Below are 72089 nucleotides of genomic sequence, written 5' to 3' on the forward strand. Positions count from 1 at the left end.
CATCATTAAAAGTTTTGCATCACCTAGGTTCCGAGAATTCCCGAACCTGTATAGAAAACTGCATTAGAGATCAACATAAACACCATTTCCGCCCTTTTCATTGCTCATGACAACCACACATTGCATGTTGTAACACGATACAGCGAGACCTTCAGAGGTGGTGGTCCACATTGCTGTACACACCGGTACCTCTAATACCCAGTAGAACGTCCTCTTTCATTAATGCCTGCCTGTATTCGTCGTGGCATACTATCCACAAGTTCATCAAGGCACTGTTGATTCAGATTGTCCCACTCCTCAACGGCGATTCGGCATAGATCCCTCAGCATGGTTAGTGGGTCACGTCGCCCATAAACAGCCCTTTTCAATCCGTCCCAGGCATGTTCGATAGGGTTCATGTCTGGAGGCCATGCCGGCCACCCTAGTCGAGCGATGTCGTTATCCTGAAGGAAGTCATTCACAAGATGTGCACGATGGGGACGCGAATTGTCGTCCATGAAGACGAATACCTCGCCAGTATACTGCAATATGGTTGCACTATCGGTCGGAGGATGGCATTCACGTATCGTACTGCGCCTTCTGTGACCACCAGGGTCGTACATCGGCCCCACATGTGTCTAAGGCGTTCGGCGTGACCAATTTGCCTCCAAACACGTCTCCGACGATTGTCTGGTTCAAGGCATATGTGACACTCATCGGTGCTAATCCTAAGCGGTCCATTCGTCATGTTGTTGGGCCCATCTTTATCGCGCTGCATAGTGTCGTGGTTGCAAAGATGGAACTCGCCATGGAGCTCGGGCGTGGAGTTGCGCATCATGCAGCCTATTGCGCACGGTTTGAGTCATAACACGACGTCCTGTGGCTGCACTAAAAGCATTATTCAACATCATGACGTTGCCTTCAGGGTTCCTCCGAGCCATAACCCGTAGTTAGCGGTCATCCACTACAGTAGTAGCCCTTGGGTGGCCTGAGCGAGGCATATCATCGACAGTTCCTGTCCCTCTGTATCTCCTCCATGTCCGACCAACATCACTTTGGTTCACACCAGGGACCAGGCACAAAGTAACGATGCGGACGCGATCGAACCGCGGTATTGAGAGTATACGCAATGTTGAACAACAGACGACACGAGCCTTGTACCTCCTTCCTGGTGGAATAACTGGAACTGATCGCCTGTCGGACCCCTCCATCTAATAGGAGCTGCTCATGCATGGTTGTTTACATCTTTGGGAGGATTTACTGACACCCCTGAACAGTCAAAGGGACTGTGTCTGTGATACAGTATCCACAGTCAACGACTGTCTTCAGGAGTTCTGGGAACCGGGGTGATGCTACACATTTTTGGTGTGTGTATCATGTAAGAAATATCTCCTTGTTCTGGCTCTGACGGGCCAACCAGGACCGACCCAATGACGCCGTTGTCAGAGGACGACAAGGCGGTCGGGCGATGTGGTGTAGAGCAATGTGGGTTCACCACACCAGTCTCCCGGCCGTCGTCGGTTTTCTTCACCTTCCTCTCTCAGGTATCTCGTCAATCGACATCACGAGGATTTGTGCAACCCCATTCGATTCCTCCCACCAAGAGAAAATCCTTAACAGTACCGGAATCGAAACTAGGTCCTCCACATAGTAGTCAGACACGGTGACTACTTTTGTTCCTTCTTTTTGTGAATGTTTGTCTTCGTAGATTTTTCGTCAGTCCGTGTAGATATCACAGGACGTCTTTCAAATGCCATCGATGAGAACTTAACTCAGTCCTTTTTTACTGCATAGAGTGTCCAGTCCCCTGATCTCTCATGCTGAGCTACTGTGTTGGGACCACATGTAGCTGATATGAAAATATGGGTGCAGGACAAGAAGGTATAGGACTGTAACAAATCAGCTGATAAACATATGAGTATCAAAACACAATTAGTAATTGAGGAATTCTTCTTCATGTCATTTTCATCTACATTCAAAACTCGAAATAAATGGTGTATTTTGATGAAAGTATATCTGTTTATCAGACACATGAAGTAGAGCAACGACAGTGCAAGGAATTTACTTTTCATTGAATCGTACAACTAACTTCCTGAGCATTTGTGGTGTTACACTGTTGTCTGGTGTAGAGAATTTCTTAACGTACTATATTTAACAGAGTCGGACTTCGTTAAAGTTAGCGTTACAGGCCACGAGAATGTTAATTTACTAGGCGAGATGACGCATGACGAGCGGAACAGCACCAGAGATGAAGATGTAGCATGTCTCTACATGCACCAACACAATGCCAACCGCCGGCCGAGATGACCGAGCGATTCTAGGCGCTTAGGTTAGTTAGGTTTAAGTATTCCTAAGTTCTAGGGGACTGATGACCTCAGAAATTAAGTCCCATAGTGCTCAGAGCCATTTGAACCATTTGAACCACAATGCCAACCGTCGTCTCCACAAAGTGTTGACTATGTTTACTTACCAAACTGGCGATCAAGCTTTGAAATCATTCATATATCGTTCAAGAAGGGTATATTACGTTATGAGGATGATGTTATGCCGTAGATACCTTGCCCTATCTGATGTGGGTTTTAAAATTTAAAGTTTAGTGCGAAAGTTATTCATCAAACGATAAATTTCAAAAAAGAGTAAATCTCTGAAGAAATATAGTTTTCTGTAGAGTAAATATAAGACATAGAATAATCTTTGTGAATAGGTACACAGTAGCCATCCATCGTTGATATAGGGACGTTTGTTTATCTTCAAATCCTGAATTGTCATTCCAAATGAATGTCTCACAAATACACATTCTTCGAAAACAGCAAAGAGGGGCCTATCGGGCCACGACTTAACATCTTCAATTCTGACGATACATCTCGCTTATTTTCCAAACTTTTCAGAAATTCTTCTGTTGAAGTATAATTCCTGCAAGAGATGACACCACTAATACTACAGAGTGCATTCCTCACAAGAGGATAGAAATCTGAATACGTACAGTGTATTGAGACTTGCATTTTGCTGTTGATGTTTACATTCTACTGCTGATGGCAGTTTCAGTGACGCAATATTATTGTTTATTTGAGTAACTGACGCCACAATAAAACGATTTCATAAAGGCTGATATAACTAACTTGCTGGTAGCTTATGATGATTGGTTAATAGAAATTGGTAGTGAATAAACGTTTACATTCATCAGAGTTCTTGGTGTTTCTGAAATATCATACTCTTCATACGTATGTGATCTATGAGACACAGTGAGGCATCAGTTGAAGAAAATATATTGGACAATAAGGTAATTTATTACTCAAGTTCACAGGATGACTCTTCAGTGCAGAAACTTCGCATGCAGAAAGTGCTAGAATCCTGTAGATAAAATTTTCACTTCCACTTCTTTGTTTGTCCAGTGCTTAATTAATTTGTTTTTACAGGAAGGTCCTTGAGAAATCGTCTGTAGCTAGAACAAACAGGCATGTGGGAGACATCTTGGTACATGCTGACAGTATGTGGAACTTACGTACATGGAAAAGCGAGCCACAAGATTGGCCAAGTAACTACGCCTCCAAGCCCGAACCATTATGGCGTTTCCCAAGTCATGGGTCTCTTTTTATTGTCCACCACTGAATTTTTTTGTACATTTTGTGGTCAACATGATACTTTACACGAAACAGCTCAGAAATCTTTATAATGTTGTAAAGTGGAAAGGTTTTGGCATCATACAGTTAATATTGTGGTAGATTTATATTTATATTAGTTCTAATATTTATGGTGCACAATCGGATTATTAATCATTTCAGTGGCTGATACTGGCTACCAACACATACAAACAATGTCTGTAGTATTGCATGTCTGAGAGTTAATTAAAGTTGAGAACTGGCAGAAAAGGAGGAAGGGGTCATACATTCCTTAAAAGCCGCTATCAGCTAAAGTAGGGCTGGGGAGAGACGTGTCATGTTCTGCAAGGGTGGACATTTACTAGCTTGAGAAAGAGCAGAACGTGTCCTGTTGAGAAAAAATAATTTAAGAACATTGTACCTAGAGAAAGAGCGTCGGCGGGGGGAGGGGAGGGGGCCGTAGGAAGCCGAAGGGACCTTTTTAGTGCAAGGTAATGACGGGGGTCATAAACAATGATCGTGAGCTGGCCTCTGAGGAATCTTTTCACTGAAGCGTTTCTTTACGGGAGAATACTTGAGTCGAATTTCTGTTTCTCACTAGTGACCGAACAGATATCTTGACTTGTGTTCTGTCTTGTACTGGGTAATTTCAGCCGTAGGAGTTCTCACCCAACGTATTACGTCCACTGTGTAGGCAGAGAATTGCGGGTACAACATGTACATCGTCTGCACAGCGGCCAGCGCCTCATTGAGCAAATTATCGGTGCAGTACAACTGTGTCCGTACTTCAGTACGTGATGTATCCAATCTGGTACGGCAGGTAGGGAAACGATCACAGTAAATGTGTCGAGTTCCATGTAGGGTAGAAGCCGATATGGTGCACTTCACATTTTTTAAATTAATAATTTAGGGTATCCGTATTGTGATCCACTCTCGTAGTTTCCCTATAGGACACAGGGCATGTGAGAGACTCAGTAATATTTTTATTTTGTGGCAGCGCTGTCGGATGGCGACGTTAAGTTTGGCGGCGCCCTTGGTGCTATTGTCGAGGACTGGGTTATGTGGCGACACCGGGTTCCACCCTCTCCCTTCTCTCATTGTCATCACACAACACAAACACTGCACTGCACACACAGAAAAACACATACACACCATGTACAATACATGCATGTAGTATTACAAAAAGTTGTACTGGAGCACGTTGCAAATAAACAAACAAACAAACTATTGCACTAAAGCTTCTCAATAATTGATGTTGACAGTTACGCCCTTTGAAAGTGTCCACGTACAGGTCCAGAGCATTGTGCAACTGATAGGGAGGCTCTCATTGTTCAGTTGTGAACACTGAAAAATGGCCTAAGAACCTAAAACGGTCATGGAGAAATTTTAGAGCAACTGGTGCTACTGCGAAAAAAAAGTAAAAATTAAAGCCAATACAGTAGTCACTATCATTATTAGCTATACAGGCACGTTTTATACGCCATTTTATTAAAGCAGAACAGTCTAAGGATGATCATAACGGATCGAAACCAGTAATAAATGACCCAGACACTGACTCGCTATACCGTTCATAGGGACCACGCCACATTTAATCCATTATGATCGTTTCCCACGTCAAGCAGAGCTGAAAGCGTTGTCAGAAGGTCGATACACTCTGCCGCCACGGCTTGGCCCCTAGCGTGTAGACCTGCCCGGCGCGCTCTCCCCCTCAATTAACGCGTCTTTAGCGCCGGCGGGGCGGCGGCACAATGCGTCGCTTTAGGTCTCTCCTAGAAATCGTTTCACTGCGCCACGCTGCGGCGTGTCGGGTGCAAGTTTGGGAGGGCGAACTGCGGGCACCTTGAAAGCGCCCGTGAGGCAGTCGGGAAAGTCACTCACGCGGCGGCGTGCATTATGCGCTCCACCGTCGATAATATCGACGAAATCGACGTGAATTCCCTTTCGCGGAACGCTTCAGCACTCTTTCTTCCCACCCTCCACGCAACTTTTCATATTTTTCTGCTTTAATACTCTTTTTAAAGCCATCAAAGTACTCTGTTCCAGAAAGAAGGAAAATCGGCCGCTTTCCTGCGATTGAAAGGAAGTTGTAGCAGGTCGCGCGTATCGGTGGGAAATATTGGGCAGGGAGTGAGAGTGGGTGGGAGGGGGGGCGCAGGTCTGCCGTTTCTATCCCCTCTCTCGGAACTCTCTCTCCCCACCCCCACAAATCTCCACGCGTTATTTACTTCTCACGCTTTTGGCAGTCTTGAGCAGAGCTCTCAAGCTCGCAGCATAAGTGCAGGAGAGAATCTCCACTTCTCTCTAGCCTCGTGAGTTTCTCGTTTTGGAAATATGACGGCCAGGTAAAATGTTATGAGCCTGACATACGTGTACCGTTGATATAAATGACTCCGGGTTTTAGTAATTCTTCTACCCATCGTGCAAGCCACTTTAACAGAGTAACGATTTTGTGATATTTTGTGCTCGTTGTGCACACGGCAGGCAAGATCTTACATACCTGTCCACATCACGTTGTCGGTATTGCCACCAATAACGTGTCGCAATTCGAGCGTTCGTAGCGCGTTTTCCGCTGTGACATGCTTGGATGGTATCATGGCATTGCCGTATTATACGTTGCTGCAAGCATTCCGGTATTACCAAACGATTCCCATGTGGAGTTCTTCGATACAAAAGGTCGTCTATTACTTCAAATTCTGGGAAGGTGGCGTATCTTTGACATTGAACGTCCACCTGCTGTGCTTCTTTTAACTCTTCAATTGATACCTCATCTGATTCAATGACACGCACTTTTCTACTTAACGCATCAGCATTTTGATGCAACCGACCAGGCTTGTGCCGAACTTCAAAATCATATTCTGACAGTTTCATGGCCCAGCGCATAAGTTTGCTGCTAGGGTCTTTAAGATTCAATAACCACTGCAGACCAGAGTGATCGGTAAGAACTGTAAATTTGCGACCATAGAGGTAACATCTAAAATAATTAATTCCAAAAAGAAGGGCAAGCAATTCCTTTTCTGTAGTACTGTAATTAGTTTCTGCTTTATTCAGTTGACGAGAGGCATACCCAACGGGTTTTTCCTCACCATCTTGCACTTGGCTTAGGACACATCCTACAGCAAAATCAGATGCGTCACAAGATAAAATAAAAGGTTCAGCGAAGTCTGGGTAAACAAGCAGAGGTGAACTAGTTAAAATAGTTTTCACTGTTTGAAAGGCGGTCGAACATTCATCCGTCCAAACAAAAGGAGTATCCTTTTTCAACAATTTAGTAAGTGGTTTGGTAATAGTAGCATAATCTTTAACAAAACGGCGGTAATAATTTGCAAGGCCAAGGAAGGATTGTAATTCCTTTAAATTTGTTGGAATAGAAAAAGTGTCTACTGCTTCAGTTAATCGTGGATCTGGTTTGACTCCGTTGGAACTGATGACATGACCTAAATACTGCACTTGTGATTGAGCAAAAGAACATTTTTCTAATTTTAAGCTTAAATTAGCATTTTGCAAGCGCAACAGTACACTGCGTAGATGTTCAGCATGTTCAGCAATGGATTTTGAAAATATAATTATATCATCAAGATACACAAGGCACATAGTAGGTTTCAACCCACGTAATAGCAGATCTGCAAATCGCTGAAAGGTTGCTGGTGCGTTGCGAAGCCCGAAAGGCATCCTTAAGAATTCATATAAGCCGCCAGGAACTACAAAAGCTGTCTTAGCTCGATCTTCAGGAGCAATTGGAATTTGATGATACCCACTGCGCATGTCTAATGTTGTGAAGTACCGGCAATTGCCCAGACGATCGAGTGTTTCATCGATCCGGGGTAATGGATAATGATCTAAAGTAGTAACTTTGTTTACTGCTCGCATGTCTACACAGAGGCGATAGGATTTTTCTCCGTCTATAGATTTCTTTGGAACGACTACAATTGGGCTAGACCACGCACTAGAAGAGGGTTGTATTATTCCTGCTTCTAGTTGCTGTTGTATAGTTTCCTCTACCACTGACTGAAGATGGTAGGGAATTCGGTACCCTTTTTGAGCTATTGGCCTAGCATTTCCGGTTGGAATCTCATGTTGGATTAAATCTGTTGCGGGTAAATATTTCCTGTCTTCAAACAACCATGAATACTCATTCAATACTTCATTTATTAGCTTTTGTTCATGCAATGGGAGGTGACTAAGCTTAGCTTTAAACTTATCTGTCAGATGTGACGTGATTGTCAAAAGGTGTTGAGAGGCGGCAGCAGTCTTTTTCTTTTTCAGAGAAGGGGTTCTCTTTGACAACTTATCTTCTGGGATAACCTGTAAGCTAGCTAATACTGTACCACGCGGTATGAAAGCTTGCTTGTGACTAAAATTGTCTAAACACACGGGTACGCAATTTTCTTTCTGTACTTGCTGTGCTTTGCACAGGCTACGTTTTACGTGGACCTGCATCTGGTCGAGAGTTTCATTCTGGCAGAGTGGATCTACCAAGAAATGAACCTCTTCGGATTCACGTATCCCGACAGGCACCCAAAGGATCTTTCCTGTGCCTTCTGGTATCTCCACGGGATTATCGGCTTTTAGCATCGTTACGGGAGACTCCGAAACTTGGGAAACGGATCCTTTTTTCCCAGCTCCGCTCGCCCGCAACGTGCAGTCACGTCCAAAACGGTGCACGTTGTCGCCGAATTGGACGGTATTTAACCTATAGTCAATAACCCCCTGGAAATGACGCAGAAAGTCACTTCCTAGGATGATGTCGTAATCCGTGCGCCTGTTTCGTACAACCTCCATCGTAAAAGCATATTCTGTGGAGTCCAACGTGAACTCAACGCAACAGCTGCCATCAGGTTTCACTATGCCGGGACCAATACCACTGATATGGTACCGCGGCGGTTGCAATGTTCTTTTATCTCTCTTCGATAAAAATGCCAAGCTGATCTGTGCGCCTGTGTCAATTAGCACGCGTATTGGTTTGCGGCCTCTAACACCATCGACAACCACGCTTGCCACCTGCGTGATTCCCTTATCAACTAGGGGGGTCACTATTTTTAACGGGGGCCGGGAGGGGTGGCACTTCCTGCCCCGCGGCCGTTTCCCGAATTCTGTGATTGGTTTGCATTTCGCCTGGAATTTGCAGGCGGTTGTGGCCTACTATTTGGACAATGCACGCTTTGGTGGCCCATGTTCCTGCACTGATGACAATATGGCACGCGACATTGCTCTGCCACATGTCCTTGTCTATTACAGCGCCCACACTTAGTATCGTTCGAAAAGACACGTCGGGGCTCACTTTGCCGCGCGGAGACGGCCACAAATCGGCTCGCCTCCTCTCTCAAGAGTGCTAATCGCACGGCTTCATGTAAGGTGCGGGGGGAAGCTACCTTGATTTCGCCCCCTATTTGAGGGTTTATGCCACGAATAAACACGTCTATCGCACGACATTCTGATTCTTCCAGCAGAACTTCGTTACGAGCAGAACTGGCACTTAGTGCGTACGTGTGGCATGCGACGCTTCGAATCCTGTCCGCGAATGCTTCTAAATCTTCACCCGTTTTTTGCTTGAGGGTGGAAAGCAGGTCGCGATAGTAACTAGTACCACGTTTGTCTGTATACCTTTCAATCAACCCTGTTGCAAGGGACTGGAAGGTAGGGGCATTTTTCAAGCTCTCGACCGACTGCACGTAGTTCCGCGCTTCGCCGGTGAGTTTCATTTTCATCACGTTTAAGAGAAATTCATCTGGCCAACCGCAAAGCTTTCCGATGTCCTGGATATTCTGGACAAGCGTTTGAATATCCTCGTGCGGCTTTCCAGCGAACGCCGGAATAAACGCTACTGCTGGGAAGCTCTGCACCAAAGTAGAGGTGGCTACTGCCACAGGTGATTCTGCACTAGTGAGTGGTGGAATCACCTGCTTCGGCTGTTCTTCCACTAGCACTGGCTTAGCAACACTAGATTGCGGAGAAGCCATTTTAAGATCATCTATCTGTTGCTTAAGCTCCGCGTTAGTTAGAATTAATTGATTTAACTGGGACTGCAGCGCCAAGAGGGGATCTTCGTCCGCTCCGGCTGCTCCTGCCTCCGATTGCTGCCTGGTGATCGGCATGTTACAATAGTATGGGCATCTACACCACCGTAGCGTCGCTAGCGACTTACATTATTTGGTGGCGTGCAGACGACGGACGGCGGCGGTGTCGACGAGCGGCGGCAGGCGCGTTGATCACTCGTGGGCGCAGCAGGCGGCGGGCGACAGCATGGACAGCTGCGACGGCGGGGCGGCGCGAGGGCCGCACCCCGGACCCTGGCGCAGGCGGTGGCCCGTGGCAGCTACGGACAGCGGCGGCGGCGGCGGCGGCGGCGAGCGTGACTGCATCGCGGACCCTCCTCGGCTCGCGTCCGGCGGCGAACTGCGTCACGCTTGTGGCGCGCTAGTGCGCGGCCACGCACATTCTGCAACGCAGGCGACCGGCTGGCACGTGCATGGCGCGCTGCAGCCTCGCCACGTTCGGTCTAGTTTCCCTTAATTGCTCAAACTCGGCCCCTTCATAGTACTCATACTCAACTGATGAGTTGATTTTACAACCGTAAGGTGGGTCGCATCCCACTTCTGACACCATTTGTTCGTCAGGATAGAAGTCAGGAGCGGAGGGCGTTGTAAAATGAAAATTAATTGAGTGGAATGGACCCAGTTTATTCTTGTAATGATGGTACAGTGGTGCCTACGTAGGGCTGAGCAGCCCCAAGAGGGGCGTGATCACACGATTAGTCTCTGATTGGAGGATTGATTCCGCCAACGCGCCTTGCTAGTAGCGTGCCCCCGTCAGCGCAACCAACCCGTGGCACGTGGCAGGAATGTGCCGACCATGGTCTTCCGGCCAGCACCTTCCACCACAGTATGCCCAAGCCGGCTACGGCCGAACATTATGCGATAGGGAATCCAGTATTGGCATCAGAATTTAAAAGGGATTTGGAGGATTTCAGATCAAACTAGGCACAAGAAATAATTAACATTCCATTGGAATTTCTAAACTGATTGGGGGAACTGACAACAAAACGACTATTCACGTTGCTGTGTATAATGTACGATAGTGGCGATGTACGATCAGCCTTTCGGAAAAGCATCATCCACAGAATCCCGAACATAGCAAGAGCCGAAAGGTACGAGAATTATCTCACAATGAGCTTAAAAACTCATGCATCCAAGCTGCTGACATGAATAATATACAGAAGAATGGAAAATAAACTTGAGGATCTGTTAGATGACGATCTGCTTGACTTTAGGGAAGATAAAGGCACCAGAGAGGCAATTCTGAAGTTGCTATTGATAACTGGCGCAAGACAAGAAAAATCAAGGCACTTTCATAGGGTTTTTCAAGCAGTAAAAAGCGTTCGACAGTGCCAAATGGTACAAGATGATCGAAATTCTGACAAAAATATGGGTAAGCTATAGGGAAAGTCTGTTAATATACCATATGTACAAGAACCAAGACGTAGCAATAAGACTTTGACCAAGAACGAAGCGCTCGGATTAAAAAGGGTGTAAGACAGGGGTACTGTTCAATCTACACATCTAAGAAGCAATAACGGGAATAAAAGAATGGTTCAACAGCGGGACTAAAGTTCAAGGTGAAAGGATATCAATGATAAGATTCGCTGATAACTCTGCTGTACTCAGCGAAAGTGAGCAAGACTTACAGGGTCTGTTGAATGGAACGAACAGTGTAATGAGTACAGAATATGGATTGAGAGTACTCGTAAATTGAAGAAAGACGAAAGCAGCGAGACGTAGCAGAAATGAAAACAATGAGAAATTTAATATCGGAATAGGGGATCACGAAGTTTAAGAATTTTCATGCACTCTTTCCACTGCCTTCTGGATGCAAAAGAGTATTTTCTCAATAGTTACCTTGCAAAGGAGAATATTTCTGAACCAATCCAAAAAAGAATTTTTTGGGAGATGTACACTGTTTGTAAAAAGTTCCATCTCTGGCTGTCACTGACTTCCATTTCTAAAGAGTTTGTGACTAGTAAACTTTTAGAGACCAAGGAAGACTGCATTGGGGAATAAAGTTTCATCATTCAGCTACCAAATTTATTTATTACATTGCGGTTTGAGAGCATAATAACTCAGTTGTCAATGCAATAATTGATTTAGGGCTGCATAGATCAAACTGTTGACCTAACGACAAGCTATAAGGATGAAAACTCGCTTTGACTGACTATTGGTCAGTACTACGCCACCTAAACAACCCTAAAGGAGGTATTGCAATGAAAATGGATTTATACTGCTCTAAACCCGGCATAAAAGTAATCATGTTTGATTCCTTCTCAACGAAATTTTGTTTCTCTTCCACAGTGAACAACGTTTATGCGAATCAAGCGTATACAACCACTAAAAGTCTCATGTCCTATGAAGATACTTTTGCAGTCATATCTACATACATTGCAGAGCTTCCAGAGCTGCAATCCTGAAATGAAATCGACTCTCTGGGAAAATTTTGGATGATACTCTCTACTCTAAACAAGAACGCATCGAGAAACTCATTCATGCTGCCTTAGGGAAACACATTGGTCGTGTGGTGACACCACTTTATTTATGATATATTTCACGTGATACCACTTGTGTGACTTGAGGTCGAAAAACATAATATAGAAATCTGTTCTTAAGATGACTAATACTGTGGAACCGAAAACTTTTCTCTCAGCCCTCTTAGCACGAAAGTTCTTAATGAGTAACTTTCTTTAAGAGTGGCAAAATGGATATTACATTTATTTTCTATTACCTCAGATTAACATTCTCCCAATACTTTGCCGTGGAAAATTTTCATGCATTTCATTCAAACATTGGACGTGTGTAGTTATTAGGCACTTGGTTTTGGTAAAATTGTTATGGTATTCGTCGTAAATGATTTTATTATTGGTAACAAAACGTTTATCATTAACGTACAACCAGCTACAAAAATATTAGTAGTTTATCTAAACTACGGATTGTCACTTTTTAAATATGCATTAGAACTTCTCTCACTAAAGATAACAAATATTCAAATAACTTCACCTCCGAGAGTTATCTAAATCGATTTGTTTCGTTAATTTTGAATGCACACTTGACTCATTTTGTATAGGGTTCGTTTTTATTTTTTGTTTTCTGTGTTTAAAGAGTGTGCAAGTAGTTACGACTACCTCGTGGTATATGAAGACAAAATGGTGGTGCTGCAATCTATGAAGCCGAATCTATTACAGCGATTTCTCTTTCATGAATATTAATTCGTCCTTAAAATTATTGATGAAGTTAAATGACTGATGGATAGCCGTAATTAGCAGTGTTTGGAAGCCAGTGTATGTAGGACAGTCTATCGTGGGATGTTCAGATGGGACAGAGATCAAACGCTAGTAGTATAGTAAAGTATTACTTGACCCACTTTGACTGATCTTAAACCCTCATGACTTAACTAGTACAATTCATACCCTACCCGTGATGACATACACGATGCTTGGTTTCCGTGCCATCATAATAGTAACGCCGCAAGCCCTACCTCATTCCCATGACATCATCATGTTATGCCCCTTTAGTTCGAAATGAACCAACCAGATAAGGTATAAGCCAACACACCCCTATTTAGATCTGACAGTTACAGTTCCAAATGTTACTGGCTATTAAAATACCATTGAGAAATCAGTATGGAGCCATCGTCTTGGTCGTGTTCAAAAGCATCCAAACGATCTGAATTCTGAGTCAGGTCCAAATACTTTCGAATGAGCTGTACTATTTTCCAATAAATGTTAACATCAAACATTGTATTGCCTCGTCAGGAGGTTTCATTTTTAACCATGGTATGATTACATGTATTCATGCCATTTTTTTTTATTCTCATAAAGATTGCCCTAGTACAATCGAAGCCATGGTCAAAGTTTTAATACTTATTCTTTACTACTAAAATAGTACTACAATGGAGTCAACTCAAGGAAATCCATGACACCTAGCAGCGCTTTTGGCAACTTTCAACTGCGAAGTGAAAACAACAGCCATATTCACAGCGATGAAGAGGCATTCCAATAAAGACGTGTACAAGATCGCGCTGTAGACAACATGAAGCAACTGTACCCAGAGAAAGAAAACTGTCTGGGATCGTCTCACAATAAGTTCACTGCAGGATCAATAGAAAATTGGCAAAATGAGTATCCAGTGTCAGTTAGTTACTTACAAAATATCTTTATGTCAAATATTATACCTAAAATGCTACAGCCGCAAATAATTTCACCTATCTCTCCGTTTTATACCTCCACTTAAGAGAAGTGTTTATATGAGAATGCCTCAACAGTAAAATTTATATTTCTCTGTCAACATATCTCTGTTTTATACTCCACTAAAAACATTTGTCAACTACTGTACTGCCCCATCAGTAAATTTCATTGCTTTATTATCTTCTGTGGTTTACTCTTTCTTTAATTTCAATGCCATAAAACAGAGAGCATTTAAGTGGATGTAATATCATTTTACATGTGTTACCTCAATCCTTCAAAATTTTGCTTCGTTTTTATAACGTTTTTAACGTGTTACTTCAGCGGTCTGCATTGTTTCAAATTGAAGGAACTTTCAGTTGAAATAAGTGATATTGATGTATTAAGCCCTTTTTTTTTACTTTCAACCAAGAAATCTGTTACAAATCACATATAACACAAATATCAGCTACAAATTATATTGATTTTTTTTCATTGTCACACATACACTTAAATTATATTTCACATTTATGTTTTCACAACACATTGAAATCAGTTACAAATCACATTTATTGCATTTTTTTATGTTTTCACACTTACGCAACATCACTCAACTTCCAGATGGTGGTAACCCCAACCTAAGGTATTTACTTCATCTGGAAGTATAAAGCTTTTACCATTTCATACTGATAAAACTAGTTTGTGCTGTTTGACAATTTAAATTACATGCCACTTGTACTGAATAACATACTGTACAGCTGTTTTAACATCTGAATTCACTACATGTTGCCAGTAATCATCGTTTATTAGCTTTTTAAATGCAGAGTGTTTCACTCCCTTTTCTCTGTGCATTACACATCCTGATTAGTCTTGAGTCCATACATTTGAATTTGCAGACTAACGAATTCAGTAATGGGTTCACCATTCAACTCATCTTTCAATAAACCAGTCACATTTTTATTTAGAAGGAGTATTATATCTGTCATATACAGGGAAAACTAAAGGGTCAAACCTTATATGTGCATCACCCCAATATCATCATAAATATTTGAAGTTTTAACCTGATACATTAAGCTGTCAGTATACGTGTACAACAGTTTTACGTGCTTTTCTGAACACTCCCTTACTATACATTCATAATGAAAGTCTACAATATGGGTCTCTGAAATATCCAATAGCTATTCCTACTGCTACTGGTTTATTAAATACTACATTGAACATGTTCAATTGAAGGACAACTAAACTTCCATTAAAACTAACGTTCCTTTTGAAGTTAGGTTTTACAACCAATGCTGCCGCTCCTTATCTTCTTGCCTCGGATGTCACTAGTTTTATGGTTCTCATCACTCACACATTTTGCATAGTCTTACCAAATGCACTAGAACTGATAAGTTTGAATAAACATCAACTATAAACATTTCTCGCACTCATACTTTTCTGTGCGTTATTTGCAGTGTGTGCTTTTATCAATGGAGCTTTTGTAAATGATACAATTCCATGAATCTTTTTAGTAGTAGTTTATAACCAAAGATTGTTTTAGAGTTCAGTAATGAATAAAAGAGTTTTTCATATCATATAAAGTAGAAATAAATTTATTTGGTTTGTTACTATCAAATGGTGGTACTATTTTTTCATAACATAAGGGAAAATCAGAATAAAATTTATTAATACTCTTCAGATATTTGAGATCCACAGTTAAAATGTATCATGTTTTGGAAATATCTGGCACTTTGTCACACCAAAAGTTTCAACAGTTCCTGGAGAATGGAACATAAAATTTTATACTAGGAGATATTCCATCATTTCCCACTTGTAAACGTTGTTCACACCAAGATATAGATTGTAATATTGGTCAAATTTATCATCATAACTAGCCATGAACATATTGTTGGCAATGGCATAACAAAATGGACAATGAACAGTACTGCCTTAATACCTCTTTCAATAAACCGAAATTGTTCAACCTTAGCAATAAACTACAGTCCTGCTCTAGCAATTTTCGGTATAGGATCTCAGGCCAAGCCAGGTGAAGTAATGCAATGAGCAGGATCCATTTTATGTATTTTAAGACATAGGAAACGCAAGTTTTCCAATATATCTGTGAACAGTGGTATCTTAGTGCACTACAGTTGAATAAGTTCAATATACTGCAAGCTCTTTGGTAGTTGTTTTCTGTTACAGCGTAACCTGTTAATAAACTTTTAAACTTCTCAGCTGGAGGCAAATCATTTTCCATTAAAAACGGCTTATTACTCATATACTCATATGGGAACATTCCCTTCTGATTTCTGATTGACAACATCTCCACATTGTCTTGAGTTCATCTGATTTCAACTACGAAGTACACTTTTTGAGGAAATATATTAAAAAATTAAGTGAATCCATAAATCGGAAATGTATATTGCATTTTCTCACTTGGTGCGTTACTCCAACATTCTTTGTGAATAATTTATACTTCATATTCGATGGCAGCTCAAAAACGTGCCTTAGATTTAGTTTCACTTTTTCGCGGCTATATATATTCGTTTGTATACAAGTACTTGTAATCAGGAAACGCCCATCATAATCCCTCAGGCTGTAAAATGTGACTGGGAGGTCTTTAGTTCTAGCTGCAGCACACATTTGCAGCACTCCAATAAGCAACAGTAAACAGTAAAAGGACCGAACGGACACATTTCTGCTGCCTGCAGGGTACACTGTTGTATGTCTTCTGTATTTCTCCGCACTTTGCATTATTAGGGGCATTACATAAAATTGACACACACAGCACAGATAATGTTATAGGTCCACAACAGTGACTGTTTCAAAGATATCAGGCATTCAGTATTGGGCAGTGGTTGATATGGCTCTGACATCGAAACATGACACACTTTCAGTGCTTCTACTGGCATAGTAACGATTACTCACAACAAGGCAAGCGCTACTTTTGTATCTCATAACTGTTTATTAAGGATTTTAAGCACTTTATTTTTTCACATCTTGAATAAGTCTATGCATTCATAGTAATGGTATCAATATGACTGGTACAATGGCAGTCACCATCCCACAGTATCTGGCGTTAATGGCAGTCACTGTAGGTCAACTGACCATCATTGCCCCACTATAACATGGTAATGTAGTAGATAGTTTGTCATAGTTTTGTGTAATAATGATTATATAGAGGGAGCAGATTGTCACAATTTTGCTGCAACATAACAATGTATGGAGCAATTTGTTACAATCATGTTATAATATGACGTTTTACGAGGCAATCTGTTACAGTTTTACTGTAAAATAGTGAGGTACTGGTGGCAAAGTGTTATGTCGTTTCTACTGTACGATATCATAAGTTATTATTATTACCAGACGCTTGTGTATTACAAGATAAAGTTAATACCCTAGCAGAGAATCACTATAATGTAGTTGAAAGTGGGTAGCTGAAAGCACAGCGACCGAACAAAATTATAAAGTCGCTGTTACGTTCACAGCTTTAATTCTGTCAGTTTCACTTAATCATCGATAAAACGCTAATAAGTCCCAAACTTTAGCGTACAAGAGCTTTGGTTCAAAAACAGAATCAGACTTATGAGACTGTTCGTTTGTCTACAAATATGATTTTACATAAGAGAGATGAGGCACTTTAGTATTTGACAGACATTTTGTAGTGAAGCATAAAATGACGAGAGAGAGAGAGAGAGAAAACGAGAGAGAGAGAGAAAGAGAGAGAGAGAGAGAGAGAGAGAGGATGAGAGAGGGAGGGAGAGTGAGAGAGAGAGAGAGAGAGATGCTATTTAGGCAGAATTTTAGGTTCAGTATTTGACATACATATTTTTAGTGGCATATAAACTGGAGAGACAGATGAAATTTACTGATGATGTAGAATCTTAGGAACAGTATCTGATACAAACATTTTTGACAAATAACACAGAGGTGGGTCATTATGCAGTGTGTATGTGCGTGTGTGTGCGGTTTTGTGTGTGTTTGTGTGTGTGTGCTTGTGTGTAAAAATGTGGGATGAGGCACAAGTCAGGTGCTTATATACTTTCGATATGGAAATACAAATTGCGTATTTTTCTATAAATAATTAAGGTTATTCAGATGCGTTTGAATATGGCCTGGATGAATGCTGATTGTATTGTTTCATTTTAAGGGCCAGTAAATTCCTGGAGTTACGATTCTGAGATCTAAATATGGATGTATTTGCTTACAAGACCTCTGATTGGTCCATTCCAAGAAAATAGGTACGTTGTAAAGTCATAGAATGGAGGCGTGTCTTACGACGACGTGGAAAAGGGGCGTGGCTTGTGACATCATGGGAAGAGTAGTAACTTACGTAAGGGTTGTTGCGAGGGTTCAGTTTCAGTCAAAGTGGACGGGGTAGTACATTACTAAAATATTAATGCTCAAAGACGTTGGTTTCTTTAATATAAGATTGCACACTTATTTTATATTTAAGCGAATGGTCGGTCGTTTATTATCAACCACAATGAATTAGACGTACCATGCCCGTCCACGGTGTGACGGAGCAGGAAGTAGGACTGTGTACAATTGTGAGTGTTCAGTAACCCTTAAGACTTTTATTTAACAACACATCCAAAAAAAATTTAAAATCAGCTTCACGACTGCAAACAGTAGTGTGTTAAATTCCAATATTCAGTGATATTACACAAAAAATATTTTGTAACAGACTGATAGCCTCTCAATCAGGCCAAAGCACCAAAGAGTTACAATAAATATTTAAAAATTCAAAAACAGGTAACAGGCTCCAAGGAAACCATACATTATGTTAAAGCACTGGAATAATAAATACAATTACGAAAAATTCTAAAATCCATAGCAGACTCAAAATAAATTTACTGCACCTGCGCCAGACTGCTACAAATAAGCTTCCTATAACACAAATAATTCTTATCTGAATGCTCGCCCCAGACAATGGTGCGCATAGTTTTGCAGCTAGTACAGTTACAATCGACCAGTAATATGACCTGACATAACAAATATCGAGACAATAAGAAATAAACACAGAATGACCAAATGCTTTCAAAACTCCTCAAACTAGATCAAAATATTTCTTTCAGGCGATTGTCAACTCAATCAATATACTTGGAGAAATGCATGGTAAACACTGTGCTATCTTGCAATATATTTATTCACAATCGGTCTCGATCATTGTTCATCTTCACAGTGGAAAAATATTGAGACAACTTAATATATCCTACATCCTACTTAACCAGAAAAGATGCCATAGCTGACTTGCAACTATCAGAAAAAGATACTTCACACCATAATAATGGCTTAAGCAGACAGAAATTATTGAAAAATGAAACCAAGTTTCAGCAGTAAGTGCACAGTTCGACTGCTCAGGGCACAACTACAACCGGTAAGTTGTGTATTAACCTACTTGGTGGTGTTGTGCCTGATTCGCTTCAATCCCTATAATTTCATGAAGTTCCGACAGTTGGCGGCACTGTAAGAATCCTTCAAAACGGCGTCTGTAACTGAGGTGCGTTCGAGGCAGGCAGCTGTCACTGAGTTTCTTTTTGTGTAAAACCAGAGCACTCAGATACTCATAGGCGCTTGCATAATGCCTATGAAGATCTGGAAGTGAACAAAAGCACGGTGAATTGTTGAGCGAGGCGTCTGTCATCATCGAAAGACGTCGCGCAAACCTGTCCGATCTTCCGCGGGTAGGCCGGCCTCACACAGCTGTGGCATATGCAGTGTTAGAACGTGCATTCGAGGTAATCGACGAATCACAATCAAACACGTCGCTGCACAACTAGACGTCTCTGTTGGTAGACCAGTCTGGGTACTCAAAAGTGTGTGCCCGATGGGTTCCCCGCCGCCAAACAGAAGACCATAATGAGCACGGAATTGTTCCGCCTACAGGCGATGAACCATGGGCTCATCATTTTGAAGCGAAAACAGAATGACAATCCGTGGAGTGGGGCCACACGACCTCTCCTCCGAAGAACAAGTTCCAGGCCGCAGCCTCAGGCTGTAAAGTCATAGCGACGGTCTTCTGGGGCTCTGAAGTGGTTTTTCTCTTTGACCCCCTCCCTCATGGCGCAACTATCAACTAGGAAGAGTACTGTGCTGCCCCCAGGAAATTAAAGCAACTACGTCAGAGAGTACGTCGCCACAAAAAACAAAAAGAACTTCTAACACAAGGCCTCGCACAAGTCTGCGCACGCGAGAGGAGCTCACAAAACCCCATTAAACTGTTCCTCCTCATACTCCCTACAGTCCGGAGCTCGCACCTCCCGACTTCCGTTTAGCCTAATGAAGAATGCTCTCCGGGGGAAGTATTACGTGGATGATGGGGAGAATATTCATGGAGCAAACCGCTGGCTCCGACGTCGACCAATAAAGTGATGCCATGCGGGCTTGTAGGCCCTTCCAGTAAGGTGGCGTAAGGCCGTCGCATTGAACCGAGATCACGTTGAAAAATAGGGCTGTGTAGCAAAAAGAGTGGGTAATAATGTGGAGGACTGGAATCCTGAGTAAAATCAACGTACTTTCACAAAAAAGGATGCTTTAGTTGATAGTTGAAAAATTTATTTATATTTCCCAAGTTGGAACAAATGTTACGTAAATGTACGTATCTAAATATGAACACGACCTACCTGTGAGTAATATGGAGTTATGTAACGTAGACGCATACCAAAACGACACTGGCTACTGAAGGCGAACTGTGCCGCGCAAATTGACAAACTAGCCACAGCTGACCTCAGTTGTTTGGTGTAAGCTGTGCATCTTGACTTATAAGTCACAGATGACAGAAAACATGAAAGCATAACCATTTAGGGCTTCAATAAAAGACACAATTCTTGTAAGAAAAAAGATGAACATAGCATCATTAACATTACATCTAATGTATACCGAATATGAGTAGGGTAGGAAGTAAGAGAGAAATGAAAGGGACTAAAAATAGTAGAGCCTTACTTACAAAAGTGCTTATGTAAAGGAAATAACCTCTTCATGTAACACATCGTAGTGCACCTAAAAGTTGGGTAGGAGCTCTACATATACATCTCTACATCTACATATATACTCCGGTAGCCACCAAGGAGTGTGTGTCGGAGGGCACAATTTGCGCCAAAGTCATATTCCCGCCTCCCCCCCCCCCCCCCCCCCCCTCCTCTGTTCCACAAGCGACGCGCGAGGGAAAAACGATTGTATGAACGCCTCAGCAGAAGCTCTAATTTCCCATATCCTTGAATTGTGATCATTGCGCGATTTGAAAGTTGGTGGTAATAATGTATGCTCTACATCCTCAGCGAAGATCGGATTTCGGAATTTTGTGAGCAGCCCCTTCCGTTTAGCGCGTCGTCTATGAGATTTGTAACGCTCTCGCTACGGCTAAATGTAACAGTCACGAATCTTGTCGCTCTTCTTTGGAGCCTCTCAATCTCTTGAATCAGACCCAAATGGTAAGGGTCCTATACAGACGAATATTAGACGAACTAACGTATTGTAAGCAATTTCCCTTGTTGGAGGACTGCATCGCCTCAGGATTCTACCAATAAACCGCAATCTACAGTTCGCCTTGCCCGTTACTTGTGTAATCTGATCATTCCATTTGAGATCATTTCGAATAGTCACACCCAGATACTTGACGGATGTTACCGCTTCCAAAGACTGGCCATTTATTTTATACTCGTACATAAATGGGGATTTTCGTCTTGTTACACGCAATAGGTTACACTTACTAATATTGAGAGATAACTGCTAGTCGTTACACCATGCACTTATTTTCTGCAGGATCTCATTGATTCGTTCACAACTTTCGTGTGATACTACTTTCGTGTAGACTACAGAATTATCGGCAAACAGTCTAATGCCGCTGTCAATACCATCAACCAGATCGTTTATGTAAATCGTTAAAAGCAGTGGACCTATTACGCTGCCATGGGGCACACCTGAAGTTTTGCTTTTTTGTGTTGAAGTCACCTCATTCAGGACGACACACTGCTCTCCGTCTATTAGAAAACTTTCTATCCAACCGCATATGTCATCGGATAGACCGTAAGCGCGCACTTTTTGGAGCAAGCGACAGTGCGGAACTAAGTCTACCGCCTTTAGAAAGTCGAGAAATATGGCATCAACCTGGGAGCCGGTATCTATAGTCTGTTGTATATCATACACAAAGAGGACCAGCTGTGTCTCGCATGAGCGCTGTTTCCTAAAACCGTGCTGGTTTCTGCAGATGACATTCTCAGAGTCTAGAAAGGCCATTATGTCTAAACACAAAATATGTTCCATGATTCTACAACAAATCGATGTCAGTGAAATTGGACGGTAACTATGAGCATCCGATTTTCTACCCTTTCACAAAATATGTTCCATGATTCTACAACAAATGGATGTCAGTGAAATTGGACGGTAACTATGAGCATCCGATTTTCTACCCTTTTTATAGATTTCTGTGACCTGGGCCTTCTTCCAGTCCCGTAGAACTTTCCGCTGTTCCAATTATCTCTGATAGATGATGGATAAGAATTGTGCTATATTTGTAGCGTAGTCATCATATAATCTTACGGGGAAGAGCAAAATCATGGGAAGGGGGCTGTAGCCAGAATTGGGAGGGTGTGAAACATTGTCAAAACCCAGTGAAAACATTATTATTCAGTTTTTAATTTGTTAGGTTTTTTGTGCGAATGTTGTCTTTCTACCACTAATAAACTCATGTTGTGCAACTTGTTGATGGTTCCGCCGCCCCCATCCCCCCTCCACCCCCACCCGTCTCTCACTATTCCTGGTTTCTTTCATAGCTCTCCTGTCCTCTCCCCTCATGACATTCTCTTGTCTTTAATAAACTGCATCTTTTCTTAAGAGGATTGTATGGAAACCCATCACTAACCAAATAAGTCACTACAAAACGAGTAACTCCTGTATGTATTAGTAGAGTGTATATTATCACTGTTTCAACGTTTAAAAGTATAACAAAGAATTTTATTCAAGCCATAAGTTTTATTATAAGTGCACAATATGACCACCATGTCTCATAAAGTTTGTATTCAGTATGCGTCTAATGCTGGTCGATGGGACGCAACTAGCACTGAAGCTGCTGCTGCAGAAGTGATGCCTTCAGAGCTGAGGTGGTGCCTTTCGGCTCAGACCTACTGCTGGGTGACGTAAACTGACTCCAGCGCACCTCCTTAGGTCTTTCGTTCGCAGTTCAATCCCAAATACTACTTAACTTGCTGACAAGCTGCCGCCTGCCCTGCGTACACTTGCTCCGCTGCCGCAGACTTACCGCTATCGGTTGCTGCTGCTGAGGCCACAGGTCAGGGTGCGGTACACCTCTTCTCTGTGCTGACACCTAGTGTCATGGGCTGCACCGATCAGTGCTTTTCACTGCCAGTAGTGCGATTGCTGCTGGACCAGTTGTGCAGCTTCAGAATGTGACGTAGTGTCTTTGGGACATGGTTACCATACAAGGCCGCCATACTGCTGTGCCTTGCTCAGCGAAGCTACTGAGGCCACTACCAGTCACCGCCTTTTCCGCTGTGGTTAGTGCTGCCGCCCAGGGTCATCACACGTCACTGTCTACACCGCCCATATTGTCGTTGCCACATCATTTATGATTCCCTGACAAACCCAAAGAATTGGTTCTGCATACTCGTTGCCCAAACTGCCATCCTGCACAGCAGCGTGACCTATTCCAGAGTCAACAATGCCCGGACCATCCACCCCGTAATAACTGGTGTCAGAAGCGTCCAGTGACATCGAACGTCGTGAACCGTGTAACGTTATGCGCACGTCGGCGGGCGATTTGGCCGCCTGGAAGTAGTATGAGCAGAGGTGAAACTGCTGTATGGCTAAACGCAAGTGGGCCCAGGGCTCAGAGCGCGCAATGGATATGGTAAAGGTTATTTCTTATTTGGGTTTAAAGTTTAATTATTTTTGATTATCTTTAGGTTTATCTGGTGGGTCAAAAGATTTCACTGGCGGTACAGAGGTAAACGGCAACAGTGACAGACTTGCACCTCGTGAATAAAGAACTTGCTGTGAAAATGTTTGCATGTAAACTTTCACGTGTAATTTTTAAACATTTTGGGGCTATTTTTGTATCGCGTAGGGCAAAGACGAGCAGCTTCGCCGGAAATGGGTAAATCCGAGACCTGGAAATTTGGACGGCTGCAGCCTGCATAGCGTTTCTGCGGGAGATGTGCCAAAAATGGTGGAGTGTCATACAAGCTGAAAGATGATGTCCTACAGCTCTTTGAGAATCTATGATAATTCACAGTCAAGTGTTGAAGCAAATCAGAATACATTTGTGGTCTCAGAAAAATGAAGCCCGTCCAAAGACACAACAATATTTCAACATCTTAAAAAATAAAGGAAATTAATATTTCCGGCGAAGAAACGTTTTCACAATGAGCTTCTGAATTAACAACTTTTAAATGCTTTATGCTATTTCAACAAACGTGTTTCAGATTATAGCATTGCATGGTAGCTGTCAACCCAGAAAACCATGCATTTGTATCTATTTTATTTATTGATTTATGACGCCTTTTTATCTTTTTTCATTTTGCAACTGTTTCTCAGAACTTTGTATCCTTCACAACTATACAAAAAATGAATGCAGCATGAATGCCTCACATTTTGTCTTAATAAATTTCTTTAAATATTAATTACAATTGATAATACAAAATCATTTTAAAGATGTGTTCAATCGCATGCGTTGGCAGACAGCATATCTGAAAAGAGTACCAAAACACTTATGATAAGTGGGCCTAAATAATTAGACAATGTTTAACGACAATCAGTTGTCATTTATCGCCAGTGCACTAGTGCAAGAATACTAGCTTATTTGTTTATGGAAAAAACTTTATCTATATTTATTGTGAATGGTGTGAGTGTGAGCGAATGTTTATAACATTTGTTTGTTTAAATTTTGTTCTAATGTATCATTTTAGTCTGGGAAGCGGTCATTTAGAGTCAAATGATGACTTTACAACGGAAGAACGATGAATTTTTGGTGAGGATGGCCATCAGCCAATCAAAAAGCAGACAGTAGTGAAACACGACAGGAGTGAAGTGGAGACTGGGACTTTTCGAGTGAAGAGCTCAAGGGAGCCATTCCGGACTCTTTCACATAAGTTCTGGAAGGAGGCAGACCTGCCCGTGGTATCTGAAGGAGCTTCATATTTTCAGAGATCTGACTGTGCACCAGGGAAGCACTCTAAATTGTTCCGCTAGTATTATGCGTCTGAGGATAGACAGGATATTATTTATTACTCTTTTATCACGTTTAATAATCTGGAAATCATCGTGTTGAGCTCTGAACTGTTTTGGGCTGGTGAATATTTCATGCATTGTGATTATGAAATTGACTTATTTTTGCGTATCTTTCACTGCAATTTAGTTTCAGGATTTTACTGCCATTCTTGTAACATTCTCAACTTTTCTGCATTTTATAACGGTATTTTCTGTCTGTATTTTAAGTACCATAGGAACACTCCGCATTTGTTTGAGTTGTCCTTTCATGAATAAACAGTATTCAACATAATTATCTGTCATGTACACCAGTTACAGACATTAGAAAGTAACCCTCGTTATTAAACTATTCATTTAGCTTTTATTTTGTATGTCTGTGTATTTCATTAACTTTAAATTCTAGCCAAAGCATAGGCTATTTGACTTAAGGATAACAGTTAAAAGTCATTATCTGCAGCGAATTAACTGCGGGGCATGAAAGCAGATGTGGACGGCTCTACCCTATGACTACAGCCAGCTTTTTTTTATCAGAGTCGTGCATAATCTAAGTACCTGAAGTACAGTAAAGACGCAACTGGTTTACTCGTATGAGATGCTGTTTGGAAGAGCAACAACTATTTAGCAGTAACCATTAGGTACCGTCGCAGCCAGCATACGACTTGGTTAGCGCAGTGGTTGGCTGGAAATAGACTATTTTGCTCTGACTGCTCTTCACTCAAACAGTGCGCAATGGCGAGCAAATTAGGCTGGAGGACTCGGTTCAAGGCGAAATCTGTGGCCTTAATAAGGGCATAGATATGGCTGCGTACAGAGGGAATAGACCCAACATTGCATTGCATTGCATTGGATCGCACTCTGTCAAGATTACACAGCATAACTTATCACATCATAGTGCCCCCTGAATTCAATCGTTGCCTGTAACGTGGTCCATGTGTAGCAGATATGGGCATTATATCAGGGAGGACGACAAGTGTGCATGGTTTGCACTCAACTGGAGAAATTAAGCAGTATCAAGAGTTGTTAGGTTGTAGATGTATCATACCGTGCGAACCTGAGAAATGCTCAGTCATTTGGTGTAGTGAGGAGAGGTCTAGCATAGCGATATAGAGGACACAATAGCCCTATGTACTATTGCATGTAGTTCAATAGTGCCTCAAAAAATCAGAGTGAATCTACCGAGACTTAAGAGGATAGAATATGCAACCCACAAAGTTAACATATTGCAACACCAAAAAATAATTAATGTAGAGTAATGAAATTTCGGGGATACATTTTCTGGGTAACATATGTAAGTGTTCAACATTGCAAGATCATAGATTAATATGCCCCTGAGATAGTCAATTCCAAATGTGAAGTATTGGAACCTTAATAACTGTAGTGACCACTAGAATGTTGAATACTAGCATGTACATGCATGCATTGTGTTGTACAGGTGCCATATGTCAGTTTGTGGGCTGGAGTTTCATGCCTGTTGCACTTGTTTGATCAATACAGGGACGGTTAATGCTGATTGTGGATGACGCTGAAGATGTCGCCCAATTATGTCCCATTGATCTGGTGATCGAGCAGACCAAGGCAACATGTCGAAACGCTCTAGAACATGCGGTAGTGGTATGCTGACCGTTATCCTTTTGCATGCAAAACCTCCACCTCTCCCCCCCCCCCCCCACCACTCCCTCTGCTGCTTATGAATGCATCATAACAGCTCACATAACCAGACAGACGTACAAATCTGCAGTCACGATGAGTGGGAAAACCACGAGATTTCTTCAGTCGTCATACAAAATCACACACCAGACCACAGCTCCAGGTGTAGGTCCAGTGCGTCTAGCACATAGAGATTGGTTGCAGGCCCTCAACTAGCTCCTCCAAACCAACACACGGCCGTCATTGGCACTGAGGCAGAAACAGCTGTCTCGCTAGACACCACTGAAGTCGCAAATGCATGTGGTTTGGGGTGAGAGGAGTGTATGCTACAGGAATAATGGTGAAACGTCCCCTTTGAACAATTATACATAACTGTCCTTAATCTGACACACAATATTTTTAGCGCAACACAATCTGACTTTCAATAATCCCTACAAAAGAATGGCCCTGACTAACATTAACCTATACCTTTCACAAATCACTTACCTCACAAAAATCTTCGTTACTCGAACTAGTGCAATACAGCGAGCACCACTACTGCCAGCTAAATAAAAGATTCAAACTACGGAAGGCACTAACTACTGATAGGCATAGTTAGCAAATGAAAGATTTTAATAGAGAACAAACAATGTATTTACCATAATAGTGTTGAAAAATCATAATATACATAGCAGTTCATGACATCCAGTCTTACAAATTTCAAAACTCCGCCATTTCTCTCCCCACATCCACCACTGCTGGCGGCTCACCTCCAACTGCTCAACGCTACGCGCTGTTATCATCCAGCTGCCCAACACTACAATGGCAGACAACAATGCAAACTAGCCACAGACTGCATACAGCACAGCCAGTGACTTTCATACAGAGCACTAAGTGGCGTTACCAATAAGAAAACCTAAACAGCCTACTTACATAATGCAAACTGGTGTTGTAAATATTTCAGTAAGAAAGTTAAGTGACCACCTTCACGTAATGAGTCGTGGGCACCCAGCTGCGTGACAGTCGCCTGGAAAAAGCCATTAGTGTGTGCCTTTCAGAGGCACAGGTGGAGAAATAAAAAGGGGCCATTATCCTCGCTATTGACATTCCTTTGTAGAAAGCATTGCAAATACGACACACTCAAACTTGAAAACATATGATAACACTGTGGAGCTCTTAATTTATGATATTTACTGAAATGCCTAATGAAATGATGAGAAATATTTTTATGTCTATACACCTGATTATGACTAGTCTTTCTAGTTGAGAGATTTTTTACTACCTTATGAAATGCCATATGGCTAATGAATGATGTTTCATGCCTTCCTTTGTACATATTTACACATTTTCTTTAATATCTAGTTTCTAGCTGCGCTGCAGCATTGGTTATTATAAAATTTAATAGATGTACTAATATCACTATTTTCTGTCTACAGACCCAGTAAAGAAAGTTTATGATGTACTTTCGTAGAAAAGAGTGCACAAATAGACATTTCCCTTCACAGGAATTGCATAAATAATTTTTTTAATGACTTCGTAACTTTCTAGCAGAGTAAGTTTTTGTGATGCATCACTCTAGTGTTAAGATGTGACATAGGTATTAAACATGGCCATTCTTACTGTAATATTTTTTCTGCTTGAGCTATGTCATGTTTAGATATAAGTTATTGCATTTGCTGCTGCTGTTTGCCAGGCATAGTGCTATTGAATTTCACTTTACATTACTCTGTTAAGCCAGTTTTACTACTGATTTATTTTTCTTGTTTGCTGCTCATTGCCTTATATTAGTTGTAATATTGGTGCTTGCTTTGCCAATTTGCATTTTTTTGTCATTGCTGTTTGTGTTAATTGTTTTGTGCTGCTGCATTGCCTCATCCCTTAGTTTAGCATCTGAGCTCAGTAGATTTAAGTTAGCTTAAGATGGGGTAGGCCGTATAAGAGAACAAGTTGTAATGAATTGGAAGAAATGCATTGAGAAGCTATAAGAAAATGGGTTGGCCAAAAAAGTATTTTGAAAGAGGATAAGAACCAAAAAAGTAAGGTTTAGGGACAACAGGTTTAGGTAGGATTTTCTTGGAAATAAATGATGAGGTAAGATAATGGAAAATAAATAATGAGGTAAGGAATGTGTGAACATATAAATACAGAAAGCATGCTTGGATAGAATTTTTTTGGTGGAAACAAATGGTGAAATAAGAGGAAAGATATATGGAATGAAGTTTTGGGGTGGACTGCAGTACCAAATGTCACACTGAAAACAAACCCTGTCCTGTATTTTTGTGTTATTACACTATGTGAATTTGTGTTTTTCCTGTCTTAATGTGTTTAGCTAATAAGAGTTATGTTGTAGAATTTTTCTGATAATAAGTTATTTTCTTTGTGAAGATGTTTAGACATTATTTATTCAGTTTTGTTTTAATGCTGATGTGTGAAGTTGATGTTTCAAAAGTTATTCTGATCTTTTATGTATGTACTCATGTCATGATTCCTGTAACACTGATGTTTATGTTATTTCGATTCTTTTGTAAAGCTTGTACTACAAATGTTATCTGTATTGTTATGTTCTTTAATGATGTACTTTGTACCTTTGTTATTGTATTCTTATGTTATAAAATTGTAATTGACACCAGTTCATCATATTATTAACTTGTAAGTTCCATTTCACTGCACACGTTTCTGTTGGTCATAGTATATGGACAATATGTGAGAAGTAGGGACTGTTAGTGTTTGCACGTGTGTTAATAATGCAGCAAGGGACTGGATAACAGCATTGCTGGTTCTAAGGACAATTCCAAAAACTTTGTGAGTGCACAAGTGGTGGTTATGGACTTGCTATATTATCCGCAAGACTCTTCAATGGTGATTGTGCACCTGCACAGTCACAACAGATGGCTGCTGGCCATCTCTACAAGGACTACAGTGGGACTGCGTCTTTGATGACCCACCAATACCATTATTTCTACAAGGACTACAGTGGGTCTACACCTTTGCTGACTCACCAGTACCATTATTTCTACAAGGACTGCAGTGGGTCTGCACCTCTGGTGGCCCACCAGTACCACAATCTCTACCAGGACTACAGTGGGTCTGCACCTCTGGTGGCCCACCAATACCGTAGTCTCAACCAGGACTGCAGTGGGTCTACTCTGTGATGACCTACCTACCAATATTCTTCAAAACGTCGAATGACTCTGTGGTGGGTTTGCTCTGTTGTGGCCCATTACATGTCTGCATGTCAAGAGTCAGCACTGTCTTTCTGTTGGAAGGACAACACCACTTCTTCAAGACTGCATGGAAATCCACTACTTCAGTGTGCATATTCTTTTACTGCTCAGACTTTGAGAAAAAAACTGCAATTTTACTGTGATGAATGATCAAGACTGTCTTTATGGACTGTGAGAAAATTTTAGCTTTTGACCAACATTGTATCAATAAGTGTGCTCATTTGTTTTCTTTGTTATTGTAATTATCAAAATTTTTTTCAAATCTGTGTTGGTCACTGCCCAAAAAACTTGTAAAATTTCTTTGTGGGGAGCATGGGGGCTATGTAAGTAGGCTGTTTAGGTTTTCTTATTGGTAACGCCACGTAGCGCTCTGTATGAAAATCACTGGCTGTGCTGTGTGCAGTCTTTGGCTAGTTTGCATTGTTGTCTGCCATTGTAGTGTTGGGCAGCTGGATGTTAACAGCGCGTAGAGTTGCGCAGTTGGAGGTGAGCCGCCATCAGAGGTGGATGTGGGGAGAGAAATGGCGGAGTTTTGAAATTTGTAAGACTGGATGACATGAACTGCTATATATATTATGACTATTAAGGTAAATATATTGTTTGTTCTCTATTAAAATCTTTCATTTGCTAACTATGCGTATCAGTAGTTAGTGCCTTCAGTAGTTTGAATCTTTCATTTAGCTGGCACTAGTGGCGCTCGCTGTATTGCTGTAGCTTGAGTAACGAAGATTTTTGTGAGGTAAGTGATTTGTGAAAGGTATAGGTTAATGTCAGTCAGGGCCATTCTTTTGTAGGGATTATTGAAAGTCAGATTGCGTTGCGCTAAAAATATTGTGTGTCAGTTTAAGGACTGTCATGTATAATTGTTCAAAGGGGACGTTTCAATGGGAAATAGCAGAAATGAGAACATTCAAATTGGGGATTCTGAAGTAGACGCAGTTTAGGAATTCTGCTACCTAGGGGACAAAATAACTCGTGACAGATGCAGCAAGTAGGGCACAAAAAGCAGACTTGTAATGGTGAAAAGAGTATTCCTGGTCAAGTAAATTTGAGTAAGAAGTTTCTGAGAATGTGCGCATTGTTATGTTAGTGAAACATGGGTTGTGTGGAAACCAGAACAGAAGAGAACTGACTCATTTGAAATGTGGTGCTAGAGATGAATGTTGAAAATTTAAGAGGATTGATACAGTAAGGATGAGGAGTTTGTCCGCAGAATCGCCAAGGAAAAGAATGTATGGAAAACACTGCTAACCAGAGAGGAAAGGATAATAACGCATGTCTCAAGATATCAGGGAATAATTACCAGGGTGCTAGAGGGAGCTGTAGAGGAAAAAAACTGTAAAGGAAAACAGAGATGCAATCAGCAAATATACACATCAAAAAAAGTTTTGTATCACCTCGGTTCCGAGAGTTCCGGAACCTGTACAGAAGATTGGAATAGAGAGCAATGAAAACATCATTTCCTCCCTTTTTATTGCCCATGTAAACCACACATGTTGTAACATGATACAGCGAGACCCTCAGAGGTGGTGGTCCAGACAGCTGTACACACACCTTTAATACCCAGTAGCACGTCCTCTTGCATTGATGCATGCCTGTATTCGTCGTGGCATACTATCCACAAGTTCATCAAGGGCTCTTCATTAAGAGCATCCTTTTAGCATATAGGTTTTTAACACTATGAATTTTGCAAATTGTAAGAGAGATCCCGATAAATAAAATGAATCTTCATTAAGAAAATCATTTTTAGTTTATAGCCTTTTAACATTATCAATTTTTCAAATTGTAAGAATGATCCCATGTTCTTCAAACCTATAGTTGAACATCTAATTTCTGATCTTGTTAAAAAGCTATATGCTAAGACAGATGTTCTCAATGAAGAGTGATATTATCTATATTTAGAGCTCACAAATATCTTTTGTATTAATTATAATTTTGACATTGACTATTTCTGGATACAGACTAACGAACATTTAGAAATTTGCAAACAATTCATATTGTGTAAGTACAAAGAGAAACTTTATAAATTTTTTTGTCTGTTTCCTGCTGACAAATTTCTTCAAAGTACTTTCTCGAAAAGTAGTCAAATATTTTATAAAAGAATTTTAAATAAAACTAACATTACTTTTACAAAGAATGAAACTATCTTCCTTGAAAAAGGCATAAAGTACAATGTCACGCCCAACTTGGCAGACAAAAATGTAATAGAAAATATGCTTGTCCACCTAAAATTTGGTCTTGATTGTAAAAAAATAGATAATTCATGTCAAAGTAGAATTGATTTTGATGCAGCTAAAATTCTCAGTAAAAACACAGCCTCTCTTCATAATGTTGTTCATAACGATAGGAAGTTGGTTAAACCCATTAGTAATAAACTTAAAGAAGCCGATGCTTTAATAACTAAGTCAGACAAAGGTTGCTCTTTAGTTATTGCCTACAATTCTGAATGTATTTCTAAAACATTAGAATGTTTTAACGAAAATAATATTTGGGAACTGCATGAGGATCCGACTCCAGAATTACAAAAAGAAATTAGGTCAGCTATGAACAACGCAAAATTTCTAACCAAATGTTTTCAGAAAAAATGCTTATCAACATGAACCCTCAGCCCCCAGAACTTCGGTCTCAATTTAAAATTTACAAACCTAATCATCCGATACGGCCGATTACTAATAGAATGAATAGCGCATACCATGGTTTAGCCAAATTTCTGTATAAAATACTGAAAAAAATCATTCTCCTTCAAGTACAATTGTTCCATACCCAATAGTCAAGCCTTAGGCCATAAAATAAAAGATTTAGAATGCAGTTGAGATACCAAGTTGTTTTCATCAAACATCAGAAATATTTATGCTAACGTTCCCATACAAGAAACGCTTAGGATCATAGAAAAAAATTTATGTCATTTCAAAAAGATCTATCAGATGAACAAATCACTGACTTCATGAATCTAATCACAGTTGTAGTCAAATACAACTTTTTTGAAATTAATGAACAATTGCACCATTAATCCTAAGGTCTTGATATGGGAAATCCGTTAGCTGGTATTCTTGCTGATATTTTCATTAACTCTCTAGAAGAAAAGTGTTTCAACTGTTTTTCAGCTACAGCTCTAGGCATTCTCTCCTATTTCAGATACGTTGATAATATTTTAGCCAACTACAAGAGATCTGCTGATGGCATTGACCGTATTTTCAATCTCTTTAATGAACTTTATGATAAAATACCCTTTACCATGGAACACGAAAGCGAGGCCCGCTATTAAATTCCTTGGCTTGATGCTTACAATAAAAGAAAATAAAATCTCATTCAATTTTTTTTGGTAAAGAAATATATGCTGATCAGTTCGTACCTGCGTCTTTCATGCACCCACAATCTCGTAAAAACGCTTTCTTTCACTCTACTATTCATAGAGCTACTTCTATTCCACTCTCAAAAGAAAAATTCAATGAAGAAATTAATTTACTCAAAACGTTAGCAGTTAATAACGAATATGAACCTGGCATAGTGGATGACATCCTTAAAAAGAAAACTGTTAAAAGAGTTACTACGCTCGGCATCTCTATCACAGAATCTAACCCAAAAAAGTATTTTTCTGTTCCTTTCTTGGGGCCCATCTCCTATCAGATTCAACGCTTTCTTTGTAATAAATACAACTGTAGCGTTGCCTTTTCTACCAATAATAATTTGAAACAAAACTTTTATTCATAATTTAAAATTGACTCGTTCTCCTTTAGAAAACTGCGGCGTCTATAAGATTTTCTGCAACACCTGCTGTTCTTACTACATAGGACAATGAGGACGTGCCTTTACAACCAGGTATAAAGAACATCTTTTAAAAGAAAATGGCACTAGCACCTAAAATTCGTCTTTTGCCGACCGCCGTTTGATTACAGATCACGCGCCTAAAGATGTTCACGATAACAACATTTTACACACCGAGAAGAAACGACGTATACTAGATATTCTCGAAGAATTGGAAATTTGTAAACATCTTTCTCGAAATGATAGTCTCATTCTCAATGATCGGCTACAGTTACATAACAAAAACTTCTTCAACGGTATAAAGCAGTTACCTGATATTTGATTTCGGGTTTCCTCCTGCAATTACCGAAATGTTTTTTACATCTGAGCCAAAATTTTTGGTTTTTTAAATGGTTTATATTGGCTGCATTTCAAGTTATATTGTTTTTCTACAGCCTGTGTCATTCAGCCCTCTTTGTATTTTCTATAATGTTCTTTTCATCCTCTAAACTGTACTTCTAAGCTCTGATGTAGACAAAATGCTACTTTACCTGCTGCTGTCAAACAAAATATTGCCTATTACGTCATGTACTGAATAATGTTCATCATAATATTCGTCTGTCTATATTTGAATGTTAAGCAGCCAGATTGTACTTGCGGCTAGTAGATGGCACTCTTGGTGCAACGTTCACCTGCCCGCAGTTGTTCAGGCGGACGCCTCGGTCTTTTGCTACCTGTGGCTTCGTATGTATGAGCAGCCCATAGTGGATCGCCTTCCATGTACTCTTTTTTATATTTTTGTGACTTAAGCTTTATCGCTTGATGTTTACCTTATACGTGACCTATAAGTACTGTTTCTTTCTTGTAATGTTAGTACTTACACTTTTATATAAAAATGTTTCCCATTATTTTGTACTTACGTTATAGGCCAGTTTGAATATTTGATTTCTGACGAAGGCACTCATAGAAGTGTCGAAATCAGGTCAAGATTTAATTTTAGCGACCGAGGGCTGTAATTGCTTTACCTTTAATTTATCGCCGACTACGCAGCCTTGTTGGAAACTTTCATACCCACCTGGGACTCCCGTTGTCCCATTACCGTCTGTGATTGGGAGTTTCTAAATGTTTTATTCCTCGAACAGCCCCCTATACCTGGAGAATAAAAAGTCTAAAAAATACAGTAAGGGTCCAACAGCACCAGAGAGCATAGAGACAGAAAACTGTGGAATGTGTTGATTCCAGATGGCTGCAATACGTGACAGCGTGTGATCGTACTGCGATCACCGTTGTGGCTGTCAATGAGGTACACATTATATAGCCAATCTCTGTGTCGATCGATGTTTCACATTCCATAAAGAGGTTTATATGGCATCTTTAGTTATCTCACGATGATGGTATGCTCCACTGAAAGCTTCCTTCTCTTTTAAGGTTTTGAAAAACATCATTGCTCTCACAGCAGAAACGATGCTCAGCTTGCTCTGGGCGCAACGGTGATCGGCTCTGAGTGAGGGAACTGTAAAGTACACCCACTATAAACGAAAAGCAAATTCTTCCTCTCAGTGAACCGCGGCGAAGCTGCTATAACTCCCAAACGTGATAATTTTTCCGCAGCTGATTACCTGGATTAGCTGATTATTCAGTCTTTTATTTTAATTATTCTACGATGAGCTTCACAAACCAGCGCATAGCGTTCGAGTCGATTTCATTTCCTAAATTAACGCCGTATTCGCTTTCACTGGTATCTCGTTAGCTGCTGAAGCCTTTTTTTCAGGCAGAACAAGCCGATGAACTGAATGCGAGGAAAGTCTGGCTCCGCTTTTCTGTAGTGGACTAGCTCCGAATGCGCACGCACAGTAAAATTCTCGAAGTGAGAAGGTACGAGTGTTTTGTGGAGGGGAAGAAGACCATTACAGAATTACTTTATTACACTTTTACACAATAGAGGTGACGTTGTAGGAGGAAAACATGTTTCAATAGACTGGATAGCAGCAAATAGGAAGAGACACAACCAGTATCTCTTTGCTGACGGAAATAAATCTACACTGAGACAGAGAGAGAGAGAAAGAGTATTATTTACGTTGCCTGATTTACAAGAGGAAGAGTCAGCGAGATGTTAAATAAAAAATGGAAAAATAAATAGGAAAGCTCGGTGAATGCGGCCTCAACCGGGCAGCGAGTCGGCAGCGCGCTGTTATTGAAAGACGTGATTTAATGGCGCGGAGAAGCGGCTCTCGCTCGCGCTATTGATCTGCAGCCGCGCAATTGAAAAGTGCGATGCGATGTGATGCGAGCAGCGGCGGAGGCCGGCCGCGCCTGGCTAGCTAGGCTGCCCGTTTTGTCCGCGCCTCTGCTGATGAATGGCCGACCAGCGGCGAGGCGAGGTCGCTGCTCCGGAGCCGTGAGGCGCACAGCCTCTTTCGGGTCTGCCGGGGTTTACACTGCGCTGCCCTACCTCTGCCCTATTCTCCACCGGGAGCAGACTACCTGCAGCTGCATCTGCAGCGCTCGTGACCTGCTATGGCTGAATGCTACCAACGTATCCGGGGTCCAAAACAAAGCGGTTGTCCAAAACAAAGGAGTCGAACGGCGAACAGCACTGTGAACTGTACCCCCTCTGAACTCCAGTGTCATTGTGGTATCTCCCGTCGCTTTCTTCTTATCAGAAAAAGAATAGAGATAAATTAATAACTCAGACTTATGCCAAACAATGAAGTGACGGAAGTCCTGCCTAACTTCCTTTCATCCGGCGCAGAGCAGCATTTGGACGTGGCATGGACGCAATAAGTCACTAGAAGCCCCCCGCCGAGATACTAAATCATGCTGCCTCTATACCAGGTCATAATTGCGAAAATGTCGCCGCTGCAAGATCTTGTGCACCAACTGACCTCTCGGTCATGTCTCTTAAGTGTTCATTGTGATACATGTCGGGCGATGCGTGCCTAAATGATTCGTCCGAACTGTCCAGATTGTTCTTCAAACAAATCGCGAACAATTTTGGTCCAGTGACATGGTACATCTTATATGGGAACATGAAGTCCATAACCATTTCTAGACAATTATCGGTTCAGTTTAACCAGAACACCAAGTGTATTCCATGTAAACACAGCCCATACCTTTATGGAGGCGCCATCAGCTTGCACAGCACGTTGTTGACAACTTGAGTCCATAGCTTCGTGGGGTCAGCGCCACAATCGAACCTTACCATCAGCTCTTACCAACTGAAATCGGGACTCGTCTGACAAGGCCACTGTCTTCCAGTCTTCTAGGGTCCAGCCGATATGGTCAAGAGTCCAGGAGAGGCGCTACAATGATGTGTTGTTAGCAAAGGCTCTCGCGTCCGTCCTCTGCTGCAAAGGACCATTAAAGCCAAATTTCGCCGCATAGTCCTAATGGATAGGTCGTGCTACGTCTCACATTAATTTTTGAGGTTATTTCAAGCAGTGTTGCTTTTCTGTTAGCACTGACAACGCTTTGTAAAAGACGCTGCTCTCGGTCATTAAGTGGAGGCGGAAGTGTTGTCCGAGGTGAGAGGTAATGCCTCAAATTTGGTATTCTCGGCAAACTCTTGACACTGTGAATCTCGAAATCGTGAATTCCGTAACGATTTCCGAAATGGAATGTCCCATGTGTCTAGCTCCATCTACCATTCCGCGTTCAAAGCGTGGTAATTCTCTTCAACGGCCATAATCACGTCAGAAACCTTTCCGCACGGGTCACCTGAGTACAACTGACAGATCCATCACTGCCCTGCCCTTTCATGTCATGTGTAGGCGACACTACCGCCATCTGCACGTGTGTATATCGCTAACCCATTACTTTCGTCACCTCACTGTTAAGTACCAAAGTAACTCTGTTATACAGGCTGTCCCCAGAAATGTTGGATGGGTTTTAGAGGGTAACTTGAGTAACAAATCGATAGTAGGAACCCGTGTCCGCAAACGTCATCCTACGATGCTACAGAGCTGCGAAGACAGGACTTGTGTCTTACGAATGCGAAACTCCCTTGCCCCGGTGGATGATGGTTTCCGCCACAGGTTGACTTCATGTTTCCGAACAACGATGTCGTATCATCGGGCCACAATTGTTCGCAACTGGTTTATAGAACATTCTGGACAATTCGTGCGAATGATTTGGCCATCCGGACACGAATGCGATCGAACATTTATGGGACATATTCAAGAGGTCAGTTCGTGCATAAAATCCTGCACCGGCAACACTTTCGCAATTATGGGTGGTTACAGAGGCAGCATGTCTCAATACTTCTGTAGGGAACTTCCAGCGATTTGTTGAGCCCATGGCTCGTAGAGTTTCTAGTTGCTGTACTATGCCGGGCAAAGCGAGGTATTGCAAGATATTAGGAGGTATTCCATGACTTTTGTCACCTCACTGTAGATTGAGATAACTAAGAGAGAAATCGATTTGGCAGAACTGTTACAGACTGGTTCCAGCGGCGGCAGAACGTGTTCTTAACAGTTCTGTGGCCTTATAGTCTGCCCAGAGGGATGAAGTGAGACACAGTACATTTTCCCGCGTGTCTGCTGCAGCGTGGCAGTAATTTGTCCCAATAGTCTTTCAGGACAAATGTGCACACCGTGCGAGATCGAGTTGCCCTGGCTGGAGCGTACAATGCTTTAAGGCGGCCGCTTTTAAGACTGTCAGGTCCTGTAATGTGGCGAGTCGAGCAGGCGGCGAGACGCAGGAGGTGGGGCGGTGGCCAGGCGGTGTTTCCGCGCTCGCACCTGAGGCGGCGGTGACGGCGACAGCCTCTCACGGCGCGTTTTATTTCAGAGGCCGTGCGCGGAATAACAGCGGCCTCCGCCGGCCGTCTCGTTTGGCGCCGCTGCCGCGGGCCTTTGAGGTGCGCGTCGCCGCCACCACAAGGCGGAAAACACGCAGCAGCCAGCGCTCATAACACAGGAGCAGGGCAACCGCTGCAGGGGCAGTCTGCACGAAGGGCACCGTGTTTCGACTGTGCTTCGGCTGTCTCCTGCCGTGCCACGTACGTGCATTCCCACATAACGTATCGTGTGTGTGCAAATAGACGAGGATGTTGTTGTGGCTATCTGGACTTACTTAGCTTTGTTGAGGGGGAAACAAGAGCGGAAAGAAAGAAACGTCATTCCTGGGTTCACCCTCTAGTCGGAGCTAGAGAAGGAGAGGCAGAATTCTATTCGGTAGTTTGTGGGCTCGCTAATGAACCTGTGAAATTCGTAAAGTACAGGGTGTTTCAAAAAGAATTACCTGATTTAGGTTGTTAGCCGGCCGCTGTGGTGGAGCGGTTCTAGGCGCTTCAGTCCGGAACCGCGCTGCTGCCGCGGTCGCAGGTTCGAATCCTGCCTCGGGCATGAATGTGTGTGATGTCCTTAGGTTAGTTAAGTTTAAGTAGTTCTAAGTCTAGGGGACCGATGACCTCAGATGTTAAGTTGCATAGTACTCAGAGCCATTTGAACCATTTTGAATTTAGGATGTTAGTAATTACAAAACAAGAGACGTGTCGGCAAGGAAATGGTCGTAGTTTGAATGAGCGTGGTCTACAGTTACAGAAAATTGCCGTTAGATGTCAGGCAATGCATCTTCCCAGTTTGCAGTGTAAGAAATAAGATGGAGTCCACTCAACAGAAGGCATTTTTGTGCTGCTTTTTGCAAAGAGTGAGTCAGTGATTTCGGTTGTAACGGCACATCGTCCTCTAGAATTACTTTTCCTCAACAGTAGTTGTCGATACCATTATTATTTTCGAATTTTGGACAGACCAATATTATCTCAGTTGCTTTCTTATAATTTTATACACAGTATGTTACATTTCAAGTTAAAATTTATGAAAAGGAATTACTTTATAAAATATTTTAGTTTCGATGTTATAATCAATAAGTACTAGTTCTGAACGTACAGTTAAAATAATTTCTTTTAGGAACATTTGAAATTAAGAATTATTTGCAGACTTGAAATTTCTATTATTAATTACTCAATCCTGTACTGTTTACTACGTTTATTTCTGGATTCTTTTAAAAAATAATAATCTAAATTAATAAAGGAAATAAAACTAGAAGGATTTCATTTGTTAAGAAAATTTGTAAACCCTTAAGATCTTCATATAAGACTTTCTTTGTTAGTTACTTGGACTGGACACTGTTTAATGTGAGCAATTGATGGAAGAAGGAAGGAGGGGGGAGATTACACGGTCCAGCGTGCTTCAGTAGGCGTTTTGGCGTTAGTCCACCTGCTCCCAAAAACATTCGTCTTTGATATCACCAGTCTGCAGAGACAGGACGCTTGCGCAGAGGTAAGATCCCAGGTCGACCTCGCACATCTGATGGCATGGTGGAAGGAATTTGGGAAACCTCTAAGTGAAGTCCACGAAAGTCTTGTCGTTGCGCAAGCAGAGAACTGGCTAATACGACTGTCAGGCGAGAGTTAAGGCGTCGTTTGGTGAAAAAAAGATACAGACTACAATTAGTGCAACCTCTTCGGGTTGGTGATAAAAGGAAATGGGTTGACGTCAGCAATGCTCTGCTGGAGGACAAGGAAGACGATACACATCTATCGCGGTTAATTTTCAGTGACGAAGCAACATTCCATATTAGCGGTAAAGTAAACTGACGTAACATGGGCATTTGGGGATTCCAGAATCCTCATGACATTACTAAGCACGAAAAATCTCACCTAAAGTGAATATTTTTTGTGCCATTTCTGGGGAAAAAGTGTACAGTCCCCCCTTTTTTGAGGAAGATGTAGTGACTGGAATGAGCTCTCTTCAAATTCTGTAGTGATGGGTTCTTCCATAACTTCAGGAAGATTCCGGCGACTTCATTTTCCAGTATAATGGAGCTCCACCACACTGACATAACAACGTATGTCAGTTTCTCAATGACATTCTGCACTCTGCCTCAACGCTGTATAATGTGCACGAGACCGCGAAACTCTGCCGTGCATTCTTTCCCTCCAAGATCGCCAGACGTGACCCCTTGCAGTTTTTTCTTGTGGAAAGGAAAGTGTGAAATAAAGTGAAGGAAAATGTGTTCATCTCCTCTTTACTCCGTGACATAGAAGCAGCGAAGAACAGAATAACAGCCACCATAACTTCTACAAAAGCAGATACATTGCATAAAACTTATGCTATTGTCTAGATGTTGTTCGTGCCACTGCTGGTGGACAAAGAGCATTTGTAATAGCCTAGCTGGAACTTAAAGATTTTGTAAGTACATTCCAGTTCGTCCCATTTTTGTAGCATGTTTTGATCAATAAATATGGAGTTTTGAAATCAGGTCATATTTTAAACATTCTGTATTGTAGAACAAGTTTTACTAACTTCAAGAATTTATTGCAATCCCTTCTACCTGAGCAGAAGAAGAATCACACGAAATAGAGAAAGTGTATTTCAGCCGAGGAACAGTATCACTATGTTAAGAACTTCCAGTTGCACTCATCATTATTTTTGTACATAATTATGTATTATTTACTCACACATTTGTAATTGATTGTTTATTGTTTTGTTCAATCTATTAATATGTTCCAATTTTCGGTTTTGTAGATATCTTATTAGTGGGGATTCTCAAGTTTCTATGACCTTAAGTAACAGAGTACCCCCTACATCAGATCATCATTTCCACCTGTATGATCATATGCCGGTCTCCATTTCCTTATCTTCATTACATCCTGGCCAGACATGTTTTTGTAACTAAGACGAGCTCTGCATTTATCATCTATAACTAAACAAAATCATACCTGAATGTGAAAAATATTCTCACCGTTACCTACAGCAAGTACAATAAAAGATTAACATGAACAGGGAAGCAAAACCTATACTTACTGATCTGTCAGGCTTCTCACCAACGTCCCTCCATATATTGTCTTTGACAAGAGTATTGTCGTAATCGTTACGCAACAAATCGTAGAGTTCTGGATACTGCTGAACAAATATTACAAGCTCCTCATCCATCTTTACGAAAAACACACAGAGCCTATAGTCCGATTAAAATTATTTTATATTTGACGTCTGTCACTTGCGGCGACATCGGCTATCGGCTGGCGCTCTGTTGCACACAACCCATCACTTAGCAACTACTGCTAACGGGTCTGAACACATTCAGTATTTATTGACAATACTAGGTTGACATACAAAATATTAAATCGACCATCACACCATCAATAACACTGCCTCGATTTCTTTAATCGAGCGTTTATTCAGACTACTGGTTTTGGCAAACTACGTTGCCATAATCAGTATAAATTTTGAAGTTTGTTACTTCTATTTTCATCATTTTATAAGGTTAAAATGTCGGCCACACAGCAGAAATCGTGTTCCGTAATTATTTTAGCCATAGCTGGTAAACAACAGAAAACAATGAAAATGGGGCGATATGTCTGAGAAAGGTTGAAAAAGAAGCTACTTGTATATTAATTTACTGACTAAAATCTTAAGTACGGAAACAAAAAATGTCTAATATTTTTGTACGAATCCCGCATCTTATGACAAATTATTAATGTTGATACGACAGAAAATAGAAAAGCAACATTCGTCAGTGGGGGAGGCAATCACAGTCGACGAGAAATTAGATGTAAGTGAGATTTCTCATAACAGGCAGGTCATTCGAATTCTTGAAATTTAGTGCTGTAATACCGTCAAACTCAGTTGGCAAAACTGTAATCGAAATCTATGGAGTAATTATATCTCTCCAACAGTGATATATAGGTTAATAGCTAAATAATGTGATGAGGTTGACATGTATTTCGAAGCCATTGCATATACAGTGCATTGCTTGCCCTACTGTGTTCCGAAATTAAAGAAGAAAACAATGTCGTAGAGAATCCTTCACTGACCACTGAAAGGTGATTAATGTGACTATTACTGAATAGTCCTATTGAAAATGTTTTCTGTTAAAAGACTACTACCACAATTAAATCTGAGAAATGTTATGCTCAAAGACATTCTGAAAACAATACTCTGTGGCTGTGCAAGGTGGCAGCTTGAATGAATGTTAATTTCGCACCTTACATGAGATTTTATATGGCTCAAATGGCTCTGAGCACTATGGGACTTAACATCTATGGTCATCAGTCCCCTAGAACTTAGAACTACTTAATCCTAACTAACCTAAGGACAGCACACAACACCCAGCCATCACGAGGCAGAGAAAATCCCTGACCCCGCCGGGAATCGAACCCGGGAACCCGGGCGTGGGAAGCGAGAACGCTACCGCACGACCACGAGATGCGGGCTGAGATTTTATACGTCATAACAAGTAGATGGATATGTCACCTGACATACTTCGGTGATAGTGGACAGATTTGCCTATCAAAACATACAGGATGTAATGCCAAAAGGAATGACACTCGATTCGACGGTATTAACACACAAAACACAAATCCTACATGTCAGTGAGCAAGAGGTGAAAAAGCTGCAGTAAGAAACGTTTCAGTTTGGGGACAGACGTGAGTTGCGCAGGCACGGCCCGCATACAATGAAAGGCTTCTAACAGGTGTCGGTGATCAGCGCAGAGAGAGACAACATACGCGCCAGGCGATACATAGAGGGGAGCAGGTAGCGGCCCAGCGTTGCCTGCGAAGGAGAGACCATAAACGCAATTAACGATCACGTAAAAGGTCCGTGGGGCTCTCGTGATGTATGCGTGTAACTTTTGGGCGTCAGGACCTGGCGCAAAATGCCCGATTGGCTGAAATAACTCGGAAGGAGTAGAAGTGGCGATATTTCAATGCAGATTAAAGGTAGGCCATCTTCGATTGGCAGGCGTAATTTCCAAAAGATGAAAGGAAAGCTCCCATTGGCCTGAAAAAGTCTTGACGTGAAGCAGGAAAGGACCGTGGTGGGGGACAGTTTGCTACGAAAGACACATTCCCGAAAAGTTCGGGGACTCTCCTCTGAACCAGCGTCAAGTGTAGAACAGACCCCATCACGCTCTGTACGACGCCAAAAGAGGAATTTTTGTGTGAACACTGCGTTCTCTTAGGCAAGCTAGAAATTAGCTGAAGAGTCGTTAGGCTCCGATAACGGAGAAACGAAACAGACACGCAGTTAACTGTTCTTGTGAGGACTGAGAGGGCACTGAAGTATACACGCTGCTCCATCTACGCGTGTGTATATCGCCATATTTTCCAGACTAGGGATGAGTGCAAATTTTCTAGCCTAACGAGAAACATAGGACAGTTTCAGCTGATAAAATCAGTAAAGATTTTGATATGCTTTTTATAGGATTTTCAGGGAGCGAGAGCAGACATGCAGATGGCAGCACATCGCAGCTAAAGGTAAATGCCACTGGCAGAGGCGTAAAATTTTTGGATCACCAGCTTGCGTCCACTGTGAACATGAGCAATCTTGAGTAATCTTTTGCTCATCTAGTCACAAAAACTAACCATCCTCCATAGACTTCATTGTCATCCTAAATAGTACGGATCTTAGAACCGGAACCGGATGTTTTGTCGTAATATTGACCAACTCACACAGTGCTTCACTGTTTAGAAGTAAGAAAAATCTATTAGAGAACCTTCTATTTAAATATAATATTGTTGTGTTCAGTGTTATTTCTATTAATCAGGACCTAATACGTTATCTTGACAATTGCTCTGAAATTGTCGTGTCACAGTGTATGTAAAGCCGTGTGCTTCTTTGACAACAATACAGAAGTTAAGCAATTTTTTTACAGGTGACTACCGATGTGCTCTGTCATAGAATAAGGGTCCACTCATAACCCCAGTAATTTATTCTAGTGACGCTAACGTACACACAGGGTGTTTTTGCTGATGACTGACGAATATGAAAATGAGTGGAGTGTCAGAGCTGGTTCATGGAGCTCTGCCGACACCTGAATGGTGAATAATGTCAAACCATCAATGCTCGACGCTACACGTTCAGTACACACTGAGAATGTTTTGAGGGCTCGTCGGTGTTTGTGGTATTGATAGTACTCAAATACGCGTCCTCAAGCGGTCAATATAATGGTGGATTGACAATATTATCGAACGTGTGAGGGCCAGTTTTCTTGTGCGTAATGCGAAGCAACATTAGCAGTGGCCGTTGTGAGGTATGGTGGGAAACAGCGATGCTCTGTGGACAACTGATTTTAAGTGACTGAACTGCTAACATAACCACAATGTCGTGACGCACAATGTGGCCGAGTAAACGGCAGTCGACAACTTGTGGCAGAACCATTCATCACGCTCGCTTTGATCAACGATTAAAGCTAACCTCCAGAGAGAAATCACGGCTGAAAGCAAACTGCGATTTCTCGCTTACATTGGTTACGTGAACTATCCTCACGCTGGCTTCAAGAGCTGACACGTTACACGTTATAGGCGACACAGGCACGGCACGCAGAAATATAGTGTACTGATTAAAAGTATGGAATCTTTTTTATGTACATATCTCCACCGATTGCTACCTGCAGGCAGCTGTACTGTCCAGAAGAGGGTGGATACCACTGATATCAGAGTTACCTGAACTTTCCAAAGTGGATGAGCAGCTGCAAGCAGTGATAAGATCCGTAATACTATCTTCGAGAAGACCACCATTATTCCACGCTTCGTCAGCTACTAGCTTCGTATGCATCACAACAGCCCTCCAGTCCGTTTCGCTGACGTTTTCCAGGTCCTGAATAGCCAGTTTTTCAACTCTACTCCGAGTATTTTTTTTAATTTTTGCAAGTCACATATACTTTCACTTGCGCCCAAATAAGTTCAATAGCCTTAAAGTGACAGCGATAAGCTTGTAGTGTTATGACTCTGTGTCCATATTTATAAGCCACCTCGTCGATATCATACGTTTGGAGCACTGTCTTGTAAAGGGACACGAGCTCTAATAATCCTACTGTTTTTTATGAAACAACTACAATAACGTTTTGTTGCCATAACCACTGAATAACGTCTTCCCTTCGAGGCGACAGGGTTGGAGTCTTATTTTTGATACTGAATGTTATGATACGTTGTCGAGAATAATTACTGATGGATTTTCTAAACTTGGTAACAAAGTATTTTCGAACCCATTTAAAAATGTTTCATGATTGACTTCCACATGGTACTCTGACATTTCCTTGCACTTGAAAAGCAATTGACAACCGGGAATAAAACCGTGGTCGTTAGCACCATGAAAAGTATAATTCTACTGTCTTTGCAAGTGGTGCTTATCATACCTTCGCCATTGTCGTCACTCCAACCTTTCCTAACAGCGTGACCTACATTCACCCATGTTTCATCGATTGACACAACGTCCTAAAAAGATCTTGAGGTTGAAGCCCTTCTGTCCATGTTTACTTGCAAATGGACTCGTTTTTGAAGAGGATCCGCCTTGAGCAAAATACAATTTCTTATCTTTGTTTTTGTTTCGTAGACATCTTTCTCTGAAGTTACAGTATCATCAGTGGGTTTTATGTTATCTACTATAAAACAGAACAGATTCTTTTTATTAACATTATACGTATACATTTGTGTATAGAAAGTCAGTAGTTACATATTTTAAAAAGGACAAAATTTTATATATGTACCTTCTTACCATATGCTGTGCATTTCCTGGATTTTATGTAATTCAGTGCACCTACTTTGTTTCACCGTTTGTCATCTGATCCATATAGACCATAATAAAGAACTGTTATTTAATTCGAAAATTTACTTCTGGGCTTGTTCTGGTTATGCCTACCATTAAATAATACTATGTGGAATATTGTGAGTGTGTATTTGTATGTTTGCGTTATGTTTGACTTGTTTTTGTCTGTTTTCCCATTATCTTCACTGCGAAGGGCTACACTAAGTAACTTTTCTTGTCACTGCTCGCAAACATCAGAAACAAGATGGCGGACAGATGAACAGTAGAGCGCTTTCTGGGGAGTGTGTCTGTCATTCAGTTTTATTTATTTAATTATTACTTTTATATAAATTTTGTTTACTTCCTTTAACTGTGTTTGTGCCCGTGTGTGTAAGTTTGTGTGTCTGTGAGTGTGCGTGTGCGTGAGAGCGTTTGTGTGTGTGTGTGTGTGTGTGTGTGTGTGTGTGTGTGTGTGTTTGGAAGAGCGTTTGGGGTGTTTATGGGTTGGTGTTGTCTGACAGTTCTTTGAGGGTGGAGAATATAGTTCCACTGCAGAGAACTGTGTATTCAATTTTTACTTACTTTTCTGGCGGGCTGTTGCTGCATATGGCAATTTTAGGTCAGTGTTGATGTTTGTTGGGCTGTGTTTCATGTCAATAAAGTGTTCAAAAATATGTAACGACTGCTTTTACGTTTTAATGCACTTCTGTGTTCTGTGTATCTGGTATTACCGTTTCTAGAATAAGCTTTTCACTCTACAGCGGAGTGTGCGCTGATATGAAACTTCCTGGCAGATTGAAACTGTGCGCCGGACCTAGATTCGAACTCGGGACCTTTGCCTTTTGCGGGCAAGTACTCTACCATATGAGCTACCCAAGCACGACTCACGACCCACCCTCACAGCTTTACTTCAGCCAGTGCCTCGTCTCCTACCTTCCAAATTTCACTGACGCTCTCCAGCGAATACTACAGAACTAGCACTCCAGGAAGAAAGGATATTGCGGAAACATGGCATTGCCACAGCCTGGGGGATGTTTCCAGAATGAGATTTTCACTCTGCAGTGGAGTGTGTGCTGATATGAAACTTCCTGGCAGGTTAGAACTGTCTGCCGGACCGAGACTCGAACTCGGGACCTTTGCCTTTCGCAGGCAGGTTCCCTACCATCTGAGCTACCCAAGCGCGACTCACGACCCGTCCTCACAGCTTTACTTCCGCCAGTACCTCGTCTCCTACCTTTGCAGGAGAGCTTCTGTGAAGTTTGGAAGGTACTGGTGGAAGTAAAGCTGTGAGGATGGGTCGTGAGTCGTGCTTGGGTGGCTCAGATGGTAGAGTACTTGCCCGCAAAAGGCAAAGGCCCCGAGTTCGAGACTCGGTCCGGCCCACAGTTTCAATCTTCAAGGAAGTTTCATTTACCTTTCTGCTTGTCTGCTACATCTAGACCGATTACCAATCTTGGCATGTCAGTTAGTAAATACCATATGTGTTGCGCTTTTAGTTCTTGTTTTTTGAATGTGTTGCCTATTCTATGGACTGTTTTGTTGTTGTAAGTGGCAGTGTATCATTTGCATGTTGTTATGACACACACAACTTAAACACACACAACACGCACGCACACCTGGACAAGAAACACCCATAAAAAGCAAACAGTACACTCTCATTTACAAAAAGAAAGCAGTCCATAGAATACTCAATACATTCAAAAAAATCAGGACTGAAAGTAGCCTACAAGACAGACAAATCACAACTGACAAAACTAAGAGCAACCAAAACAAGCCTAGACAAACGCTATCCATCTTGTAATTACCAACTGACATGCCAAGACTGCAAAGCAGTCTATACAGGGGAGACAAGCAGAAACGATACACAGAACACAGAACAGCATTAAAAAGTACCAGATGTCATTCCACATTTGCTGAACATCTTATGGACGTGAAACAGAGCCCACCAAACATCTACATAGGTCTGAAAATGCTCAAATACAACAACAGACTCCCAGAAAAACTGGCAACTGAAGAAAACTGTCATACACAGAAAGCCTTAATTGAAAGAAACCAAGTTGTAAATGAATACATAATTTTCTGCAATGGAACTCTATTCTCTGCCCTCAGAGAAATATTAGACAACACACAAACACCCCAAACCCCCTTCCGAGGACACACACACAGTTGAAATAAATAAATAAAAACATAATCCAAATACATAAATACACACACACACACACACACACACACACACACACACACACGCACACACACACAATATTCCACATAGTATTGAAGAGTGGTTGGCGTCACATTGACAAGACGAGCTGTAAATTTTCGAATTAAATAACTGTTCTACGTTAGGTTCTATAGGGGTGCATATCACAAACGGAGAAGCAAAGTACTATATTGAATTATATGAAATCTAGGAAATGCACAGCATATGGTAACAAGGTATTTGTCCGTTTTTCAAATGTGTAGATACTAATTTTATAATATCAAATTAAATGTGTACTGGTAACGAAAATCATTTTTTATATTTTATATTTGACAGCATAAAACCTACTGATGATACTGTAATTCAGAGAGAGATGTCTGGGGAATATAAAGAAAAATACGAAATTGTGTTTTGCTCAAGGAGGATAAACGGCTTAGAAATGAAAGTCCTTTATTTCACACAAAAATCTGCAACCCCCTTGCAACTATGTGTTCTCGTTCTACGAACATTTTACAGCCTGAAATATTTTTGTATTTAAAGCCGAGGCTCTGTAGAACCAGTCTGCTGCCTTCAAAAGGTCGGCCTCACGCGGTGCTGTACGAAGCTCATCTAATGTAGGCCAATCTCTTTTGAGATAATAATTGTATATGTCACGCCGAATCGCATCTTGTGCGACAGCTGCCAGATTTGTTACCGTTACTGCATACTGCTCTTCTTGCTCGGCGTATGAATACAAGGGGATCCGGCTTCAGTTCTTTCCTTGTTGTATTTCTCTTTACTAAGGCGAAGTATGGTCAATTCACTAACCACAACCGCGGCTGCGGCTCGAGTAACCATCTTGGAAACAGGTAAGAGAGATCCCCCATTTTCCGCGTGTCTTTCATAGCATTTCCGCACATTACACACGGGCTGTCACGATTGTCCTTTCAACGCATTTCCTTGCCCAGCTTTCTTTTCTGATGTGTTTGCGTCCTGGCGTTTGATATACAGAACTATCCGAACAATGCAAGTGACCTAAGAACCTGTTGGAGCAGTTTGGCAATGGCGAACAGTTCGGACGTGACGATGAGCGCTCTGATTGGAGGAAGGCAGCTCCAACGCATGAAGTGTCAGCCATCAAGTAATTTTAATCAGACTTTGGTGTGCGGTCAGACAGGAGACATTCGTTCGAGAGACAAGCATTATTGGTCTTTTGACAATCCCTATTGGCTTCGTCAGGTGGAACGTCAGCTTACATGGAGTTTTAAGCGTGTTGTGGGATGGTGAACTATCAACTCGTAGGCTCGCTTTTCATTGACGGAACACACAAGTGTCGCAACCTCGTAACAGACCCTCTTCGACCTGTATTAGAAGACGTTCCTAGGTAAACTAGGAGGAACTTGTGGTACAAAAATAGCGCACACAATCTGTGATGGTCAGTTGTCTCGTTACTGGTCAAAATGCACATAATTAGTGTATGCACTTTTATTGTACTTTATTGTGTGCTATCACAGGTATTGTACAAGTGGCGGTTGTGGAAACTTTTCAAAATACGATATCTCGTAAATGACTCGCACTAGAATCCTGCAAAAAACACCACTAACATTCTAATTTACCCTACTTTTATTCTGATAAGCTTTCATTGATGATGGAGAAGGATAAATGTATCAATTTGAACTAAGGGACCCTAGTCCGGAAACGAGCAAGTCGAAAGTTATACGCTCAAATCGTTCTCATACCTCAGTTGGTGAATACATGTACCGGTACAGTTGTTGCTAAGATAGTAATGCCGCATGCCTAGGTGCTAGTATGGATCAAAACAAGCAAAAATGACCAATAAACATGAACTCTAAATGCATGCCTTACGAGCTATGAGCACTCGTTCAAATTATCGAAGATGAACAAGCTCTCATAGCTCCTCAGGTACATACTTAGAGCCCATGTTTAGTACACATTTTCTTCTTGTCTTGGTCCATAGTACCAGTACATGTATTTCACTGTAAGAGGTATCAGAACGATTGTGCTTACAACTTCCGACTTGCTCGTTTCCGGACTAGGTTCCCTTACTTCAAATTGATACATTTATCCTTCTTCATCAATCCTGAATCTCTGTAACTTCGTCACGGAATCACCCTGGCGTTCCGTAGCGTCGTTGGATGATGTTTCCGGACACTGGCTCCTATCCTCATTTCGTTCTTCAAGGACTTTCTATATCCCATCGTAGTTTGTTGGTGTAATTCTGATACAGCTTGCGTAATGAACACTCTTATTACTAAACGACTGTGCCGGAACCCAGTCGCAGTCGCAAGTTGCCGATCTAATGGCTTCTAATTGCCATAAATGTTTCACTTTCCGTATTTCTCATAATTATTGACTTAATTTAAACATTTAAAATGCTGTCATAATTTACTCTGTAAGAGGAATAATCTCATACGTTTAACGCAATAAGGCAAGTAATACAGTTAGAAACTGTGTGTGTGTTAGAAACTCGAGGCAGCGTTACTGATGGCACGCAAATACCCGGAATTTATTCATTCAGTATTTTTGAGACTGATGACTTCCAACAAGCTTTACATATAATTTCAAACATTTACGATTTCCTCGCTGACACTCCGCATAAAAAGACGAGAGGAAAAATCTATGGCTTACTACACTTTTACTGCTCAGGCTGTAAGATTAGATTAGATTTGATTAGATTAGTACTTGTTCCATAGATCATGAATACGACACTTCGCAACATTGTGGAACGTGTCAGGTTAATAAAAGGTGTCTATAAAAGATATCACATTACACAAAACATTACATTGCACTTAATATTTTCAATTTTTAATTTTTTTGTGGGGGTTGGGTTCAAAAATGGTTCAAATGGCTCTGAGCACCATGGGACTTAACATCTGAGATCATCAGTCACCTAGAACTTAGAACTACTTGGGGGTTGGCGAAATTACCCATCCAAAAATTCATCTAATGAGTAGAAGGAGTTGCCATTAAGAAATTGTTTTAATTTCCTTTTAAATGCTATATGGCTATCTGTCAGACTTTTGATGCTATTAGGTAAGTGACCAAAAACTTTTGTGGCAGGATAATTTACCCCCTTCCGAGCCAAAGTTAGATTTAACCTTGAATAGTGAAGATTATCCTTTATCTTAGTGTTGTAGCCATGTACACTGCTATTACTTTTAAATTCGTTCGGATTGTTAATTACAAATTTCATAAATGAATATATATATTGTGAGGCTACAGTGAAGATCTCTAGCTCTTTAAATAAGTGTCTGCAGGATGATCTTAAATGAGCTCCAGCAATTGTTCTGATTACACGCTTTTGTGCAATGAACACTCTTTTATTCAATGATGAGTTACCCCAGAATATGATGCCATACGAAAGAAGAGAATGAAAACAGGCGTAGTAAACTAATTTACTAAGATGTATGTCGTCAAAATTTGCAATGACGCTAATAGTATAAGTAGCTGAACTCAAACGTTTCAGCAGATCTTCAGTGTGTTTTTTCCCGTTCAACCCGTCATCAATGCATATACCTAGAATTTTTGAATATTCTACCTCAGTACCGATTTCTGATCGAAGTCTATATTTATTAGTGGCGTCATTCCATTTACTGTGTGGAACTGTATGTACTGTGTTTTGTCAAAGTTCAATGAGAGCCCATTTGCAGTGAACCACTTAATGATTTTCTGAAAAACATCGTTTACAATTTCACCAGTTAATTCTAGTCTGTTCAGTGTGACAGCTATACTTGTATCATTGGCAAAAAGCACCAGCTTTGCATCTTCGTGAATATAGAATGGCAAGTCATTAATATATATTAAGAACAGCAGGCACCCCATTCTTGATTGTTCCCCAGTTTGAGAAATCACCAGTTTTTTGCATATTATGTGAACTACTTATTTCAACTTTCTGCACTCTTCCAGTTAGGTATGCTTTCAGCCATTTGAGCGTTGTCCCATTCATACCACAGTACTTGAACTTATCTAGAAGTATTGTATGATTTACACAATCAAAAGCCTTTGAGAGATCACAAAAATCCCAACAGGTGACGTCCGGTTACTCAGAGCATTTAATATTTCATTAGTGAGAGTGTATATAGCATTTTCCGTTGAAAAATCTTTCTGGAAACCAAACTGACATCATGTTAAAACTTTATTTTTACAAAGGTGTGAAGCTACTCTACAATAAATTACTTTTTCAAGAATTTTGGATAAGGCAGTCAGAAGAGAGATTAGGCGGTAGTTGTTGACATCAGACGTATCCCCCTTTTTATGGCATACTTCAGTCTATCTGGGGAAATACCCTGCTTCAGAGAGCTATTACATATGTGGCTAAGAATCCCACTTACCCTCTTGGGAATAAGCTTTTATTATCATGCTGGAAATGCCATCAATTCCATGTGAGCTTTTATTCTTGAGAGAGTTTATTATCTTCCTAATTTCAGAAGAGTGGTGGGTGGAATTTCAATTGTATCAAATGGTGTGGGTAAGGCCTCTTCCATTAACTGCCTTGCTTCTTCTAATGAACATTTAGATCCTATTTTCTCTACAACATTTAAAAATTGATTATTCAAAATGTTTTCGACTTCCGGCTTGTTGTTTGTCAAGTATCCATTCGCTTTGATGGTAATACCATCATCCTGTACTCTTGGTTGCCCTGTCTCGCTTGTAATAATATTCCAAAGTGTTTTAATTTTGTTCAAAAGTGGTTCAAATGGCTCTGAGCACTATGGGACTTAACTACTGTGGTCATCAGTCCCCTAGAACTTAGAACTAATTAAACCTAACTAACCTAAGGACAGCACACAACACCCAGCCATCACGAGGCAGAGAAAATCCCTGACCCCGCCGGGAATCGAACCCGGGAACCCGGGCGTCGGAAGCGAGAACGCTACCGCACGACCACGAGATGCGGGCTTAATTTTGTTATCAGAGGTATTAATCTCAGACATGATGCACATGCTTCTAGACTTTTTAATAACCTTTCTTAATGTAGCACAGTAGTATTTATAATATTTGGCTGTTTCCGGGTCATTACCCTTTCTTGTTGTTAGATACAGTTCCCTTTTCTGGTTACAAGATATTTTTATTCCTTTTGTAAGCCTGGGTTTTTTTGCATGGTTTCTTACAATTAGATTAACTACTTTCTTGGGGAAACAGTTTTCAAATTCTCTTACAGGTGTATCACGAAATAAGTTACATTTTAAATTAGCATCAGGTTCCTTGTACACCTCATCCCAGTCTAACTGCTGAAGATTTTCTCTGAAATTTCTAATTGTTGAGTCATTAATCGAATGCACAACTTTGGAGGGTAGTTTTCACTTACTGAATGGAGCTATGCCATATACTGTGACCAGCTGAGCACCATGATCAGAAAGACCATTCTCAACAGGACAAGAATTTATGTTTTTGAACTTATCTTGGTATATAAAAGTGTTATCTATCAGTGTGCTGCTGTCCTTCACTACCCAAGTAGGAAAATTAATGACAGATGTCAAATTGAAAGAACTGAGCAAGACTTCCAGGTCATTCTTCCTATTACCCTCTTTCAGTGAATCAACACTGAAATCCCCACAAATAATAATTTGCTTTCCGCTATCTGACAAGTAGCACAACATGGCATCCAAGTTTTCCAGGAATAAATGAAAATTTCCTGAGGGGGACCTATAAACTGTTACAATTATAAAAGAGCCCTCCTTCAGTTTAAGTTGACAGGCACATGCTTCTATATGTTGCTCTAGACAAAACTTTTTTGTATCTAAGCTTTCTACACAGTGACAACTTTTGACATATGTGGCAATTCCTCCTGCCGCCTTATTCTCTCTACTCATATGTGCAGCTAGTTTATAACCACTGATATTTACCTTTTCCATATCAGACACAACGTGATGCTCAGACAGGCATAGTATATCTATTACATTATCAGATTCATTATCATCTAAACAAACCAGGAACTCATCTACTTTATTCTTCAATTCCGGAATATTTTGGTGAAAAATGGTAATATTATTTTTTATATTTAAGACTTCAGCTTCATTGGCTATTTCATTACCAACTACTCTATTCGCAACTCAGCTTGCAGACAGTATCCACGTATACAATTGAATGTACTTCTAAAATTATATCATAGTACCTCAGATGGTTCAGAGGATATGATGTCACAGACATTTACATGCATGGAAACTAGTTTCTCTTTAAAATGGCGCATAGTAAAACGTCAGCATTAGGCAAGAAGTTTTAATTTGCCGCTTGTTTACTAATAACTCTATTCGAAACACACTCTGCAAGCAGTTTCTACATACAGGGTGGTCCGCTTAAACGTTTCAGCTCAAATATCTCCGGAACAACGAATGACTTTTACGCATACGATAGCAAGACAGGGGCTCATAAAAGTAAATACTATGGTACATTCTAAAACTTAAGCAAAAATAAGTTTCAACGCAAACCTACGTTCTTCAAATGGACTCCCCGTATTAATTCTTACGCAACCAATAACGTGAAAAATCACAGAAGTAATGACGTTGGCTGCATTCTAACACGTCAGTTCTATCCAGAAAAATTGCAAAGCGAAGTTGACGCTTAAAATGAACGAAACGCGTCGCTATCGCATATCCCGAGATGCAAGCGTGATCCCCACTTATCTGTGTTTGTGGAAGGAAATCCTATTATTACTTTTGACCCCCATGATAACAGTGAAAGTAATCATATCGCGAATGTAAACAACGTGTGGTTCACGTTTGCATGTCGAGATGAGAAATAGCGACGCTTCGCCTTGTAACTAACGGATTACGATGCACCCAACGCCAGTCTTTTTGTGATTTTTCGTATTATTGATTGAGCGAGAAATACTAAGGAGCGTCCATTAAAAAAACGTAAGTTTGTGTTGAAACTAATATTTGCTTACGGTTTAGAATGTCTCATAATGTTTATTTTCATGAACCCCTCTTTTACAATCATATCAGTGAAAGTCGTTTTTCCAGTATCTGTTTTTTGGTCCAGAGATATTTGCACTGAAACGTTTGCGTGGGCAACCATAACACTGAATGTGCCTGCAAAATTATGTCATCGTACGACACATATTTGAGGAGATATGACGTCATAAACATTGAGACGCGCGAAAAACTTTTTTTTGCTCAAAATGGAGCGAAAATCACTCAGACTGTATTCATCCTGTTTTTCATAATGAGAGCACTTAGCGACTTCCAACAAATTTAAAGGATAACTTCAAACCTTTCCTAAACTTTTTGTCACTAATGTCCTTAACGTCAAATATCTAACTAACACATTTATTGTAAGGTATTCAGACGTTTCAATCAGTTTTCTACGTGGGAGTTCTATTATTCTAAGAATCTGGGGTTGACAGGTAGCAAAAGAAAAATGTATATAAGAAAGCATGAGTTGTCATATCAAATATCTCAGAAGCATAAAAGAGTTTAACCAAGAAGGCTTACAGCCATTTGCAGTTGTGACGTTACCACTGCAGCACCTCTTTCGTTAGGGGAACAAATATAGCATCTGTGAGCAGTGGCAACGTGTGGCTAAACCTCTCTGGTCTCACACACCACGCTGCGCGTTTTGGGCGCGCAGAGTAGCAGTTCTGTTTGCTTGTCGTACAGAGTCGGCCAGTGGTTAAGTTAAAGATACCGCAACATATGTTCAGCCACGTAGACGAATAATGTGTAACGCTAGCATGAGTGTAGGCAATGCCGTCCGAGAATTAACCATTTCAAAACGCGAGGTGCTATTACAGTTTCGCGGCTTGATTTCATTACTCCCATTTCATACGTCGTCTACAAAGGCATTCATAAATCAGTAGTTACATCTAAGTCTGTTATACTTCTTGAACTTTATCCACCGGTAAATAAATGTTACTAATTAGGCACCAAGATATCTTTAAAACGGAGAGGTGTTGTTATAATTAAATGAGACAAAAAAGGAGGGGTGTCATCCTCATTTTTTATTATGGCATAGAGAACATGAGACTATTTTCTGTAGTACAAGCACTCTGTCTTCGCTTCCTGCATCAGCTTTAAAACTTATCTTGTTAGCTGAAAGGCATGCTTAGAAATGTAAGATCTTATGTTCATAAAGATTACTACCGTTGTTGACTTAAATAGCGATGAGAAAGTTATCAAGATTTGCCACTGGAGGTAGCTAAGCAACACGTTATCAGATGAAAGTGTGCTGAATACAAATCGACCTAGTTCGTCTAAATAGGAAAATGCATGACAGAGAGAATTACTGGAAGGATTGTTTAAGTGTAAGTTCATATAACTGATCCCAATAAAGTGAATAGGTCACAACGATACAGGTATTGCTTGTGCCTAGAAAAAACGTGACACACAAATACCCATAGTGTAAGAGAATTGAACAAAGTATGATCCAATATAGATCGCAAAGTATGTATGAAAGTTCATTAGTACAGAGAGCGAGCAAATTGACTCTACTGCATAATGATAAGCAGATTCTGCATGAAGACTCGAAATAAACTCGCCTCATTAAGACACAAAGCACTGATATCCATACGTTAGACCCACATCCAAGGTGTGAAAGTTATCCTCTGACCAAAAGGGCGGATTGGGACCAGATCTGGTGGAATCCTACGCGGGTAATACGTACCACTCTGAACGTAACGGGTTAGAAGGAAACACTAGCTGGGAATAAGACCTGAGCTACATCACACATGCGCACTAAAGCAAACAGGACGGTCGGCTGGTTTTCCATCTGGCCTCGTAGGCAGAGGGTTAAGCAGATTCGTGAGGCCAATCAAGAAAATAGTTAAGCGTTAATAATTAAAGATCAAATACCAAGTGTGCATTTTCTGCGCGCAGCCTCGCAATGTCTCACCATTTATCGACCAGCATCCAGCATTCGACTCCAAACACGACCTTTCTCTATCCAGGGCAACACAAGAGTCGTTTATTCCGTTTATTCACAACTCAAGCCCAGCGCCCCTAATGCACCGGGTAGCGATCTGATTAGTTCTTTCAGCCACGAACCCAAAGCATACTTCCTCTAAGCCTTACATACTATCCCAAAGGTAAAGAAGCTGCTCGTGGTCGATACTAGGTACAGAATAGCAAACATGCAGTAGCCCTATGACTAGTTAAAATGTAAAAATAGCAAACTGAAATATCAGAGTTGCAATATAACCACCAACTTCCAAGCTTTGGTACTATAAGATACAGGGCGTCCAACGAAGGAATCCCTAACTTCAAACTTAAGTAACATGAAAACAAAGACTACTAGAAGAATTAACAAACGGTAAGTTTATTGTACAAACTGTAAGAAATTTACAGACAATTGACGAAACAGTAGTTACCAAAGCTGCGAACAGATCATATCATACTATCGAGTTTGGATTTTGAGTGGAAATACGTGTAGACTCTTTCTCAGCATCCTATGCATACTGCAGCTTCTCAAACCAACCTCTGTTGGAGTTCCTCGGACGGATTTCTCCAGACCTTGTTGAATACGTCCAGAAACCGTGGCGATATCTTCACGTGTAACTGCAGTTTGCTGGGGCCCAACATTCCACACTGGTCACTACCCACGTTGCCTGTCCAAATTTGTGGAAGAACTTGCAAACTGTTTTCGCATCAGATCCTTTTGGAACAATGCGATAAGAATATGACTTTCTTGGCAACGTGCGACATTACAATACCAGAAACAATGTCGTTCATGGCATACTCAGTTCCAATCTCTTCCTTCGCTGTGCTAGCCTACTTTCACGTTTGAATGCTATAACTCATCGCTTCTCGCTTCTAAGTACAGTTTATAGGCACTACATATTGAGACTACAGCGTCATCCGTTAGCATCTTTTGCTAATACTGCTTCAAAACTTCTGTATAAAATTCTTACAATTTACGCAATGAAAGCGAGGCTTTGTTGTGCAACAGATCGACAAAGCCAGAAAAATTTTACAGATCTTCCCAAGCAATGTCAGATCCACAAAAGAACGCGTTAATATCGAGGCGAAACTGCAGCGATAAAGAACCACCGATGCTGCAATGCCGAACATGGAAGCTTTTGCGACAACCTGAATGGCCTGAGTGCATGAGCCATCAGTGTAGCAGAATGACTTCATGACGACAGATGTACATCATCATAATGGTGGGAGCACAAAGCGTTGGCAAAAAGCTTAAGTCGGATGTTAGAGGAACTATTCAGGATACTGACAAAGCAGAAAGAGCATCTGAAAGGAGAAACTGAGAAATTCTGAAGCGACCAAGAGAGCTTATCAAACGAGAAAAACATGGCGGACGATGACATTGCTGCCTCACTGTAGCACAATCTGTGCTGCAGAAGCAATATTTCTGTTCTGGTGGAGCTCTATTGTTTGCGGCGCCACGCGGAGTGGCCGCGCGGTTAGAGTGGTCATGTCACGGATTACGCGACCTCTCCAGCCGGAGGTTCGAGTCCTCCCGCGGGCATGTGTGTGTGTGTGTGTGTGTGTGTGTGTGTGTGTGTGTGTGTGTTGTTTTTAGCATAAGTGGAAGTAGTGTGTAAGTTTAGGGACCGATGACCTCAGTAGTTTGGTCCCTTGGAAATTCACACACATTTGAACATTGTTTTTTTTTTCAGTTTCGGCCATCCCATCGACAGAGGAGGCCTTTGTCTGTGGACACTCTGCTCATATAGTCGCCTCAGATTTTTCACAAAGCAGCCCGACCTGTCTAGAAGGACTCGGTCACCGTGAGCTGCAACGTCTAGTGCTACGTCTGACTAGCAATACCTTGGACACATCGTCATCTCTCATCGTGTGGCGTGTCGATGTGTCACTGGCTCCACTCGCCTCTGTTCCTGTGGCAGACTTTGACGGTGCCGTCTGGCCCTCTCTCGACAAGAGCCACAGCATTCCTCTGTATGGCTTCAAGTACTCCAAGTAGAGCTGGTAGATGCTTTCTCTGTGTGCAGTCTGCGACAGCATCATGGCCATCTTTTCCAAAAAGCTGCTGGCGCCTTAAGTAGGGCAGATGGCGACGTATGCTAACCCCGCTGGGCAACGGCCCTGTGATGGCACTGGTGCTAACGCTATCGAATCAGCCGCCGCCACTGTGGCTAAAGGCTGCAGCCTGATCAGCATATTCCGGATGGATGCTTATAGATTACACTTCAATCATCTCTGGCTGGCGGAATGTCGATGCATCAACTATTGTATTCTGTGGATAATAAATATTTAATTCATCATTCATCCCCATTACGGTCGGAGGAAGGCAATGGCAAACCACCTCCACTAGGACCTTGCCTAGTACGGCGGTGCGGGTCTCCCGCATCGTTCCCCTACGCTCCGTCACAGAGTATGGGACTTCATCATCATCATCAAATATTTAATTATGTAACAATGGTTTAAAAGACTTTCGGGTGCTCCCGCGTCTCTTGTGTGTGTAGCCATCGACCTCTGATTTTTAGCTGACCTCTACCATCTACCGTAACGTCCTCCACCCACCCCGCCTCCACTCTTACAGGGCGCTACAGTTTGTTACATTCCCCTAACGTACTTTGTTTTCAAAATATTTCATTTTAAAATGAAGGAGTTCTTTATAGGACGCGTTGCATTTAAATCTGCTACTACACGTAGTATGATCTGCGTGGCGACCGAAAATCTCAACTGTAGGAATCAAAACGTAATTATCAAACAATGATCCCTTGAATCCCAGCTGACGCTGCTCGTTCAGGACGTACAGCAACCAGTGGATAGCTGCGGCGACCTTGTAGTTGTTTTCCTTGGCTTCCGGAAGGCGTTCGGTACAGTTCCCGAGTAAACAAAACACAAGTATGCGGAATATTAGACCAGCTCCAGCTAGTCACTGCGTTTAAGAGTTGTTCGCAGCTGGAATACAATACATTGTTCTCAATTAACAGAAATCTTCACACATTAGTTCGAGCATACCCTCAAGGGAGTGCTGTAGGACCATCGTTGTTGTTCCTGTCGTTGTTGTGGTGGTCCACAGTACAAAGACTGCTTCGATGTAACTATTTACGCCAGTTCGTTCTATGCAACCATAATCATCTCTGCATAGCTAGTGCAACTCACATTCATCTGAATATGCTTACTGTATTCGAGCCTTGTTCTCCCTCTACAATTTGTATCTCCCAAAGTAGCCTTCATTACGAAATTAATGATTCCTTGATCCGTCAGGATATGTCTTACCAACTGTTTCTTTCTTTAGTCAGGTTATGGGACTGATCTCTTTTTTCCCAAATTCGATTCAATATGTCCTCATACACAGCATTCTTCTCTATCACCACATTTGAACTGTGAGTATTTAAACATCGCGGTAACCACTTGACATAGGCTTCAAATTTATCAGTCCTCCCGTTCTTGAGAATTCATAATATATAATAAAATTACGGTGTATCTTAGGTAATTGCTACAGCTCCCTTCCAGAGTTACTCCTACAAGAGCGAGAAACTTAGTAACTTAAGCCTTAATTTCTGACAGAAAATCCTGATAATACAGCTCTGAAGGACAGCATTGTGACAATGTGAGCCATGGATAGTGGAGAAACCAAGAAAGAAGATAATATAAGAGTTTCAGTTGTTACAATATTTTCATAAAAGTAAGTGAACTGATAAGAAATGTGGAGGTTCTCTATATAAACGGCGAGGGAAGGAATATGCGGAAAAACTTAAGTAGAAGATAGGATTATAAACATGATGAAACTTTAGAGCAACTTCCATGGTTCTAGAAAGCGCCACGGAAAGTGAGAATTGTGGGTAAAAACAGAGACTGGAACACGTAATGTAATAATTCAGGCCGAGGGTGTAAGTTATAGCATGAGCTTAAGAGATTAGTACAGAAAAGGGAATCGCGGTGTCAGAAGACTCAGGAAATGTGATTCAGGAAGATCCATTGAGTAAATATGTTGCACTTCATTTTCTCATTGAGCGTTGTCTCGATACTAAGCTGAAGAAGTGAAGCAGACAGAGAGAACAGAGGTAAGCGATAGACTGCAGCTAACAGATAAAGGCTGCGTTTTATACTCGCCGGTGGCACGTACAAAAGTCGTTTCCACTTACGCACGCAGGCACGGGGGCACGCACGCACGTTCCTTTTAATGAGCGGCAACTTTCAACTTTCCAGCATGCGAATCGGCTTCACCCTCTTAGCGGCTCCATTCAGAAGGCTCTTACCTTGGACGATGAGCGGAAGGCGGCCCTAAGAACTTCTGAAAACAAGAGGAAAAAGCCGACGTCACTAACTCAGGAAGCGGATCCCAAGTACGGCTGTTTGAACAAAGTATCAGCCTGCATAATTTCCCGGAATGCGGCCTCTTCACGTTCGCCGCAGACCTGAGGTACGAACTTCCCCTAGTATCACAGGAACTCTTAAGACTGTGACAAAAGATACTAACTTCTCTTTTACGTGTAAAACAAGCGAGTGAATGTTGCTTGTAATGAATTTATCGAGAAACAAAGTACACTTCGTTGTAGTAAGCGCAGGACAGATCGTTGCATCACTGCTTTAGAAGTTCATTGCTAAATGTTGTATTCGAAGCCATTTACTCGGAAACTCAGTCACTCTTCTTACTTTATAACAATGGGCGATTAGCTGTAAGGGAAATAGGTGTTCCACCGCCCTCCATGTCGATACGTGCGTCTAAACACGCCGCCGGTAAATCATTGTACAGTAATACCTGTCCAATTCCATTTGCAAATCCACTGCCCGACAAGAAAAAGTAGAGCATCCAGAAGACTTGGTGGTATGTCAATGTAACGTCATACACGTATACACCATCGGCGGGTGTGTAGATGATTGTAGTAGCTATTCTCCTAGATAGGTGGTGTGGTTACCGGAGTTCATTAGTGTTGTTCGTGTCTGTTATCAGGATTGGTACGGCATATAACGGACATGAACGGCGTCAGATGATGAGCGATAACTATGAAAGACACGGAGAGGCTGTTTACTAGTGTGACACAGCATTATCTGCGCCTGACAGATTTTGAAAGTGGGCTAATCGTCCAACAACCAAATTTGTGGAGCATGCGGACGTGGCAGTGGCCAGGCGTTGCACTGCATGGGAATGTGAGGGCAGGCATACTCACGACAAAGGCTTTATGACATCCACCGCAGCCGAATCAGTGCAAGCATCGGGGTGCTTCGTATTTTTGGTCAGGAAGTATAGAAAGAGGAAAAAATGTCTGCTGTATGACTCGGTACGCGCCCTAATCTCCGAAAACTAATTCTTATTACACCCCACACGAGCTACAAGATGGAGGCAGTAGAACTGTCTACATCAGATTCTGGTTCTTTACTTTCCTGCAGTGTTTCGTGATAACGTCTCCTTCCTTTCAAGATTTTCATTTAACGTTTCTGAGAGTTCTGTTCCACTTTCACATTAGAGTCACTTTATTACGTGTTAGTTATTGCTTAAGCGCAGCATAACACTGGCTCGTAGTCTCGCGGTCGCGTTCTCGCTTCCCAAGCACGGGGTCCCTGGTTCGATTCCCGACGGGGTCAGGGATTTTCACCTGCCTCGAGCTGACTGGATGTTTGTGTTGTCCTCATTATTTCATCATCATTCCTGAAAGTGGCGAGATTGAGCTGAGCAAAGGTTGGGCATCTGTACGGGCGCTGATAACCGCGCAGTTGAGCGCCACACAATCCAAACATCATCATCATCATCAGAACACTGGCAAGTGGACTTTTACATCAGCACTCCAATTCCATTACGAGATGATTTTGGATAGTGTGGGGTGTCTTCTGGGAGGCGGTTTCTGACGTTACGAGAGGTTAGCATGCTAAATTTTGTGTCGGCACTGAGTAACTGTCTGGGCGACGTGTGGCCAGCAAGTGGCTGTGGTGTGGCAGGGCCACATGTGCCGTACGCGGCAAGCCGTCAGTGAAGGACGGGCAGAACCGAGAAGTATGTAAAATGCCTTACACACATGAAATGAAAAAACTAAATACTGCTAATGAGTCATGGCGATAAGATGAGCTCCTTCCAAATTAAACTTTGTTTGCAAACACAGTATTTAAAACGTTATTAACACGAAAAAATTTTATAGAGCATAAAATTCGGAACAACTGAAACAAGCAAGTAAAGTACACACATAAAAAGTATTTTGTAAGATTATTATACAATAAATAAAGGCCATAAGTTACTTTTACTTATAAATAAGTTTATTTGTAGTTATAAATATTTATTGAAGAAAAATCGTGGTTTAGGAACTTTACAAACCAAGAATGATAATGCCACTATAAGGTCCAGCTAAGTCTCTCTATTAGTTACCTATTATTGGACGTTATAAAGTATAGGGGGCGATCTAAAAGTTTCAGTTTGAGGGCTTTCCTGAGGCATATATGTAACGAAATGCGCCTCCGATGCGGGTATATATGTACCGACATTTAGGCAAGGGATTAGTGTGGCATTCGTGTCTTTCCGACGTGCGTGTGGTAAATGCGAAAACGTGAACTATGGCGACTTTGTTACCAAGATCTGTGCTGTTTTTTTGGCTGCCAAAGGACAAACACCGGCAGTTATCCATCGCAAAGTAAAAAATGTGTACAGGCAGCATGTGCGTGGAAAAACTCTATTGTGGAATGGTGCCCCAAGTTTCGTACTGGTCATGAATCGACACAAGATGCCGGGCGATCTAGGTCTGCCTCATCCGTTGCAGACCAACTCAAGTAGAAGACACTCGAGCACTCGCCTAGAGTACTGATCTCTCTCCGTGTGATCATCAAGCCTTTAGTCGCTTACAAACGCCCTGAAGGGACGTTGAGTCCTGTCGGAGGAGGATGTGCAGCAGACAATCACGGACAAAACTTTAAATCAAATGATAATTAAATCAAGACCATAAGCTGCCGACAGGCGCTGATATACATCAACGGGGACAGTAGAAAATGTGTGCCCTGACCGGGACTCGAACCCGGGATCTCCTGCTTACATGGCAACGCTCTATCCATCTTTTTTTTATCTCATTTTGTTCTATATTGTTCGTTGGATTTGTTCGGGGTGGACGTCCGATGACACAAGTTCAGGTTCTTCGTTGATCCGTCCACACATTTTTTTATTGCAGAGGGTAGCTAACCCTCTGACCGAACACGCTGAGCTACCGTGCCGGCAGTCCATCTGAGCCACCGAGGGCACAGAGGATAGTGCGACTGCAGGGATTTATCCCTTGCACGCTCCCAGTGAGACCCACATTCCCAACTTAATGGTTCAAATGGCTCTGAGCACCATAAGACTTAACATCTGAGGTCATCAGTCCCCTAGAACTTAGAACTACTTAAACCTAACCAACCTATGGACGTCACACACATCCATGCCCGAGGCAGGATTTGAACCTGCGACCGTAGCGGTCGCGTGGTTCCAGACTGAAGCACTTAGAACTGCTCGGCCACTCCGGCGAGTGAGGTGGGAGGGGGAAGCCACGCCGAGGAAGCCTATACCCGTCCTCTCTACTGAAGTTACATGTGTCCTTAGAAATCTCATTCGATTCTCGGACTTCTCATCTGTAAATGTTGTTTTCCTTAGCCAGAAGGAGTACGTTATTGAAATCAATAGCAATGCCACAGCTGTCGTGATATTCCGTTACCGCCGTTTTCACACTTTGTTTTAGCTGCGTGTGGTGTTCGTGTTCTTTAATACGCTCTTTAACAGTCCTTCCCGTTTCCCACTTTATAAGAGAACGTGACAATGGTCTTTGACAGCGTTCAGTCAATAGTGGACACCACAAGAACCTGAGGAAGGTCCCATCAGATGCGGCGAGAAGTCGATCGTTTTGAAGATAAATGACGCCGCCTAACAACAGACGATTTAACTTCAGTGATAACAGCCACGAAAGCCTGCAGACTTACATAGTTACGGACTTCATCACGCAGCAGGACAAGTTGTTTTACCAAATGGGTATCTTCAACCTGATACGTCGGTGGGCTCATTGCTTGAACGCATACCGCTATTTTGCCCAATTATCATACCGATTCTGGACTGTACAGTCTTCGAACTAAAACTTTTTGACCGCCGCTCATAATTAAAGCAGCTATAGCGCTGCAGTTCCGGATGTTGCAAGACTTTCATAAACTTGATTATTACTGTAAACGTAGATTTTAAGTGCTATTATGAGGCCACAAATTGACCGGAAGGATTTGCTATGTGTTCTAAAATGTATATAAGTGAAATTTATGTTCAAAGACCTTATACAGTGATCGTGTTGTAAGAAAATGTATTGAGTGGGGTAATGGTCATGTGACGGAGTCTTTAAATAAGCAAGCATAACACAGCTAAGCGTCTTTTGTCTTTGTTCAGTTTTGTAAGGTCTTCGTCTTCGTCGTGACCGAGCGAGGTGGCGCACTGGTTAGCACGATGGACTCGCATTCGCTAGGACGACGGTTCAAATCAGCGTCCGGCCATCCTGATTCAGGTTTTCCGTGATTTCCCTAAATCGCTCCAGGCGATGGTTCCTTTGAAAGGGCAGGTCGACTTCCTTCCCCATCTTTCCCTAATCCAATCGGACCGATGACCTGGTTGTTTGATCCCGTCCCCCAAATGAACTAACCAACCAGTCTTTGTCGGGTTTGGGCGGTCATTCTGTATTAGTGGAAATATTTTGATGCTACTAGTTGAACACTTGTAAATATTTCGGTACTTTGAATTCGTTTGGAACTTAGAATTTTCAAGTCCCTTTCAGTGAGTGTGTGGCCACGCGAATTTTATCATTATTTAAGTGTTTATAAATGGCTATGAACTGAAGTGATCTTGCTTCACTGTATGAATTCAGTTGTGCGACGAACCCTTTCGGAATTGGTAATGATAACTTCGGAGATAATGAACCCCTGCCGAGCCGTTTAAAATTTTGCTAATGGTCTCTCGTGAATTAATGCTTTGCTTCAAGCAATTATTCCACATTTGCTCTTCTTATTTTTGTTGTCCCTTTGCCCCGGATCGGCGTAGGGTCGGCACTGTTATTGACGGATTTGGCACGGTTGATTTAGGGGGTGGCCGGATGCCCTTCCTGTCGCCACCCCGTTCGATGCGGGACCGGCGCATGTGCCCGTCCCGAAAGTGGCACTTTAACACGCAAGGTTACCTATGCGGATACTTATTCCACATTTGCTACTGTCTGCATATGCTCTTCTTGCACAGCGCAACTACGCTCATGCTCAGAAATTAAGGATAATGCTGATACGTGGTGAAACAACGCTCTGATGGGCGGTTTGCGGGCTTCAATCACCTCGGGGTATGATCATGCGGTGCATTTGACCTGCGGTCGTCACACGGTGGCGCTAGCAGCAGTCCACATACGCAGAGGTATGTTGCTGCATGTCAGAGAACGGTGCAGCAAGTAAGTGTGCAGACGTTTTCAGACGTGTTAATAGTGACTGTGTGTTGAAAATGGCTCACATAACACAGATTGAAGACGTTATGAGGGGGTAGAATACTAGGGCGACTGGAGGCTGGTCAAACCCAGCAGGTCGTAGCACGGGCCCTCCGTGTGCCACAAAGTGTGATCTCGAGATTATGGCAACGATTCCAGCAGACAGGAAACGTGTCCAGGCGCTACAGTACGGGACGTCCACAGTGTACAACACCACAAGAAGACCGATATCTCACCATCAGTGCCCGCAGACGGCCACGAAATACTGCAGGTAGCCTTGCTCAGGACCTTATCGCAGCCACTGGAACAGTTGTCTCCAGACACACAGTCTACAGACGACTGAACAGACATGGTTTATTCGCCCGGAGACCTGCAGGGTGCATTCCACTGATCCCTGGCCACAGGAGAGCCCGTAAAACCTGGTTTCAAGAACACAGTACATGGTCACTGGAACAGTGGTCCCAGGCTATGTTCACGAACGAATCCAGGTATATTCTGAACAATGATACTCGCCGGATTTTCATCTGGCGTGAATCAGAAACCAGATACCAAACCCGTAATTTCCTTGAAAGGGACCTGTATGGAGGTCGTGGTTTGAAGGTGTGCCATGGGATTATGATTGGTGCACATACACCCCTGCATTACTTTGGCAGAGGAACTGTAACAGGTCAGGTGTAACAGGACGTCATTTTGCACCAGTATGTCAGCCTTTTCAGGGGTGCAGTGGGCCCCACCTTCTTCCTGATGGATGGTGAAGCACGGCCCCACCGAGCTGCCATCGTGGAGGAGTACCTTGAAACAGAAGATATCAAGTAATGGAGTGGCCTGCCTGTTCTCCATATCTAAACCCCATCGAGCACGTCTGGGATGCTCTCGGTGGATGTATAGCTGCACTTCTTCAAACCCCTAGGACACTTCAGGAGCTCCGATAGGCACTGGTGTAAGAATGGGAAGCCATACCCCAGCAGCTGCTCGACCAGCTGATCCAGAGTATGCCAACCCGTTGTGCGGCCTGTGTACGTGTGCATGGTGATCATATCCCATATTGATGTCGGGGCACATGCGCAGGAAACAGTGGTATTTTGTAGCACATGTGTTTCGGGACGGTTTTCTCAACTTATCACCAATACCGTGGACTTAGAGATCTGTGTCGTTTTTGTTCCCTATGTGCTTATGCTATTAGCGCCAGTTGTGTGTAGTGCCACGTTGTGTAACACCATATTCTGCAATTATTCTTAATTTATGAGCATGAGTGTATATATGCTTTGCTGCTTTGAATAATGTATAGATGATTTATCAGTTTCATGTGTGACCATCATTCACATATATTTGTGTGCTTATTGAACTTTTGGTTAAAATTCTAAACCAAAATAACATAATAAAACCTTGTACGAAACTGAAAAATTTTGAATATAAGTGCATGCACGAACGATAAGTAAGCAGTAAAACGAGAAGTATAGACAATAAATATAATCCGCAGCAAAGATAGTTGGTATTTTCTGTTTTAGAGTGTTTGCTTATATCAAGTACGAATTTTGTGTTTTGTATTGAAGTATTGTTATTAATGAGATTCTTTTGAGTGTGGGTTTTGAAAAAACTTAGCAGAGTCGTAGAGAAAATTGTAAGAAAATTTGTAAGAAGTTGAATGATCAATATTTTGTAACAATTATGTTAGAAACTAGATTAACGCAACCTTATGAGCATAATGACATGTGAAATTTCTTATTGCCTTCATATCTACTGAAAGTGGGTATGTGCAATTACTAGTCGTGAATAAATAGTGTAACATAATTCCCAAGTTAATGTTAAAAAGAATCTGTACTGATACGCATCTATTATGTCACGACCACTATCATTCAAGGGAACATCACCTGGTTACACTGCCAACAGACTTCATAATAAATCCGCAAAAATATCCAGCTGTTTCCAGTAACGTTAAAGGCAAATTCTGCAACTCGAAGATCATATAAACACTCTGCTGACTGCCTAGCTAAAGCACGGCGAGTAGCCAGTGCCGACAAAGTGGCATTGTGCTGTCTTTTAAACCCTGTTGTGAATGCGTAAATTTAGCATCGTCCATCATATTTAGATATGTCTACAGTTCTAAATTTTCATTCAATTACTGCACTACCCGCCTATAATATGACATGAGCAAGAATGTGAACTAAATTGAAACACACAACCGTTTTCATATGTTGTCTGTAAAGAAGCGTATCTGTTTAAAATTATTCAATTAGGTTCGTTGATTACTTTCAAACAAACTTAGTTCACTCTTGAATATCACTTCACTTTTACAACAGGGAGACACACAACACTGAAATCGGCGAATTTTACTGAAAGGTTTCGGAGCTTCAGCCGACGAAGTTTTTTGCTCCGACGCCAGCAAAGAATGGTAGAAGCTAAAATAGTTTCTTATAGTATAGATTTTGATATACAATCAACTTACCTTTACGTGGAATCTTTTTACAATGGCAAATATACACTCCTGGAAATTGAAATAAGAACACCGTGAATTCATTGTCCCAGGAAGGGGAAACTTTATTGACACATTCCTGGGGTCAGATACATCACATGATCACACTGACAGAACCACAGGCACGTAGACACAGGCCACAGAGCATGCACAATGTCGGCACTAGTACAGTGTATATCCACCTTTCGCAGCAATGCAGGCTGCTATTCTCCCATGGAGACGATCGTAGAGATGCTGGATGTAGTCCTGTGGAACGGCTTGCCATGCCATTTCCACCTGGCGCCTCAGCTGGACCAGCGTTCGTGCTGGACGTGCAGACCGCGTGAGACGACGCTTCATCCAGTCCCAAACATGCTCAATGGGGGACAGATCCGGAGATCTTGCTGGCCAGGGTAGTTGACTTACACCTTCTAGAGCACGTTGGGTGGCACGGGATACATGCGGACGTGCATTGTCCTGTTGGAACAGCAAGTTCCCTTGCCGGTCTCGGAATGGTAGAACGATGGGTTCGATGACGGTTTGTATGTACCGTGCACTATTCAGTGTCCCCTCGACGATCACCAGTGGTGTACGGCCAGTGTAGGAGATCGCTCCCACACCATGATGCCGGGTGTTGGCCCTGTGTGCCTCGGTCGTATGCAGTCCTGATTGTGGCGCTCACCTGCACGGCGCCAAACACGCATACGACCATCATTGGCACCAAGGCAGAAGCGACTCTCATCGCTGAAGACGACACGTCTCCATTCGTCCCTCCATTCACGCCTGTCGCGACACCACTGGAGGCGGGCTGCACGATGTTGGGGCGTGAGCGGAAGACGGCCTAACGATGTGCGGGACCGTAGCCCAGCTTCATGGAGACGGTTGCGAATGGTCCTCGCCGATACCCCAGGAGCAACAGTGTCCCTAATTTGCTGGGAAGTGGCGGTGCGGTCCTCTACGGCACTGCGTAGGATCCTACGGTCTTGGCGTGCATCCGTGCGTCGCTGCGGTCCGGTCCCAGGTCGACGGGCACGTGCACCTTCCGCCGACCACTGGCGACAACATCGATGTACTGTGGAGACCTCACGCCCCACGTGTTGAGCAATTCGGCGGTACGTCCACCCGGCCTCCCGCATGCCCACTATACGCCCTCGCTCAAAGTCCGTCAACTGCACATACGGTTCACGTCCACGCTGTCGCGGCATGCTACCAGTGTTAAAGACTGCGATGGAGCTCCGTATGCCACGGCAAACTGGCTGACACTGACGGCGGCGGTGCACAAATGCTGCGCAGCTAGCGCCATTCGACGGCCAACACCGCGGTTCCTAGTGTGTCCGCTGTGCCGTGCGTGTGATCATTGCTTGTACAGCCCTCTCGCAGTGTCCGGAGCAAGTATGGTGGGTCTGACACACCGGTGTCAATGTGTTCTTTTTTCCATTTCCAGGAGTGTATATGTCTGAACAATTTGGCAATTTAAACTCGACGCATAAGGCTTTCATGAAATGGTTAATTTTAATGATGAACAGTCTCAGTTGCACCTTTTACCTGGAAATTTACCTAGGTTTCAGTCGGGATAACCCAACCTTCTTCAGAGTAACAGTATCTATCGTTTGTCCATAGTGGACATCGTCAAGGTAACACAATAAATCCATAAATTATCGTCAGAATGTAAAACTTATCCCGCACTGCCTCGGCCCCACTTCGCGACCGCGATGCGGCAGCCACGAGTGCTGTATTGAAACTGACCGTAGCGTCATGAGGCCCGCTTAAGCGGACACAATACCTTGCGCCTGCGCATAAACTGTATGATAGTTCCTTGTTGGGACAAGACGTGAACTCCTGACCTTGAATTTACTAGTAAAGTGAAATAAAAAGTTTAGCTGAGGAAAATGGCATATACAGGGTGTTACAAAAAGGTACGGCCAAAAGTTTCACGAAACATTCCTCACACACAAAGAAAGAAAATATGTTATGTGGACATGTGTCCGGAAACGCTTACTTTCCATGTTAGAGCTCATTTTATTACTTCTCTTCACATCACATTAATCATGGAATGGAAACACACAGCAGCAGAACGTACCAGCGTGACTTCAAACACTTTGTTACAGGAAATGTTCAAAATGTCTTCCGTTAGCGATGATACATGCATCCACCCTCCGTCGCATGGAATCCCTGATGTGCTGATGCAGCCCTGGAGAATGGCGTATTGTATCACAGCCGTCCACAATACGAGCACGAAGAGTCTCTCCATTTGGTACGGGGGTTGCGTAGACAAGAGCTTTCAAATGCCCCCATAAATGAAAGTCAAGAGGGTTGAGGTCAGGAGAGCGCGGAGGCCATGAAATTGGTCCGCCTCTACCAACCCATCGGTCACCGAATCTGTTGTTGAGAAGCGTACAAACACTTCGACTGAAATGTGCAGGAGCTCCATCGTGCATGAACCACATGTAAAGTCACATGTTCTAGCAGCACACGTAGAGTATCCCGTATGAAATCATGATAACGTGCTCCATTGAGCGTAGGTGGAAGAACATGGGGCCCAATCAAGACATCACCAACAATGCCTGCCCAAACGTTCACAGAAAATCTGTGTTGATGACGTGATTGCACAATTGCGTGCGGATTCTCGTGAGCCCTCACATGTTGATTGTAAAAATTTACAATTTGATCGCGTTGGAATGAAGCCTCATCCGTAAAGAGAACATTTGCACTGAAATGAGGATTGACACATCGTTGGATGAACCATTCGCAGAAGTGTACCCGTGGAGGCCAATCAGCTACTGATGGTGCCTGCACACGCTGTACATGGTGCGGAAACAACTGGTTCTCCCGTAGCACTCTCCATACAGTGACGTGGTCAACGTTACCTTGTACAGCAGCAACTTCTCTGATGCTCACATTAGGGTTATCGTCAACTGCACGAAGAATTGCATCGTCCATTGCAGGTGTCCTCGTCGTTCTAGGTCTTCCCCAGTCACGAGTCATAGGCTGGAATGTTCCGTGCTCCCTAAGGCGCCGA

The sequence above is a fragment of the Schistocerca americana genome, chromosome 1, assembly GCF_021461395.2.
Source record: "Schistocerca americana isolate TAMUIC-IGC-003095 chromosome 1, iqSchAmer2.1, whole genome shotgun sequence".
NCBI lineage: Eukaryota > Metazoa > Arthropoda > Insecta > Orthoptera > Acrididae > Schistocerca > Schistocerca americana.